The 72089-nt window shown below is 33.3% G+C and overlaps 2 protein-coding genes, 1 non-coding gene and 2 pseudogenes across 5 annotated transcripts; 2 read left to right on the forward strand and 3 right to left on the reverse strand.

Moving 5' to 3' along the window:
* Positions 1–6210: 6210 nt before the first annotated feature.
* Positions 6211–13115, reverse strand: LOC101267259 (receptor-like protein 9DC3; annotated as a pseudogene).
* Positions 13116–21562: 8447 nt separating this feature from the next.
* LOC112940754 (uncharacterized) lies at positions 21563–31544 on the forward strand. The gene is given in 10 exon segments (XM_069293018.1): positions 21563–21848; positions 26545–26612; positions 27384–27542; positions 27791–27940; positions 28403–28546; positions 29697–29853; positions 30096–30268; positions 30391–30446; positions 31010–31103; positions 31455–31544. Coding segments are annotated over 10 exon segments (1377 nt in total).
* Positions 31545–38583: 7039 nt separating this feature from the next.
* LOC101266663 (stearoyl-[acyl-carrier-protein] 9-desaturase 6, chloroplastic-like) lies at positions 38584–40170 on the reverse strand (annotated as a pseudogene).
* Positions 40171–58610: 18440 nt separating this feature from the next.
* LOC101263344 (uncharacterized) lies at positions 58611–63000 on the reverse strand. 3 transcript variants are annotated; one of them, XM_010327107.4, is made up of 11 exons: positions 62701–63000; positions 62309–62380; positions 61557–61636; positions 61092–61191; positions 60955–61008; positions 60550–60627; positions 60248–60345; positions 60099–60156; positions 59582–59703; positions 59303–59494; positions 58611–58907 (listed from the first exon to the last, which is right to left on the reverse strand). In XM_010327107.4, exons 1-10 carry the CDS (start codon positions 62911–62913, stop codon positions 59332–59334), a joined length of 1038 nt encoding a protein of 345 aa, XP_010325409.1. In that variant the 5' UTR covers positions 62914–63000; the 3' UTR covers positions 58611–58907; positions 59303–59331. The 3 variants fall into 3 exon arrangements, with proteins under 3 accessions (XP_010325409.1, XP_004228429.1, XP_019069669.1); XM_004228381.5 differs by lacking the exon at positions 58611–58907 and having other exon boundaries at positions 59022–59494; positions 62701–62969; XM_019214124.3 differs by lacking the exons at positions 58611–58907; positions 62309–62380 and having other exon boundaries at positions 59022–59494; positions 62701–62945.
* Positions 63001–63016: 16 nt separating this feature from the next.
* Positions 63017–63090, forward strand: TRNAV-AAC (transfer RNA valine (anticodon AAC)). Its single transcript has one exon. It is a non-coding gene; the product is annotated as a tRNA-Val (tRNA).
* Positions 63091–72089: the final 8999 nt, after the last annotated feature.

Below are 72089 nucleotides of genomic sequence, written 5' to 3' on the forward strand. Positions count from 1 at the left end.
AATAGGAATTAATATACAATAAATAATAGTATGAACTCAACTATAGCACTTAACAGGTGATAACAACAAACAACATGAACAAGTATCAACAACATTAAAGTAAGCTCGTAATAAGTCAATGATATCAAGATCACACATAAGGACTCGTGCCTCCAAACCAAACCATTTTGGGAGATAGTTTCTTCGAATTTGAGTATACTAACATAATTCAAGATTACTTTTCTTTATTATTATCGTGTCGGAACGTGACACTCCGATCCCCTAATGCTACCGTGTCGGAACGTGACACTCCGATCCCCTAATACTACGTGTCGGAACGTGACACCCGATCCTCTAATACTACGTGTCGGAACGTGACACCCGATCCCCTAATACTACGTGTCGGAACGTGACACCCGATCCCCTATTACTACGTGTCGGAACGTGACACCCGATTCCCTATTACTATGTGTCGGAACGTGACACCCGATCCCCTATTACTACGTGTCGGAACGTGACACCCGATCCCCTATTACTACCTGTCGGAACGTGACACCCGATCCCCTATTACTATGTGTCGGAATGTGACACCCGATCTCCTATTACTACGTGTCGGAATGTGACACCCGATCCCCTATTACTACCTGTCGGAACGTGACACCCAATCCCCTATTACTACGTGTCGGAACGTGACACCCGATCCCCTATTACTACGTGTCGAAACGTGACACTCCGATCCATTTATACTTTTAATTTATCCTTTATTATCACCGCTTTCAATTCATAGTTATATGATTTTCATCAAGCCTTCTTTATTCAAGGCATCACTTCGATAGAGAGGGTTAGAGAATATAAATTCTACGGTCTCAGGATTTCAGACCTATCACAAACCACACAACCAAATCACACAATCACACAACCAAGTACATAGAGAACTTCACAATATAATTCAAGGCATATCAATCACTATTAAGAGTTTACTACCAAATAGCATAAACCATAACCTACCTCCACCGAAGAATCAAAGTCAAGCAACTACTTTTCCAATGTCTTTCCTTTCCTTATTGCCTCCGAACCCTTCCGATCTTAAACCGACGCTTCAATCTTGTTTAACAATCATTTCGTGACTGCTGCAGATATGATTTCTCTTAGCTAAACCCTTATTTTCCTTTTACAGAATAGTTTTTCCTAAATATCATATAACTAATTATAAGAGTGGTGAAAGTGACCCACTATTTATTTCACTATTATCCTCTTTAACCACCAACTAAATAAATTAATAAAATTACCCCACTAATTTCATAATTATAATTATGAATAGTCCAAAATCCAATTAGAATCCATCAAAAATTTTTTTTTATGAAACACAAGGCTTTAACACTCAAAACGACCAAATGGATCGTTACACATATAAAAAAGAACCGAGGGAGTATCATATCCTATTACTATTAAAAATGAAAAGCTCCAACCTCAAAAGTTAGATTATCATTTTGCCCCTCTACAAAATCTAAATATGATTATTCATATATCAAATACTAATATTTTAATTACATTATGGTAGAATATGAAGTCTAACAACTATAATTTAATTTTTTAGTTATGACAATATATATAATTATAATTGATTAGGTTAAATTCAAATAAAGTTGAAGACAAAACAATGTATGGAACTCTTCCAATTCACGAGCTCTTTTAATTTTGAAATTGAAAATAAAATTTATGTATCATGATTCAATGTGCTCATTAATAAATTTTGATAAGTGAAAACATAGTCAAATATCACTATAAATACCAGTAAATTCTAGCCACAAATTATCATATTATTTTCTTTTATATTATCTATTAATGTTACCTTAAAGTAGAACAATATTTCAACTTAGAAGTAAAAGAGATGAGATCTTTTTTTCACAAGAATATGATTTGAGTTTTTTTAGTTATTATTTTGAAGTTAATGTATGGTTTTTCAAATTAAATTTGGTATGCAACTACTATTTTTATGTAATTCTTGTAACATATTTTAATTTTGTGGGATAATTTTTTTGTACTCGTATTATTATTCTTGCAAGTATCACTCATTTGAACAATAAACTTTTATTAATACATTGAGTTTGATAATATTTAAATAATTTATGTTATAATATGTTCATATATCTTTGTTGTCAATTGTTTAAATACAAGTTAATTTAAATAAAGATTTGTAAAAAATTAATACTTTGAAGTTTGAATGTAAAATTTTAATTGTGTTACTTTATCGTTTATCCAACATGGTATTGTGAACACATACATATATTCTTCTTTTTTATTTTTTTTAATTTTTCTACTATTTATACTATATGCAATTTAACTTTCAAATAAATATGAGAGTTACAATTACATTTGTGTAACACTAAAGCCTAATTTTCTTGAACATAAGTATTCTATATTAAAGGTAGTTTTTCGTAGTGTTAAAACTCAAATGGTTGGTGTGATGATAATTTTGGACATTTTGATTGTTTCTTTATGAATTATTTTGACCCTTAATTATTACTGCTAAAAACTACTCTTCAAATTAAAATCACGTCAAAAAATATTACGAGAAAGAGATAATTAGGCTTTATTTTGTATAGATTTTAGTAACATAAATCAACAAGATTGTTCTATATACTACTCAAGGTATGTTGTTATCGAGTAATATTATTACGTCTTTGCAATTGCTTTATATCGTTAAAAGATATATTTTCACATGAAAAAAATTATATTTTCACTTTCAATTTGGGAAAAACTTGTTGGGAAAGACAAGACACTAACAAAGAATGCCTGACAGGATAACAGCGGAAGAATACCCAAGTCTATACTTTCCCTTCTCGATTTGAACCAAGAGAAGACAAACAACCACAAGCAATATGATAGTAAGGCAGCAAGTAATTCAACCAAACAAATATAACAAGGCAATAATAAACCAATCACACAAGACACCAAGATTTACGTGGAAAACCCTTCGATGTGAAGAGTAAAAAACCCCGGGACCAAAAGCTCTACTATAATCACCAAGAGTTACAAAAATTGGCCACAAAACAAGTGCCAAACAACGAGCAACAACAAAATACGATTGCACCAAATCTAGAGAACTAAAGGAGCAAAATCACCAATTTCGCAGCTACTGTTCACGACAGCAAAACTGAAGCTACAGGCTTGGAAAACATTTTCCTTCATACCAAACACACCCTTAATGATTCAGTGGAAATAAGATACAATGCCTAGAGTCCTGAACTTATAGACTTTTATCTCCCTCTTAAGAATTTTAAATGGATTAAATAATTATTTTCTATTGTTGAATAATATTAATGACTCATGCATTGACTTGAAAAATTAGAAATTTTGAATTTTCCAGCACTTACTTGGATTATGGTGCAATGACTTGTGCATTGACTTGAAAATATAAACTTGACATTCTTTTTTAATTAGTTTAACTTTTATATATTGAAGTACCGGAGAATTTAAACTATAATAAAGTAACATAATAGCGTAAAAATCTTCTATATATTGTTAATGCATATATTTTGAATTGTTTTTTTGACTTATCTAACATCGAAATCCGATGGAATTATGTTAAAAATATTATAACACCCTCACGTTGTACCTTGGGCATATCCTAAATAATATCCGACTTTTATTATTTTCACGATTATTTTTTTTGAAATTGCAATAATTAAGTTTCAACCTCAAGCTACTTTTGATAAGTTATATGAATTCTCACTAATCATTTCGCTCCATATTAACTCGTTTCGTTGGAAAAATTAACTCTACACTGTAAGGGGAAAATGTTTTGCAGTTAATATGGAAATAAATAATAATACTATTAATGAAAGATTTAATAGTATTTTACATATTGAGATGGTTAGAGTTAATTTTTCATTAGAATTTAGAACACTGTCGTTGAATAAGTCTTAATGCTCTAAAGTTCATTTTTAAAAAAAATTAAAATTTGAATATGTAATTGATTGAAAATGACTTGGTGAGCTTCCTTGAATTGCTTACTCCAAAAAGACATAGTAGATTTTTCTTAGCTAATTTGTGTTATATATATCTACATTATTTGATAGAGGGGCAGAACAAAATTTTCTTGATTTCTTCTCTATCAACTTAAATTTAACCCGGTTCAATCATCGATTGTCGAACCACTGAACCTGACTCCATCATTGAATCTGGCTCTGATACCACTTGTTAGGACCAGAAATAAGCAGGTGTAAACGCGGAAGCTAGCAAAGCAAACCTCAAAAGACCACGAGTAAGAAGACAACGAGAAATATATCAAAAGACACAAAGATTTAACGTGGTTCGGTCAATCGACCTACGACCACAAAGGAGATGAGCAATCCACTATAGATATGAGAGTACAAAATATAGAGAGAAACAACCTCAACCAATTAACTCAGAATACATGGGAGGTTTACACAAGTGATAACGTATCAAGCTTGTGACCCACAAATTCTCCCTCTAACCAAAACTCTCAAAGCCTTTAAAACTACATTGTGAATGCTGATTAAGTTAGAAGGAACATGTCTCTATTTATAGAGTCCTAAACCTTTACCTACCAGAAAAAGGATTAGTCAATTCAAAACTTTTTCCTAAAAGGAAAACCTATTTATGGTAAGAAATCAGGGCAAATAAAACCCAACAAAACTCACACATGTATATTTTACAAATATTCATGTCATTTTTTCAGAAAATTTAACATATAAATGCACGTGTTATGCATGTGTCCATAACTAATTTGTATTAATAAGCACAAACCTCCAATAGAAAATGTTGATCAATGTTTTTATCCTTTAATATGTACATATTTGTTAGCATATAATTACCAATATCATTATGTGGCCAAAAAGGGAATCTTTATTGAGGAAATTTATTATCTACCATTACACATAAATAAAAACAAAGATCTTGCATGTAAAATGCAATCTTTCTGAAAAAAAGGTTCAAATATTAAGTGAATATCTCAACACTTACTTAATAGGCCACACCATGGGTGCTATAAACTTTCTCAAAAAACTATTTTTTTCAGTGAAGTAGGAAATACCCATCCAACTATTGCTGAATGAATGTTTTTAAATAACAGAAACTCAAAATTACATTTCCCACTATCCATATATATATAGAGGCGAAGTTAGTATATGGAGCTCAAATTGAACTTCTTAAAGTTAAGTTGATATTATTGAAATTTAAAGGATTCAAGAGCAACTCTCGTTTGACAAGAAGTAGTTCCACGGTGTTAATTTAAGGTAGTTTAAAGATTTCATTCATTTCAAATTTCAGATGCACTTCTAGTTGGGTACATAAAGAAATACATCAAGAACCTTATAATAAGAGACGGACTCACGTGCTTCATTGCAGATGCACCCGTTAACTTTGAGAAATTATATATATATATATATATACCCCTTGAGATATGACATATATTTTACTATTGAATAAAATAAGGGGTTGAATAGTATTAAACTTGAGACCTCATGGTAAAAAGTAAAGTTTGAAACCATCCCTCCACCAAGCAATTTTTATCTAGTACAGTATTTAATTCATTATAAAAAAGCAAATATTATCTAGTATAATCATTTAATTCATTATAATTGTTATGGAGCAATTATCATTATATATATATATATATATATATATATATATATATATATATATATATATATATATATATATATATATATATATATATATTATGTATGTATGTATATATATATATATAAAGATGATTGGCACCCTAGAAGGTCGAATGAGTTCCTCCGAACCCTTTTACCAGAAAATACATTTTATATGCAAGGTCCTTATTTTTCTTTATATATTTATAGTAGATGATGAATTTCCTGTATTGAAATTCTATTTTAGCCACATAATGATATTGGTCATAGTCTATACTGTTAGTTCCCAAGGTTTGCTCTTGACAAATGATGTGGAATGATGTTTTGCTGATTTTACATCTCTTACTTTTATTTTCTTAATATTTATCGATCGATTTATAAGCATCGTGCTCCTCTGTAAATAACCATACTGATTCAGAAAATATATCATATATTCCTGAAATAAATGATCATATTGTATTATTTCATATTGAAATTACTTTATTAATTAAGAAAAAGATAATAACTTCATAATTTTATGAACTGACTTTACGATTGAGCCTAAATATTTGATTAAACTCAAGATAACAATCTATATTTAAGAACATTCTAAAAATTCTGGTCGTAGCTCAAAGAAAGAAAACTCATTTATTTATTCATAGGACGGTAAATACTTAGGTACATCACTTATTAAATTGTAAAAGATAAAATCTTATATTTGCATCACCAACAACATAATAGGCTCGAATCCTGCAATTTTAAAAAATGAGAGTTTTAAAGAAGAAAGAGGTAGATATATAATACATTGAGATATACAAAATAATCTTACGAAGGATAAAGATCAAGTTGAATACCTGGCTAGGGTTATACACTAATATCTTTTCTTGTGTTTTTTCATTCTCGTAATAATCTTGTGGTCCAATTTTTCAACCATCCTTGAAAACCATGTTGGCTTTTTAGTTGATAGCATTATGTATATTACGGATAATCCAATAATTAAACCACAACCATAACCCATGAGAATCGCCTGCCAACTGATCATTGTTGAGTCTCCTTCTTCTCCTTGATCTAGCCCAAATGGAGTTGTTGCTTGTGGTACCCCTTCATCACCACCACAATCTTTTGACAATGGCAATCCACGTAACTCATCATTCCCTTGGTATGATTTATTTTCAAACGTATCAAATTGTTTTCCTCTAGGGATGCATCCAACAAGATGATTGTGAGAGAGACTTAAGACTTCAAGAAATGTGAGGGATGCAAGTTGTTGTGGAATTTCTCCGCTTATGTTGTTGAATGAGAGATCCAATGATTCAAGTACAGATAAGTATTGCAGTGATGTTGGTATGACACCCTCCAAGCCATTATGAGATAAATTCAAAGTACGAAGTGCAATGAGATCTCCAATGGAACTTGGAATACAACCTTCAAATCTATTCTTTGAGAGATTGATGACTATGTTTGTAGTCAAAACTCCACGAAATTCAAGATCCAACCCCTTTGTTGTAATTGTCTCGAAATAATGATAATAATAATATAAGTCGCCTCCCACATACTGTGGAATTTTCATGCTCTTATCAATTATCTTCATAGCTTCCAAATTCTCAAAAAGACTCATAGGTAAATTCCCACTAAATCCATTGGAAGATAGATCAAATATTTGAAGATGTACAAACAAGTTTCGAGCCCTAGAAGTTTTAATGGGCCCGTGGAACTTATTTGATCTCAAGCTTAAAATCTTCAAATTCGGTAGGGTTCCTAACCATTTTGGAAATGTGTCACTCAACTCATTGTTACCTAAATCTAGAACTTCCAAACTCTTGCAATTGACCAAAGATCGTGGGACTTCCCCCTCTAGCTTATTCCCATGCAATTTAATGACTCTGAGCGTGTTTTCTATACTAAAAGTTGTATTAATTATCCCACTAAGAGAGTTGTTACTTAGATCAAAAACCCAAAGGCCACTCATCTCACCCAAACATTGTGGGATTGTTCCCTTCAAATTATTACTTCCAAGATCTAGCACTGTCAAGGCTTTTAGACTGCAAATAGCTGAATCAATCTGTCCACTGAGATTATTTTGCGAAAGGAGAAGATAAGATAGACTGTGTTGGTTTAGGAGTGACATCGGAATAGGTCCTTGCAACTGATTTTGTTTTAGAGTAACATCCCACAAAGTTTTGGACTTGAACTCCTGAAGTTTTCCACTGAAATAGTTATCATTCATCTAGTGAAGGAAGGGAGAATATCCATGATGGTATAGTCCCATTCAAGTGGTTTGATGACAAGAAGAATGATTGTAGGCTTTGCAGACCACTTACATTGGAAGGAATTGGACCAGCTAAGAAATTGGAAGAAACCTCGAACATTTCAAGTTGAGTCCAACTTTTGTTGGAGGATAAAAAATCAAGTTGGCCATCAAAGTTGTTAATTCCAAGTGATAACTCCTTGAGCTTTCCAAATTTGAAGAATTCCAAAAAGGTTTAATAATAGGACCTGAGAGGTTACAAGATCCCATATCCAAGTAGTGCAATGCAGTTAGATAGCTAAATGATTCGGGTATCTTACCAATAAAATTCACTTCGTGTAGAGATAAGTACATGAGAGATGTATTGCTATTCCATTAACCTAATTGTGAGTTGGGAATTGAATGATAAATCAAGTGTTTTCAGGTTGGAAAGGTGAAAAACACTTTCGGGCAATATCCCCCGTAACTGTGTGTCACTAAGTCGTAGAGTTGTTAAATAAGAAGAGAAATTTAGAGAAAAGGTGGAAGCGATGCTCACACCGTAAAGGTCAAGCTCTCTCAACTGGGTTAAGTTCTTAAGGAGAAGTTCAAAATTGTGAATAAGACAAATCAAGACGCGTCAAGCTAGAAAACTCACCAAATTTAGGTGAAATGATCGATCCTGAAAAATTGTTATAGGACAAATCAAGCCTTTTGAGATTGGAGAGTTGAAAGAGACTAGTGTTGGAATCAAATTTGCCTCGAAGATTGCTACAAGTGAGGTTAAGCTCAATCACTTTTCCTGTTTTCTTTTCACAATAAACTCCATCCCATGAACAACAATTTGTGGTCTTGTTCCATGATAGTGTTTTCGAGTATGACTGCATCCATTCGCCTGTTATGTCGAGACAATCATGAGAAGCACTAGGATCAACGGCAAACATATGCTTGAATCGTAGAAGAGCAAGAGCTTGATCACTCGGGCACAAATGAGGAGAAAACAAGTTGACGTAAAAAGGAACATAGAAGAAACAACACTAGTGTTTGATAACCCATTTTTGTACTAAAATATTAAAATTAAGTTGATAGAGAAGAAATCAAGAAAATTTTGTTCTGCCCCTCTATCAAATTATGTAGATATATATAACACAAATTAGCTAAGAAAAATCTACTATGTCCCTTTGGAGTAAGCAATTCAAGGAAGCTCACCAAGTCATTTTCAATCAATTACATATTCAAATTTTAATTTTTTTTAAAAATGAACTTTAGAGCATTAAGACTTATTCAACGACAGTGTTCTAAATTCTAATGAAAAATTAACTCTAACCATCTCAATATGTAAAATACTATTAAATCTTTCATTAATAGTATTATTATTTATTTCCATATTAACTGCAAAACATTTTCCCCTTACAGTGTAGAGTTAATTTTTCCAACGAAACGAGTTAATATGGAGCGAAATGATTAGTGAGAATTCTTATAACTTATCAAAAGTAGCTTGAGGTTGAAACTTAATTATTGCAATTTCAAAAAAAAAATAATCGTGAAAATAATAAAAGCCGGATATTATTTAGGATATTCCCAAGGTACAACGTGAGGGTGTTATAATATTTTTAACATAAGTCCATCGGACTTCAATGTTAGATAAATCGAAAAGATAATTCAAAATATATGCATTAACAATATATAGAAGATTTTTACGCAATTATGTTACTTTACTATAGTTTAAATTCTCCGATACTTGAATATATAAAAGTTAAACTAATGAAAAAAGAATCTCACGTTTATATTTCCAAGTCAATGCACAAGTCATTGCACCATAATCCAAGTAAATGCTGGAAAATTCAAATTTTTTAATTTTTCAAGTCAATGCATGAGTCATTAATATTATTCAACAATAGAAAATGATAATTTAATCCATTTAAAATTCTTAAGAGGGAGATAAAAGTCTATAAGTTCAAGACTCTAGGCATTGTATCTTATTTCCACTGATTCATTAAGGGTGTGTTTGGTACGAAGGAAAATGTTTTCCATGGAAAATGTTTTCCTAGAAAATGTTTTCCTGGAAAATAAGTAGATTTCGGACTTATTTTCTCATGTTTGGTTGGTGAGTAGAAAATATTTTTCGGAAATGATTTTTAGTGTTTGATTTATGAATGAAAAATATTTTTGAGGAACATCTTTTCTTTTCACTAGAGTAGAAAATAATTTATGAAATTGAAAATATTTTTAAAAAATAATTTTTTTTGGGGTGGGGTGGTGGGGGTGGGGATAGTGAGGGGAGGCAGGAGTGAAAAAATAAAAAATTGAAGTTGATAATATTTTTAAAAAGCAAAATGAATTTTTTCAGGAGTTGGGGGGCTGGTAGAGGTGGGTAGGGGGGCTGGCCAGGGGGAGGTAGGAGTTTAAAAGTAAAAATTTGAAGTTGAAAAACTTATTAAAAAACAAAATTAATTTTTTGGGGAAGGGGTGGGGTTGGGGGATGGTGGTCAGAAATCGGGTGAAAAATAAAATTTTAAAATTGAAAATATTTTTATTATTTTAAAAATTGATGTTTTTCTAAAAAAAATGTAATTTGAAATAGGAGAAGATCTTTGGAAAATGTTTTCCTTAATTTTCGACGGGAAGTCATTTTCCTTAATTTTGAGGAAAATAAGTTAATTTAGAAAACATTTTTCAAAACTTTTGCCCCAAACAAACATGAGAAAATTGAAAAATATTTTCCACAAAATGTTTTCCTTCATACCAAACACACTCTAAGTCTAGCTAGACAAATATTGTGAACCACAAATTAAGCAAAGAAAAATCTACTAATGTTATTTTGGAATAATCAATTCCAAGGTTAATTAGTCACTTTCAATCAAATTTAAAGTTGTTAATTACATAATGATTTTACTAGAGAAATTCTACTAAAAAGAAACATGTTTAGATTATTTAGTATTGAAAGTTCAAATTCTCAAGTCAATCCACTAGCTAGTCCTTGCATAAAAAGATTCAAAGAAAGCTACAATACAAAAATTATATCACTTTTAATAATACATTTTTTTTTGATATTTTATTAGTCGAAATGTCATAAATTCGAGTCTCTACAAATAGTCCTTGATCCAATTTTACGCGTTGTTAATCTTAAAGTATTAGGTATAACTATTATTTAGTCCTACATAATGTAGAAAAATTCACCTTGAGAATATTAATTTTAAAAGTAAAAAATAATTATTTAATCAATTTAAATTCATTGAAGATAAAGAATAGTCTATAAGAAGTAGTAATTGGTGTATAGTTTTTGATTACTATACCGATTCAGTTCGATATTTAGGTTTTCAGTCATTATATGCCCTCATAATTATTCTAGCTTTTAAAGGCCCTTAATGTACTTTTGCTACCAGATACACAAAAATAGGAAGAGAGACGAGTGAGATCCGTATGTATTCCAAATACATATAAATTACACTGGATATATATGTGTATTTGTATGTATATGGTATGATTCACATGTATATGGGATACTGGGTACATGGGAGAGTCGCGAGCGAGATGGGAGAGAGGCGAGCGAGATTTGTTATGTATCTCAAATATATGTGAATCCACTTAAATGCAATATATCTAGAACAAATTACACCTAATTTTGACCACATCTATTCGAGATGCATGTATCAGGACGTATCTAGAGGCACCCAAAATTTGATAAGATACGTAATATTACAAACTAGAGTGTATCTAAGTAATAAGTTCATAAACTAGTGGAGTTTAGGTAAGTTTCCCATTTAAAATTCACATTTGGTTAATATATATATGGGGCCAATCATATACTGCCACAAGGTTATTATAATGCTCAACTAATCAACTGGTCAATGGTTAGTTTAAGGGGAATTTTTAAGTCAAATATAACCACGAGGACATTTTTAAATCAATAGGTGAAAGGAGAGTATTTCAAGCCATACTCAATTAGCTAAGTTAAGGGCATTTTTGCACCTTTTTTGATTTTGAATATAATATAAAATAAGGGATAACTTCAAAAAAAAAGAGTAATATTTCGCTCCATCATGCTGACTATATTTAATTGGTTATTTCAAAGATTTTTAGATACATAAATTACTTACTGCCAATAAGTTACTGTTCTAATGGTCATAATTTAGGGGTGTTAGATGGATGAATTGGATTGCAATTGATCAAGTTCAAAGGGATAAAATGGCTTGACCGAAAATTAGCCCAATGTTACATGGCTGAAATAGTTTGGGCTTAAATGGACTAAAAATGAATTGGATCATGACTTGTATAGTTTAACCCATTTTTGACAAATGGTCCACCTTCCCCCTATGCCACCACTTAATTAGCTCCACCCCTCCCTACCATCAGCGAGACTCGATCCTTCAAGTTTGAATGACAACCAGAACTCTGCTTAATCTAAGTGTAACCCGAGGCCCAAGGCCTAACCTTGACCCAACCTTGACAACGCACCCAAGACGTAAGCCTCAATTGTCAACCTCAACCCGACACTCGAGATTGACCCTAATAAATCGACCCTGACACCTAGTGATCCAAGCCCCAATACTTTATTTTGATTAATGATTCGAGACCTAACCTCAACTTTCACCAAGATCCAAGTCCCTACGCTAAACCCAAGACCCACAACTTGAATTTGACCAAGTACCTAAGATAGGGACCCGAGATTCAACTTTAATCTAGAGATCGAGGCTAAAACTTGGCCCAAAACTTGAGCCCTAACTTTAACTATAAACCCGAGATTCAACCCTAATTTAAGACATGACTTGACCCAAGACCTGGACTTGAATTTGACCTAAATTTAATGTCCTAACCCCAATTTCGAATGAGAATATGAGAACTGACCTTGACCCAAGACCTTACCTCGAACCTTATCTAAGAAGCGACCCCAACTCGAGAATCAAAACTTGATTTTCTCCCTAAATTCAAGCCTCAATTTTGACCCTAAACTCGAGAACCTTGATTGGATCTTAACCCAAGGCTCGATCTTGACCCTGACTTGGGACTTGAGATGTGATCCATATTCGTCAAGACCTGACTTTGACTCGAAACTTAAGATTTAAGACCCAATCCAAAATTGGATCCAAATACCTTGTACTCGACTCTATCTTTAACTCGAGACTCGAGACTCAATTTTTATGCAAAACCAGAAATCTAACAATGACTCCATATCCAAGACATAACCTCGACATGAACTTGAGATTCAAATTTGACCTAGAACCCAAGACATGATCCTCACTTTGACCTGGAATCCGAACTCGACTTGAAACCAAAATCCCGAGACTTGAACCCTTACCCATAGAAATTTCAAAGTAAATCTCAAACAGTTAATCCAAATTAAAGTAAATCCTTAAAATGAACTTGAAATCGGATTAATATTGTGCTAAAAATTAAAGATTACTTTCGAAATGGGTTACGTTAGCTAAAACTAAAATCAACCTATTATGAAATTATCTTGTGTCCAACCCTTTAACATATTACATTAATTAGGCAGGCCATCACTTTTTGGGCCATAGACACCACTAGGTCAAGTGGTGATTCTCTTTCCTAAACTTCTTCTTTTCGCAATCTTTTTACTTAATCAAACTTCCTAGTGATAATTCAGCCAAATCTTTTCTTTTTCTTTCTCAAAAAAAAAAAAGAAAAAAAATGAAAAAGAAGTAAGGGGGTGAAATTGGGGGCAGTGAGTGGAGGAGTAAGTTGACCTTCAAATTTGTTACTAATTTGTTATATTACATATTAATTTATTTAACATAATATATTCTCATTATAATGGCTCAATTATTTGGAGCATTTTATAGAAAAAAAATATTATAAGTAATCATAAACATAAACATCCTTTAAACAGTTGGATGGTAAATGACAAGTGGCATGACCCGTTCCAAATTGGCCTCTTTGTGACATCCTATGATTAATCATCATAATAATAAAATGCAAAACTTTGATAATTAATTCATTCAAGAGTTGACAATCACCACCTAGACCTTTTACTATTGTTTTCATTAAAAAAATAATACTAATATATAATTCAATCTTATATTATACCATAGTATGCCTTCGTGTGTATATATATAGTGTTACATATACATATTGAGAAACTTGCCAATATAGTTTAATCCTTCTTGACATACACATTAATCTCCTTTTCTTTCCTTCTCAACCCCCTTCTATTATCTCCTCTTTTACTTTTTGCACCTTTTTTTAAACAAAGATTTTTCTCATCGACGAATTAGTGATAAATTCGTGTACAATCTTCTTGCATGATCTCTTTTTTCTGTGTGTGTATACTTTATCTACATGAGTAACACCATTAGGCCAAGGATGAAGGTCGATCTTTACTTAGCTTACGATAGAGGTTAGCTCAAAAACCCTAGATATAGACCATACTATATTATCTAATACGTGTTTTGTTTTTTCGAAACATAACTATGGATTTGAATAAATTGGATTCGAAAGGAAAGAAAGGAATCATTCCCAAAACATGGGAGCGTTGCAAGTCTTTTGGTCGAAAAAATTCATTAGAAAATAACCAACATGCCTTAACAACAAAACGATCTAGAAAATCAAAACATCGAGTATCTACACAAGGTTGTTTCTCCGTCTATGTTGGATCATATAAACAAAGATTCGCGATTAAGATCGAGTATGTTAATCATCCCCTCTTCAAGATGTTGCTTGATGAAGCTGAATCAGAGTTTGGTTACAATAGTAAAGGCCCTTTGGTTCTTCCTTGTGATGTTGACTTTTTTCTCAATTTATTGATGGAATTGGACTCTAATGAGGCCAATCATCATGGTTGTGGATTTTCTAGGAGTTATAGCTACCATCACCTCACTCCAACAATATTTATCAATCGAGTTACCAAATATCAAACTTAAAAATGTATGTATCATATGAATCTATATTTTATTTTATGTAATGCAATATATACTTTATAATTGTAATCATCTTCATATATAATGGTTTGCTCTATGAAACATGAGCTTGTATGTGTTGCTATGTGGATGTCTTCAAGACTTCAACATATTTGTTGTCATGACATGTAAATCGCGGATTTATTAATCAGGCTATGATATTATATCGAGAGTTCAAAAGTATATGTATCATATATGAACTTGAGTTATATTTTATATAGAAATATTTGAAAATTTATATAATTGTGTAGTTCTTGAAATAGTAATTACTTAACGGTATAATTCACAATGTCATGTTTGATTGCACAAAGTATGACTACATAATTGAGTATTCTTTTATTTTAAAATAAAAAATAATATAAAAGGTCATCCGTTAATTATACTAAATTACTATCAATATTTTTTTTACCTCCTTGAAAATTGAAGGGTATAATTATTTTCCTCAATTACACTCGGTTCATGCTAACCAAATAATAACTTGGTCAGACAAAATCGTCAATCAATAGTTACACTAATATTCAGTTACAAGATTGACTTTAAATTTTATTGAGTGTGATGCAAACATGTCTAATGACATAAATAAACATTAGGCCAAAATACATACGCAGGTCCCTAAAGTTGTTCGCGTTTTTCCCCCAGGTACCTCAACTAACCAAGATTCCTATTAAATCCTTTACCCCCTATAATTTGATCCTTTTAAATATTCTTGGCTGATGTGGAGCCAAATTTCAATAAATTATTTTTGGTAATTAGGCGCGTGAGATGAACCTTCCCCACGTGGAAATTTTGACCAATACACTCCAACCCAATTACACGTCAGTGCCACATATTAAGTCATCAAACCTAAAAATCAATTTCCCCCAAATCACTTCTAACCCGTTTCTAAACGAGAAAACCCTAAGAATCTCTCCCTTTCAATGAGGTAAAGAAGGTAAATAATGATGAAGAGAAACAAAAGATGAGAAATAATGGAAGAATGGGAGAAATTAGGGTTAAAAGGGGGAAGAAGATCGTTGGTGGGTGGTTCAAGATCCACATCAGCGCTTTTAAAGAGTCTGCACGCGCTTAAAGGACGTGAGATCACGTTTGGCTCCACATCAGCCAAAAATATTTAAAAGGATCAAATTATAGGGGGTTAAAGGATTTAATAGGAATCTTGGTTAGTTGAAGTACCTGGGAAAAAGCGCGAACAACTTTAGGGACCTCCGTATGTATTTGGCCTAAACATTATAATACTCATTCTTTTAGGCATTGATGATAGTTACTATGACATTAGATGCTTAAGTTTTTCTATAATGTTAACAATATTTTTATTTTTTTTAAAAAAGAACATTGAGGTGAAAACAAAAAAATTATATCTCACAATGTATGAGTATTTCTTTTTCGTAATAATTTGTGGGATAAATTAAACAGATATTCCAACCTAACTTCAGCCTTATTATAAACATTTTCTTTCCATTTGTATATGTAGATTTTCCTAGTGTTATCGTTTTTAAATGACAATTATTATCAATAATAAGCCATTATTTTTTGTGCCAATAGTAGTCAAGGATAATATAGTCTTAAACTATATGAGAACTTGAATGATATCTCTATCCATCTTGAACTAATTAAGAAATTATGGCTTCTTGCAATAATAATAATAATAATAATAATAATAATAATAATGACAATAATAATTATAATAATGATAATAATAATAATGATAACAACAATATGATGAAATTTTGGTAGTTGACTTGCTCCAAAAATAATAATAAAAGCTAATGACATTGTGGTAGTTGAATTGCCCCTCCACCGCCCATTTCTTATTTCTTCGTATTTTGATTAATAGCTTTCGTCCAACTTATAAAATCTATTTGTTTAAAAAAATAAATCCTCAAGTATACTTTTGGAAAGTGTGTTTTTGTAATAAGGGACAGTTTTTAATAGGCAAACTTTCACATATATCATACGTAAAATTCATATTTGTATGTTATAGCAAAGTTTGCATAATTATGCTCCATAACAAACATATATATGTATAATTCGCTATACATATACAATTGAAGCGAATTGTATAAAACGAGAAAGAGAAAGAGACTTGGGTAGAGAATTGTATAAAACGAAGTATATAAAATGAATTGTATAATTATAAGTTTATAGGACGATTATATACACTTTGATTTTGTATAAAACGAGAAAAAGAGAAAGACAAAAGAGACTTGGGTAGGGAAGTATTTTTATTGTATAATTATAAGTGTATAAGACGGAGATATGTGCATTTACATGTGTATATACAATTTTCTCTCGCTTTATACAATTAGAAACACAACAATTCTATTGTACAAAGTGAGAGAGGTGAGCGAAGGAAGCGAGCGAGAGCGGGAGAGTGGCGAGCGAGAATATGAGGGAGAGACGGACTGACAAACAATTTGCTATAGAACAAAAATAAATCAAATGGTAGCTACTATATATATTTTATATAATTAGTTTGTCATTCTATACAATTATCAATTTTTAAATATATACCATAAAGTATTAGTTTAAAATAAATATAGTCATATTTTATTTACATAAATATATGCTGACTATATAATAATATAGATTACTTATACATAAATTATGCACTAACTATACATTATGATACACTCAAAAAGTTAAATATAGTATAGCTATACTTGAAATATACACTAAGTATACATGAATATGAGGGACGGCTCTTGCATACAAAATTTGAGGCATATGCCTTAGGCCCCCAATTTCAGAGGGCCTCAAATTCTTACCAAGAATAAAATTTTTGTTAATCTTATACATAAAATTATATTATTTTGTTCTTCTTAACCTCATTCAGATAGAAAAAATTAATTATTTTTTGCTAACACTCATTTTATTTATCTGTTTGAACTCATTTTTTTTTACAAATCTTTGATAAGGTAAAATAATAGTCTGTCAAAAATATGAATTAATAGTCGAAAAATGTTGAACAAAGTAAATTACAAAATCTTTTATTCTTCTTAAATTTTCAAGCAATACAACAAACATATTAAAGTAGGATATACCAAGTTATCATGCATAAATTTCTAGATTTTAACTCTTGTTTTTATTTAAACTTTATCAACTTATTCCTAAGAATTATGTTAACAATTCATATAGTAATCGGCGCCAGACAAAAAGTGTTTTCTAATGTTGAATTGATAAAATCTTGCCTAAAACTAATAATAAAAAAAGAATATTTGAAGAAATCATCTATAAAGAATTTTTAAGCAAAGATTTACATCTAAAACTTTAGAAAAATAATACATATGAATTTTATTTAGATTTTAGGCCTCTAATTAAAATCCAAAAGTTAGAAAAACAATTGTTAAATAAATATATATGAAGTTTACTTAGATTTTAGGCCTCTAGTTGAAATTTCGCTTTAGGCCTCTAATTACTTTGAGTCGTCCCTAAAAAATATAATAGGCATTACTAAATTGTACTTATAATGTATACCAAATACAAATAGGCATACACACTATATAGTATATACTATCTATTATTATACTTATAATGTATACTAAATATACTACTTAAATATAATACTTACACTGTAACTGTATATATATATATATATATATATATATATATATATATACACACACTTCTTACGCATACTAAATATAACACACAATATACTATCTATTATATCAGAATACTACTATACATATACATAAACATATTTATAATATATACAAAATATACACGCTATATACTATTTATTATATTAGAGCAAGTTGTTAGTATAACTTACAATACCCTTTGTACAATAATTTGTCGTAGTGTTCGTATAACAGAAAGTGTCATTACTAAATTGTACAATAATTTGTTGAATAGTGTTGGTTATACCACAAAGTGTCATATGAATAGACACGTTAGTCTTTTTTTTTTTGGTAGTGAACGTGTTTAGCATTTTACAAATTCATATATAATAGTCAATGCAACTTACACGTATATTTAATTTATTTTTTGGTATAGTACAACTTACAATACTCTTTGTACAATGATTGTTGCAATGTCGTACACACAAAGTGTCATTTCTAAATATTAGTAATAGTAAAGTAAAATAAAAAAGAATGAAAAAGAAGCAAGTTGTGTTCGGCTATTCCCCATGTTCCAGTAAAAGATCCATGGCCTAATCCTACTTGGAAAAGGTTGAAATTATTCTCTTTATTTGGTTTCCAATTCTATTAGAAAAAGAACTGGAATTGTAATTCTATTTGTAGTTGATTTTGGCTTTGTAAGGAAAAACACAACTCTATAAATAGAGGATGATCTTGAGAGAATAATTTAATTGTTCATTGATATTGTGTTTGAAAAACATAATAACATAAGAGAGGTTTTTGAGAGCTTTCAACAAGAGAAAAAAAAGAAGGAAAAAAGTTCTTTTGCTATAGTCTTTTTCTCCGACCAGCAACATTCAGATTGCGTTTCCCGATTAAGTAACCGTTGGATCGTCCTGAAAGTTAAACTGAGTATTTCTGACATCTTGATGGTTGATTTGAACGGTGGAGATCGTATTCGGAGGATATAAAGATCCTGATTTAGGTCCCAAATAGAAGCTAAGTTTGGGTGGTGTTTCTTTCTATTTATCTTTTGTTGGTGTAGTTATTGTTTGTTCTCTTTTAGCACTTGTTATGTAGATATTAGAAGAATACTTGTAACCCTCTATTGGTATAGTGAAGCAATTCGGATCTTGTCGATCTCGTGATGGTTACCTTTGGTTTGAAGGATTTTTCCACGTTAAACTTGGTGTTCTTTATTGTTAGATTTTCGATTTCATCTTTTCGTCACAACAACTGGTATCAGAGCTAAGGTTCTCTATATGCAGGGGAATATGAGCAAGATGGTATGTCTAAACAGAAGAAACTACAACATATGGAAATGCAAAATGAAAGATCTATTGTTCGTGAAGAAGATGCATCTTTCTGTTTTTTCGCTCATAAACCCGAGAATGTAACCGATGAAAATTGGAAATTTGAGCAACAACAAGTATGTGGATATATAATACAATGGGTTGAAGATAATGTTCGCAACCATATTGTGAATGAGACACATGCTAGAACATTGTGGGAAAAGTTAGAGACGCTTTACGCTTCAAAAACTGGCAATAACAAGTTGTTCTTGTTAAAGCAATTGATGACCTTTAAATTCAAGAAGGTCAGTCCTATTATTGATCATATAAATGATTTTCAGGATATTCTTAATCAGTTTTCAGGAATGGGTGTTAATTTTGATGATGAAATACAAGGATTTTGGCTTCTTAATACTCCACCAGATTCTTGGGAAACTGTTCGTGTTTCTTTAACAAATTCCGCCGCTGGCGGAAAGGTGACTATTAAATATGCAAAGAGTGGTGTGTTTAATGAAGAGGTTAGAAAAAAATCTCAAGACACATCTTCACATTCAGATGTTCTATATACAGAAGATCAAGGGAGACATAAGACAAGAGATCCGAGGAGTAGAGGTAAAAGTAGAAGCAAGTCAAAATTCGAGAATCCAAATATTATATGTTATCATTATGGAAAGAAATGACATATTAAAAGATTTTGCAAACAATTGAAGCAAGATCTTAAAGAAGAGAAAAAGGAAGAAAACAATGAAAATAATGTTGTTGCTGTTGAACAAGATGACCTTCTCTTCGTTTGTGATAAAGACGTCATCAATTTTGTATCTCAAGATACAAGTTGGAAAGTAGATTCTGGAGCCACATCACATGTCACACCAAGAAAAAACTTCTTTTCATCTTATACTTCTGTTAACTCTGAGGTGTTAAAGATGGGTAATGTTGGTGAGGTTAAGGTGTTTGGTGTTGGCACTGTTTGTTTGAAAACCAATATTGGTTCAACGTTGGTCCTTCAGGATATCAAGCATGCTCCAGACATTCCGATAAATTTGATCTCTGTAGGACAACTAGATGATGATGGATATCATAATGACTTGTGTAATGGACAATGGAAGCTCACCAAAGGCTCATTGATTTTAGCTCGAGGAAGAAATCATTCAAATTTATATGTGACACAAGGATCGATTCTTGGTGACTCTAGAAATTTGGTGAAGAGCGAGACTTCATCAGAATTGTGGCACAAGAGGCTTAGTCATATGAGCGACAGGGGGATCACTTATTTGGCTAAGAAGAATTTGTTTGCTGGTATGAAACAAGCAAAGGTGAAAAGATGTGCTAATTGCTTAGCAGGGAAACTGAAAAGAGTTTCTTTTCACAGTCATCCTCCTTCAAGAAAATATGAGCTATTGGAACTAGTGCACTCAGATTTGTGTGGTCCTTTTAAAGTGAAGTCAAAAGGTGGTGCACTTTACTTTGCTACTTTCATTGATGATCGTTCTCGCAAGATTTAGGTATATCCTTTAAAATCCAAAGATCAAGTGTTTGATGTGTTTAAACAGTTTCAAACTTTATTTGAGAGACAAACGAGAAAGAAATTAAAATGTATTCGCACTGATAATGGTGGTGAGTATATTGGTCCCTTTGATAGCTACTGCAAATCGCAAGAAATTCGTCATCAGAAGACTCCTCCAAAGACTCCTCAATTAAATGGTGTGGCAGAGAGGATGAACAGAACTTTAGTTGAGACTTTCAAATTCTTTTTGGGTTGAAGCACTTAACACTGTTGCTTATATTATCAATTTGTCTCCTGTTGTTGCTTTGGATGGTGATGCTCCAAACAGAATTTGGTTTGATAAGGATGTTTCTTATGATCACTTGAAAGTGTTTAGGTGTAAAGCTTGTGTGCATGTTCCGAAAGATGAGAGGTCAAAATTGGATGTTAAAACTAATCAATGCATCTTCATTGGTTATGGTAGATGAGTTTGGATATCTCTTTTATGATCCAATTGATAAGAAACTCATTAGAAGTCGTGATGTTGTGTTCTTTGAAGATCAAACTATTGAAGATATTGATAAGACTAAGAAACTAGATTCTCAAACTGATGAGAGCTTAGTTGATGTTGATCCAATTCCTATTATTGATACATTTTCTGCACATGAAGGAACCCAAGGTAATGATCCAGATAAAGATCAGAGGGTAGAACATACAAATGTTCCTACTTATGATGTTGTGGTTGATAATCAACCAACTTATGGTGAGATAGCCACTTCGAATGATCCAGAATCCTCTTGTAGAAGATCTACTAGAGAAAAGTGAAGCTCAACACGTTATTCTCCTAATGAATACATCCTCTTGACTGACATGGGAGAACCTGAAGGTTATGATGAAGTCATGTTAGATACTCATAGAGATAAGTGGAAAGAACTCATCGTAGATAATCATGAGTTTTGTAGAAGTGTGGTAGGCAGGAAGCCCGTCAAAAGTTACTTCACTTAAAGTAAATTTGGCCCCTTGGCTGGAGGGGAAGTAACAATAGCCTCATATTAAAATGGTTTGAAAGGGCTCTTAAAAAGGCTAATAAACTTGATACATTTTATGGTACTGAAATGACTATCATTATTTAAAGTTTTTACCACAATGAACATATGATGTAATAAAATCGTGAAGTTGTAATAAATGTTTTTTTACAAAGTTTAAGTATCTTTTGGCATTCATTGAGTCAAAATATATGTTAACAAAAATGAGTTTACCAAACAAATGATTGAAAAGATGAAAAAATAATTGTGTAAGGTGAGGAAGAAAATCAAGAACATAATGCATAAACTGTTAAAAGGGAAAAGACATTCTCTTTGATATTCCCTTCAACACTTCACCCAATTCATTGCTTGGTTAATCCATTTTTTGCTACCATATTTTATAATTAAACAAATGTTAAAGAATTCAAAGCTTTGTAAAAACACTGGTTGTAGCTTCATGATTTGAAAACATCACAAGCTTTTTGTGGAAAGAACAATAGATTATTGTAGGTATTTCAATACCACAAAATGTGTTAGTTCACGAGTCTTTTTCAAGAACTCTTTTGATCTTTTTTTGTACAAGACTTTCTTGTCTGTTTACTTTCGATGAAAGCAAACTTCACTTTCTTTATATTCATGACAAAATGCAAATATTAACTCAATTTTTTCAAAATAAATAACTCAGAATGGTTAAAATATTCAACTAGTCATAAGCAAGCAACTCAAGTCTTAAAACATTACAAGAAAATATAAAAAGACTCGTCAAAATATTACTATCCATAAGGCGTCTAAATTGCGAGGGAAGTCGGCCAAGTCCCACAACCTATTAATAAAACCAAACCATAAAGTGAAGCCCTTCGAAAAGCAAGAAGTCTCACTAAAGCTGGTTGGAATTCGATTGGATCAACGAAGCACCGATTGATGATATTGAATACTTGTATTCCCATCATGAAAAGATGCAGGCTGAATGACGTCAGTATATTGAATATAAGAGCAAGCAAGGGGAATACTTGAACATAGGTATACATAGTTGAACTGACTGAAAGGAAAAACATACACACCTCAACTCAACTCAATATGAAAGCAACAATAAATGATGCAATATGTATAAAGCTTTTAAAACTATTAATAATAACTCCACGGGTATAAAATACAATAATACGCTCATTACTCTTATATAGGAGATTCTCTAACAGACAATCATCACCATGAGTACGTGATAATACAACGTCAGACCCACGCTATCAGAACTATCTTATACCTTGCTGGAGTAAAGAATATCCTCAACTAAGTGGATCCAATAAGATATGCTTAAAAATAGTATGAAGTCATTTAAAAAGTATGATCATTTATATATGTCGGCTTTTATGGTTTATGAGAATTTTGAGTTGTCTGAAATCTTTCTTATATCGGTGCTCAATACTACTTCCAATAATATATAACTCATAATCGTATGTTTAAATACATAACTCTTTCTCAACATGGGATAAATATTTTAAACTAATAAAAAGATATAAAAAAAATTAAATAGCTAATAAAAAAATATAATTAAGAAACACTAACTTATTTATTTAAACTAAAAGAAAACATATATTTTTGCAAAATTTTTTAAGAAGAAGAAGAAATTGAACATAAAACTTAGCCTAAAATGTGATTTAACTTTTTGTTGTTTTTAAATATTTTTAAAATAAACTTCATAAAATAAGATAGAAACAAAAAATATTTAGTTTAGATTTTTAAAAAATGTTGAAGTTCTAAAAAATTAGAGTTGTCAGTACGGACTAGGTCCGTCGGACAGGTCTGACCTAACTCGTGATTTAATATGGTTGGTTTACGATTTTCGGAATTCATTTAAGAAGAGACTTTTTTAGCTCGGCCTAAATAAGACTGCGAATTTGTGGGGCATGAGAAATATGGATAGGATCAGCCCGTGAGCCAAACAAAAATGAATGAAAAAAATAAAAATAAGATAGATTAATAAAAAAACAAGAGTCTAAACTCAAAATCTATTTAAAGTTTGGAATATTACAATTTATATACAATTTATGTTTATAAAATATGTACTTCGTAAAATGAAAATTTCCTAAAAATTCTAGGGAATTAGTATGTAGACCATAGCCTATGGAATATTGTCATAGTTTACCCGGTTGGTTAAGATTTTTCAAATATCAAACAAAATATTTGTGTCGAATTTTTAAATTTATAAACCAAGCCCAAACCAATAAAAATCGAGTTTTTCAACCTCGGCTTTTTTCGATTTTTGGATTTTTTGGATTTTTCCTATAAAGTATTTATAAAAACATATAACTTACTTGTACTTCAAATATTTTGTTAATCCTATCAAAATACTACTATCTAGGATATTTCTTTTAAATACACGCACAAAATATGATATAATTAATGACACTAAAATATTCAACAAAAAATAATAATGAAATCGCATAAAATAAATATCGAATAAATCATAATTTAAAAATATTAAATCGTACTAAAATAAGTTTAATAAATATTAATTACATAACTAAATATCAAAGAAAATTAAAATTACATTATGTACTTAATTGTTTAAACTAATGTTAAACTCAAAAGTAATTATTTTTGTTGGATGATCAATTAATAGAGAATGAACGCGGAGTACTACACATTTCATTGAAATTAACATCCCACACTTCCACGTGCCTTTGTCTTCACACTACACAAAAAACCATAATTAACCATCATCCATATATCATACAAAACACCACCTCTAGATAACATTTTTGACTTTGACTTGCACATTATAATGGAAGCAACAAATACAATTCTCATTCTCAACAATGTTATTATTGTTACCATGAATTTTCATAACAATGTTCTCTTAGATGGAGCAATTGTTATACAACACAACTCAATCATAGCTATTGGCCAATCCATCGATATTCTCACTCAATTTACTTCTATCTCACGTCAAAATCATTTGACTTCCGCGGACAAATTTTCCTCCCAGATCTTTTCTGCAACAAAATTTATGCGATACAGATAAAATTTACTGAGTTAATTAAGTTTTCTTTCATATGTTTTTTTTTTTTAGATATTTAAGTTGTTAATGATTGTCATTGATAATAATATGTAATTTTTAAATATATAAATTTTATAAAACAAAAGGGGAAGTGTTTTTTTTTCTTTCTCTACCTGAGACAACTTCATTAAGTATTTATCAATTTACCAACTTAATTAATCCTCTGTTCCAAATTACTGACAGGTTTTCCTATTTTGTTTAAAAATGTGTTACAATTTAAGTTTAAACTTTTTATTTTACTCTTATTTTAGATTTATAGTCATGTAATTTTCTATGATATTTATTTTTTGGGCTTAATATATAAATATGTTTAATCGCATTTATGTATTTCAATTTTGAGTGTGCATAAATATATATTTAAATTTCTATAAAATTGAATAAATAGACACGTGGCGTTCATAGCAAATTTGGTCCTATGTGGCGTCTTACATATATTTTGCCACATAGGATGTATGGTTTAATTGTTCAATTTCATACAAGTGTCTACTTGTGTGCACCCAAAGTTGAAGGATATAGATATCAGCGAAACTAAGTTAAATGACATATTTATGTATTATGTTTTTTTTAACTACTAGGTCAAAATCTAGTAACTTATTACTGAGATTGGAACTTTTTTTCTTGTTTTTACGTTTTTTTTTTTTGAGAAAATACACAAGTACCCCTAGACTATGACCGAAATCTAAGAGACACGCATTAACTAAACTAAGATCATATTAACCCCAGGAATTAATTATTTTTTTAAAAAAATTTTTACTCCTTTTTGGCTTACCTGTCATCCAAATATCTCCCACAATAACGCGGAGTTATAGAGTGTGCCACGTAAGACAAAAGGTGTATTAAATTTAAAAAAAATAAGTTCAGGCGTAATAGGACCTTAGTTTAGTTAAAGCGTGTCTCTGAAATTTCGGTCATAATCTAGAGCGTAATTGTGCATTTTCCCATTTTTTCCAAACATGTCATCAATATTTTGTATGTAGGAAATTGTTAATTGCAATAGTTTTTAGAGTATATATCATTTTAGAAACTTATAAAATGATGTTGAAATTGATTACGATCTCTATTCCATTAGTCTAATAGCTTCTTTGATCAAAGCTCTTGAGAAACTAAAAATGCTCTTTTAAAATAAAAAAAGAATTAGTTTAGTGACTTTATGTGTTTGATCAAGTTTTTAAAGAAAATAAAGTGTTTTTTGATAGTAGTAGAAATTCTGAAAAAATATTTTTTTTTTCCAAAAAGCAATTTTGTGATCAGTATATTTATTGAACTGTGTCCACCACTGTAATAAATTTGAAATGTTAATTTTTGATATGAATGTTAGATCAGTATATTCATTCACTGAATTACAGAACTTGTTACTTATAGTTTTGTTTGTTTAGGATTGATCAACAAACATGTTCATACTTCTCAACAATTAGCTAGAGGAATCGAACTTATTCACTCTGGTGTAAGTGAAATTGCAGTCAATATAGTTGTCTGAACTACACACATTGTAGATAAATATGTTTGAGTTTAAGTTCTACGTACTCGCGTGTAAACAATCTGAGTCACTTAGAAGGTAACTGCAGGTAATTCTTTATACAATTTGTTCAGATGGTTTTGCCTATTGTATTGTATTGTTAGTTTATATATAATGTTTGTTTTGATTCCTACTTAAACAATATTTGACGTGATCGCTCATTTTGTCTTAACTTATTCTCTAATAATCTTATTTTATCGTAACTTGGCGTCAATTGACAACTATGACGTTTAACTGTGAGTGTGCACAAGTAGACACTTAAACTTGTATAAAATTGAGCAAATGAACACATTCGTCCAACATGGCACCATAAATGACAATTTTGTATCCTACATGGCATCCTACGTGTACTATGCCATGTAAGACACTTGTGTCTACTTGTTCAATTTTATAATACTTCAAGTGTGTACTTGTGCACATTCAAAGTTGGAGGGCATAGTTGTTCGTTGATATCAAGTTAAAGGTCATGTTTATGGATTATGTTTTTTATCTTTTATCCTACTTTCCAATTATGGCTCTACTTCGTAACCTATTTCTTTTTGGTTGGTTTTTCCTTCAAATTGAAAACGATACATTTTATTCATCAAAACAATACAGTATAATACGATAAATATAATTTACATCGTTTGTGCATATAACTCAAGTCCGATGTATTTATGTTTGTTTCAAAATTCTACCGTTGTTTGTTGATGGAATCAGGTTACATGTTTTGCTAAAGCAGGAGGGTAGCATATGTCTGGAATGGCAAGTGCAGTCGAAGTATTAGGCTTGCGTGCGTGTTTGGCCGAGTCAATTATGGACTATGGTGAGGGTTTGCCAGCTTCATGGGCTGCTAGGACTACTGATGAATGTATTAAGGTTGGCTAAGTTTGAAGTTTCACTTTGGAAATGTTTTCGATTAAATTTTAATAGACATTGTTCTGTTGCTTTCAACATTCCTAGAACGGATTCATCGCTTGATTCTTGTGTTGAAGTTATTTAGCTTGAAATTATTTTATTAGCTCTTCAACTGCCTGATGAAGATCCGTAATGTTATTTCAGAGTTGCTAATTTGAAAAATGTTTGTTGCTTAAAGTTACGAATGTAATGTTATTTCAAGAATGCAGTTGCAGAAGGATCTGTTTATAAAACATCATAATACAGCAGATGGACGTATCAAAGTGTGGCTTGGGATAAGGAAAATTATGAATTCAACTGATCGATTACTTACTGAGACGAGAGACACAGCAAAAGAACTAGAAACCGGGATTCACATGGTATATCTCTCTCTCAACTAAAATACAATACAAGATTTATATCAATGAAACAAAGAGAAAATGGTGTTCAGTCATCGTCAAATTTAACAATGTTTACACATTTTACCAACGTCGTTATGACTTAATTGAAAATGAAAAATTTGTATACTCGCCGAACATGTTCTGCTTTACTGATCCTGTATGTCCTCTGCTACTAGTGAGATTTAATAGTTTGCCCCTACTGTGACGTCTAGTAAATGGTTGTTAATGATAGTCTTTTTCTCGTTTCCAACCCGTTGGCATTTGTGAATTTAAATCAATATGTTCTTGTATCAAAGAAGATGCATTTCAACAGATAAACGAGGTTTTGTCGTTCTACTGCCCCTTAAAGGAAAATATGTAAAAGAATGTTGTATGAAAGACGAATAAGTGTTAAAAGGATTTGTTAACTCTACTGGTGTCTTAACGTCTCAACTATTTCAGCATATTGCAGAGATACCGTATGAAAATCAACTGATTATTGAAACTCGAGGAGTTGATAATGGAACTGTTACACATCTCGAGAAGATCAAGTTCCTGCAGAACAATTTGTTGGCAGCACATACTGTTTGGGTCAATGACAAAGAGGTATATATAAGCTTGTTGCCCTATTCTTTGATCTATCTGTCTTTGCTAAATTTGTGTATCTTGTTCGAGTTTGTTTCTTGGTAGCATGGCTAACTAAACCTAATTAAAGCCTCAGCCCAAAAGGAGTTTGGCGACACGGTCCACAATATTCACCATTGTTCTCAATAAGAAATTGCTCATACATATTGACTTTGATAAAATATTTTCTCCTATTGTGTAATTGTCATGTATTCGTATAGTTCTTGGTTTGGCTCCTAGTCTTGATTTAGAAATTGAGCAGATCGATGTGAAGATGACTTTTCTTCATGGATGTACAAATATTGTCCAATCAACCTCTTGCTATATGTGGATGATATGTTAATCGTGGACAAGAATACTTTCAGGATTGGCAAGTTGAAGAAACAATATTGTAAGTTTTTTGCTATGAAAGGTTGGGCCATACTAAGAAAATTTTGGACATGAGGGTTACTCGTCTCAAAGATGAAATAAAACTTTATTTGTCACAAGTACATTAAATGTGTATTAGAGCGATTTAACATGAAGAATGCTCAGCTTGTTAGCACACCTTTGTCTGGTCATATGACGTTGAGCAAGAAGACGTGTCCTAAAACAAGGGAGGAAAAAGAGAGCGTGGACGAAGTTCCATATTCCTCCATTGTTAAGAAGTGTAAGGTATCCAATGATATGTACTAAACCTGATATTGCTCATGTAGCCATTGTTGTTAGCATGTTTCTTGAAAATCCGTGAAAAGAGCACTGGAAAGCTGTGAAGTGGATACTCAGGGTTGAGAGGAATTTTAAATGAATGCTTGTGTTTGCTCATCCTAAAGAAGGGGAGTGTTCTTCTTTGCAAAGATCTAAATAAGAAAACGATAACGAAATGTTTCTTTTTAGCATGACAGTTTCCCGTATGGCTCGGAGAAAGGAAAGAGTAACAGAAGTTCTCATTATACACTCATTACATAGCAAGTATAAACTAAAGATTGTTGGGCAAAACTCAACTAGTTCTCAAGACAACTTCGAAATTCAGTCTGGTTGCATTACTTAAAAGTATCTCGACTTCAATGGGAAGTAACGTTTATTGCCGTTTCTTTTTCATCAAGAATATTTACTGTTTGTTTTCTTTCAAATAATTATATCTAGTTGTCAGGTTGATTGTCTCACAAAAGCTGGAGTTAAAGTATCACATTGTCCTGCTGCTTCAATGAGAATGCTTGGATTTGCCCCCATTAAGGAAATGCTCCGCGCTGGTGTCTGTGTATCCTTGGGTACAGACGGTGCACCATCAAACAATAGAATGAGCATTGGTATATATTGATCTGTCGCTGTTCTTGATATATTGTCTAAACTCCCAATGTTATCGGCATATTTCTCTGTTTGGTTTTCATTTACTTTGCAATGTTTAGAAATGTTACTAATATATCACATTTTTCCAAGAATGACTTTAGCAGCTTCCTCGTATTGTCCATTTATCTCGCTTATCATTATATGCTCAATGTTATCTATCTCTTGAGCTTCTATGTTTTGTTGTGATGCTCCATTGGTGTAGTTGATGAGATGTACCTGGCTTCCTTGATCAACAAAGGTCGTGAAGTATTTTCCACGGGAACCACTGATCCTACAGCTTTGCCTGCTGAAACAATCCTCAGAATGGCCACAATAAACGGTGCCGAGTCTGTACTTTGGGACAAGGAAATAGGTTCGCTCAAGGTTGGGAAGAAGGTCGGACATCTTGATTCCACCTATATGTTATTTCTGTTTCTTCTTCTCCCGATTCTGATGAGATTTTCCTGATGTTTGATCTCATCATACACGTAATTTACTTATTTTGAACTACTTTGCAGGCTGATATCGTCGTGGTCAATCCCTCTTCTTGGTCTATGATGCCAATTCATGACTGGTATGCAATCATTTTAACACACTGTGGAGAGACATTATTATCCCGTGATTCATCTTTTAGTATTTATGTACTATTTCGCGATATGCATCTGGTGCTTAGCATTTTCTAAAAGTTGCATCAATATCAGACTTTCTTTTACATATCCGTGATGTCAGGGCCAAGCTTTTGCGCACTTCAACTAATTTCACAAGATACCTGTCACCTCTCACCAGCAACAATAAGTACGATGTAATTATATCCACCAAGTCTAGTATAGGACAGATAAGAAGAAATCACCTAGTGTTTTTTGTCTCTACGTGGATTTAAATTAAACATGAAACCTCCTGATTCTCAACTTACATCATTGACCACTAGGCCACACCGTTAGCTGCAATATCAGACTATTTAAACTACATACATTGTCTAATCTTAAGTCTATAATACTAAACTAAGCTGTTTAGCAATCTGTGTATAGCAGTATATATCCTTGTAAAATGCTATGGAGTCTGTATGTTTGTTCTCTCTTATTGGTTTCATTCGATATATTGTACTTTTAATTATTCCGGTTAATGATATATGTCGAGCCTCGTTTACTGCATGAGAACTGAGAATATCGTCTCTGTGATGTGCAACGGCTGTTGGATTATGAAAGAAAAGAAAATCTTAGGCGTAGACGAGGTATTGCATACTTGTAAAGGGAAAACGACAAATATACCTCTTATTTATCGTAAATAGTATGGAGATATCCTTCATCAATGTCCCAAAAGAATGACAGATAAGATTGTTCTACGTGTTCCTATTTAGTCTTTCGTTAGAGTGAAGGACATATATGCTTTAGTTTTTGGATGACAGGGACACCTATGTCCCAAAAGTATGAAGGAGGATATTTGCATGCTGATTACGATAGTTCATGGGTATATTTGTCATTTTTCCGTACTTATTAATCATACTGTTTCATATACTTTGTTAGGTTAAATATTTATTCTGTGAGTAAGTGTCACATGTTTTTTTTTTAAATTTTATGCACAGGAAAAGGTTCTATCAATGGCCAAGCATGCCTCTGCTGAACTTTTAAAGAGAGCAGACATACAAATTCCAAACAGAATGAATTTTGTGTGATCACTTCACTGTGTAAATTAAAGGTGTTTGTAATGTTAAAATGAAATAAAATTTGCTTTGTAATTATGTTCTCAACCTTATGGCTAATTTCAAGGTCAAACTATTGATGTCTGGGGATTAGACAGGATATGACAGCGTTTTAGCTGACTTAGGACATGATTCTAGATTGAAAGACATGAATATTGAGAATTAGTACGGAAAGGTAAGTGGTAATCAAGTTTTGTCCTACTTCTAGCAGTATGGTTTAGGTGTTATGTCTTTTTTTTTCTCACTATTGATGTCTGGTGATTAGACAGGATATGACAACGTTTTAGCTGACTGAGGACATGATTTTAAATTAAAAGATATGGAGGTTGAGGATTAGAACAAAAGCGTAACTGGTAATCGAGTTTTGTCCTACTTCTAGTAATATGGTTTAGGTTTTGTGTCTTTTTTTTCTCTCACTATTGATGTCTGGTGATTAGACAGGATATGACAATATGTTGCTACACTTGTTTGTGTATTGCTATTTCGTTGTTTCTTTTCTCTCTTTCACACCTGCTTTTATTAAGTTGAAGGTTTATTGAAAACAACTTCTAAAATAAAGATAAGATTTGTTGCATCCTCTACTCTTTTAAGACTTCAATTATGAAATTATATTAAATAGGTTGTTGTACTATTATTTATTGGTTTTCTTCATATCTTCGATGAATGCAAACAAATTAATAAAATCTAATATAGGGGTAAATTACTAAAACTGTGAGGGGAGTCACAAAACAACACAAGTAGGATACAACACCTACAAGGATCGACTTCAAGACAATCAACCAAATATACTTCACCAATTTACCAAAAGAAATTCACCAGTATATTAACCAAGCTCAAATCAGCAACACATCAATTGAATCACAAGCAAATATGAATTATAAATACGCAAGTGACACACAAGATTTATACGTGGAAAACCCCTTCGGTATGAAGGATAAAAACCACGGGACTTGAAGGAGTCCACCCTTCTTCTTCTCTTATTATGCAAATTGAGGGTAAAAACACCCAAATCAGTCTACAAGGATGTCACAGCCCACCAACAACAACATACATAAGAGCCAACACAAAAGAGAAGAGAAATTGAGAAATATCACCAAAAAAATGCAGGTTACGCCAGCTGCGATAACAGACGATCAAGAACTCCGATTGACGATCTGAACGGTCAAGATGTAGTGCTATGTGTTGTGAACCAGCTGTGAAAATTTCAGAACGATCCAACGGTCAGATCTCTTGAAATCTGAAATTTTGTCTCGCTGTCCAGAAAAACCAGCAACCCTTTTCTCTCTCAAAACCCTCTCTCTATTTCTTTTTTTTCTCTTCCAAAACAAAAAACCCCAGCCCCAACATCAGCTGCCCAAGACTTCTAGAAGAAGTCAACAAAGCCCAAAATATATGGGCCACCCATCAATGGGCTGGACCCTTAACAATCTCCCCCTCCAGCCCAGTTCGGGGAGACCAAACATAAAAGGTCATCAAGAAGACATACCTGCAAGCTTGGAACAAAATTCAAGCTTGCTTCGAGGGACCACCTTTGTCAACATATCAGCACCATTCTTGTTGGTGTGAATCTTCTTCAACTTCATTAGTTGCTCTTCAATGACAACACGCAACCAATGATATCTCACATCAATATGCTTTGTGCGAGCATGGTACATGCTGTTTTTCCTCAAGTCCATAGCACTTTGACTATCACAAAACACAACATACTCGCTTTGCTTCAAACCTAACTCTTGAAGGAAACGCTTTAACCAAAGCATTTCTTTGCTTGCTTCCACTGCTGCTATATATTCTGCCTCGGTTGTAGACAACGCTACACACTTCTGTAGCTTGGATTGCCATGAAATGGCTCCCCCTGCAAATTTGAACAAGTAACCCGAGGTAGACTTCCGGTTATCAAGATCTCCAGCCATGTCAGCATCCGTAAATCCCTCAAGAATAGGCTCACCACCTCCAAAACACAAACTCAGATTTGATGTGCCTCGCAAATATCTTAAGATCCACTTTACAGCTTCCCAATGAACCTTGCTCGGATTTGCCAAGTATCTGCTAACCAATCCAACAGCATGTGCTATATCCGGTCTTGTACACACCATGGCATACATCAATGAACCAACAGCAGAGGAGTAAGGAATATGAGACATACTTTCCTTTTCTTTCTCGGTTGTAGAACAACAACGCTTGCTCAACTTGAAATGGGCTGCAAGTGGTGTATTAACTTGCTTGGCATTCTTCATATTGAACCTTTCAAGCACCCGTTCAATATACTTTTCTTGTGACAACCAAAGCTTACCAGCTTTTCTATCACGAGCAATTTCCATACCAAGAATTTGCTTCGCAGGACCCAAATCTTTCATATCAAAGGACTTTGACAAATCCTCTTTTAACCTGCAAATCATCTCAACATCTTGTCCCACAATCAACATATCATCAACATACAAGCAAAGGATAATGAAGTTACCTTCAGAGAATTTTCTAAAATACACACAAGGATCTGCAGTAGTCCGCTTGTACTCATTACTACTCATGAAGGAATCAAACTTGTGATACCATTGCCTTGGTGCTTGCTTGAGTCCATAGAGACTCTTTTTCAACTTGCAAACAAAATTCTCTTTTCCCTTAACTTCAAATCCTTCCGGCTGCTCCATGTAAATCTCCTCATGCAAATCACCATGTAAGAAAGCAATTTTAACATCAAGTTGTTCAAGTTCAAGATTCAAACAGGCAGCTAGTCCCAAAATCATACGAATGGAAGTCATCTTCACCACCGGTGCAAAAATCTCATCGAAGTCGATGCCTTTTTTCTGATGGCATCCCTTCACCACTAATCTTGCCTTCCGCTTCACTAGCTTGTTGTCAACTTTCTTGTTCTTAAACAACCACCTGTTCTTCAAGACTTTCTTCCCTTTTGGAGGCTTCACCAAGTCATAGGTTTCATTCTTCTTCAAAGAATCCATCTCCTCTTGCATAGCCTTGAGCCAATGGTCTTTGTCTGAGTGTGACAAGACCTCTTGAAGGCTTTCAGGCTCCCGCTCATCAGTGATTAGGATGTATTCTGAACTTGGATAAAGTCTTGAAGGTTGACGAACTCTGGTCGATTTTCTAAGTGTTGGCTCTTCTACCTGTGGGCTGGATTTCTCCCCCTGATTGGAAGACTCTCCATGTTGAACATCTACAGCTTCATCATCAGGTTGTGGTACAACAACATCAGGTTGTACCTCTTCAATATGGTCATGTTCATGAGCAATTTCATGACCATCCTCTGGAGCATCACCTGTTAATTGATCATCTGAAGCAGAAACATGAGGCATGGGCATATCAATAACATTATGAGAGAAATTAGAATAATAAGTCTTATCAGCACCCAAGAGATGAAAACCCATCTCGTGCTCATAAAAGACAACATCTCTACTTCTCACAACTTTTTGCTTTGCTAGATCATAAAGTCTGTAACCAAACTCTTCATCATCATATCCAACAAACACACAAGGAGAAGTCTTGAAATCAAGCTTCAATCTATGTTCCTTCGGCACATGCATAAAAGCCTTGCATCCAAACACCCTCAAGTGAGAATAAGAGGGGTCTTTCCCAAACCAAACTCTCTCGGGAATATCAAACTCCAAAGGAACTGATGGTGCTCTATTTATCAAATACACAGCAGTTCCAACTGTTTCACCCCAAAATGACTTAGGAAGATTGGACATTCTAAGCATGCATCTCACTTTCTCAATAATGGTTCTGTTCATCCTCTCGGCAACGCCATTGTGTTGTGGGGTACTCGGTTTTGTTCTCTCATGTCGAATGCCATATCTTGAGCAATATGCTTTAAACTCATTTGAAGTGTATTCACCTCCATTATCAGTTCGAAGACGCTTCAGTTTGCAATCTGTCTCCCTTTCAACCATTGCATGAAACTTCTTGAAGATACCGAACACCTCACTTTTGTGCTTCATCATATAAACCCAAGTTCTCCGAGTAGCATCATCAATAAAAGTAACAAAGTATTTGTTACCACCAGTGATTCCACTTCTATGGGACCACACACATTAGAGTAAACCAACTCTAACTTCACTTTCTTTCTTGTAGATGTCCTCGGAAAAGAAACTCTGTGTTGCTTTCCTGCTAAACAATGATCACAAGGGTCAAGTGAAATAGTAACATCAGCAGGAATAAGAGACTTACCGGCCAACAGCTTTATACCCTTCTCACTAACATGCCCCAATCTTCGGTGCCATAAGTTAGGAGATGTTTTCTCCTCAATAGCATTCAACTCACCACTACACACTTTCAAATGTGTCTTATACAAGGTACAACAAAGCTTGCCACGAGCAACAGTCAAGGAACCCTTAGACAATTTCCATTTACCCTCACCAAAAGTGTGCTTGTAACCCTCTTCATCAAGTACGTTAGCAGACAATAAATTGAGGCGTAAATCTGGAATGTGGCGAACATCTCTCAACGTCAAATAGCACCCTACATTGGTTTGGACTCGAATATCTCCAATGCCAACAATACTTGCTGAGCTCTGGTTCCCCATCTTCACACTACCAAAATCTCCAGCTCGGTAGTCAATAAAGTACTCCTTATTAGGAACACAATGATAGGAAGCTCCTGTATCAATAAGCCATTCAGTGTCAGAACTATCAACATGACAACATTCTCCAGTAGCACATATCAAAGAAACACGATCATCAGAACTAGAAGTTGTAGCAGCTGTATTCTTGTCATCACCCTCTTTATGATGGTCATTTTTCTTATTTTGCTGGTCTCTTTTCAACTTGTAGCAAAACTTTTGAATGTGGCCAGGCTTGCTACAATAGTGTCATATCGTAGGTTCTCTCCCATCCTTGGACTTTGACCTATACTTTGACTTGCCACGCCCTTTGGGACCTCTACTCTTGCTTCTTCCTCTATTCTCTACCACAAGTGCCTGCGAAATATCAACACCCAACTCCTTTCTTCTAAGCTCTTCATTGAACATGCTCTCTTTGATGACATCCAATGAAAGCGTACCATCTGGAGCTGAGTTGCTGATGGACACAACCAAAGTTTCCCAACTGTCTGGCAAAGAACTCAAGAGGAACAAAGCCTGCAACTCATCATCAAGGACAATTTTCATAACAGTCAACTTGTTAATAATATCTTGAAAGTCGCTAAGATGCTCAGAAACAGACTTCCCTGGCTTCAACTTGAGATTAACAAGCCTCTTAATCAACAAGGCCTTGTTATGAGCGGTCTTCCTCTCATAAAGACCCTCCAATTTTCTCCATAGCTCAAGCGGCTCAGTCTCCTGGGATACATGATTGAATATGCTAATATCAATCCACTGTCTGATTGTCCCCAAGGTCTTTCTCTTCAGCTTTTCCCATTCTTTTTCTGTCATCTTCTCTGGCTTAGTGGGCTGGTCATCTTTCTTTGTTTTATCCACATCAATTGAATCAAACAAATCCTTGCAATATAGCAAATCTTCCATCATTGGACGCCAAATGGAATAATTGGTTGATGTCAGTTTAACCATAGAGTTATTTCCATGCTCCATGTCTATGGTTTAACACTCAGCTCTGATACCAATTGTGAGGGGAGTCACAAAACAACACAAGTAGGATACAACACCTACAAGGATCGACTTCAAGACAATCAACCAAATATACTTCACCAATTTACCAAAAGAAATTCACCAGTATATTAACCAAGCTCAAATCAGCAACACATCAATTGAATCACAAGCAAATATGAATTATAAACACGCAAGTGACACACAAGATTTATACGTGGAAAACTCCTTCGGTATGAAGGATAAAAACCACGGGACTTGAAGGAGTCCACCCTTCTTCTTCTCTTATTATGCAAATTGAGGGTAAAAACACCCAAATCAGTCTACAAGGATGTCACAGCCCACCAACAACAACATACATAAGAGCCAACACAAAAGAGAAGAGAAATTGAGAAATATCACCAAAAAAACGCAGGTTACGCCAGCTGCGATAACAGACGATCAAGAACTCCGATTGACGATCTGAACGGTCAAGATGTAGTGTTATGTGTTGTGAACCAGCTGTGAAAATTTCAGAACGATCCAACGGTCGGATCTTTTGCAATCTGAAATTTTGTCTCGCTGTCCAGAAAAACCAGCAACCCTTTTCTCTCTCAAAACCCTCTCTCTATTTCTTTTTTTTCTCTTCCAAAACAAAAAACCCCAGCCCCAACATCAGCTGCCCAAGACTTCTAGAAGAAGTCAACAAAGCCCAAAATATATGGGCCACCCATCAATGGGCTGGACCCTTAACAAAAACAACTGAAGCAATGAGCTGTCACTCACTTGGAATAAATATCTGGTATATTTCTTGTTAGAAGTTCTAAATTATGACATTTTGACAAATTGTATGATTGCCTGAAAATTGAGTTTTTTTAAAAAAATATATATATAAACTTTTCAAATAAAATGGAAATAATTATTAGAAGTTTGATAAATTTAAATTATTATGTCCTAAGAAAAATTTAATGAATTGACTATAATAAACAGCATAGAAACAATATATTAAATCCTCTATTCAAATTTGATTTTAGACCACTAATATATTTGAGTCGTATCTGAACCAACCTAAGAAAATGAAAAGATCCAAATATGTTCTTAAATTTTGTAAAAAAAAAAAAAAGTTCTAGTTATTTGCCTACATTAATAGGTGAAATTAAATACAAAAATAGACTAGAGTTACTAATACTTGACAAATAACAGAAGTTTTTCAACACGTTCACTATTTTTACTAAGGGAAAACAATTGAATTTGTTCTTAATGATATGAAATGGTAGAATTATGAAATCTTCGAAAAAATTATATGTATTCACTTAATTAAAACTAACTAGTACTATGTGTTTTTGTAATCTAACACTTAACAATTACTTTTGGAAAACATAAACTAATGATTAGTATACATTTAGAAATGATTTAGTCGAATACAAATTACTATTCTCTCAAACCACTTTTATTTTTTTTAAAAGTACATTTCTATATAGTTTCTTACATGCTTCTTTCAAATGATCAATTCATCTAAACACTCACTTCTTTATTGAAAATCCAACTAAATTTCACTCGATGTGACTCTATTTTCTTTGCTCGATTTTCCAACTTCCTAACTAAAAGTGGAAATTTGCACACAAAATCCTGTGCACTTTTAGCCTCCCCTGTCAACCCTTCAAGTTTTTCCAATTTCCATCGTGTTATAAAAAAACTCTATTATTTCACCATAATCGCGAGTTGTGTGAACCCCTAACCTTTGAGAAACGGCTGAGTAGTTTTCAAATAAATTCGAATCTTGTCCATCATACATGAGATGTTGTGGCATCACTATTCTCTTCTTCATCATATTCGAAATGGCTAACATAGTTGTATCTGGATCCACTTCAAGCAATTTCTCAACAATTTTTATGTAGGCATTTTCATGCCGCTTCTCATCTGCTGCAATGGTTCCACATATACGCGCTAAGACGGGGTCTCCAGCCTCCTTAGCTAGCCTAGCCATATTGCCGTGTGACATGAATGTTGCGCGCTCTTGAAATGATGCATACACAAAGCCCATATATGGATTGTTCTCTGTTCCATTATCCTAATAATAAGATATAGAAACATGATGAACAAGTTATCATTAGTTTTCTTTAGACATAACACATAAATTTGCCTTTTAACTTGACCTCATTTCATTTTTATGTTCTTCAACTTTAGGTATGTACAAGTAGACACTCAAACTTTTATAAAATTGAACAAGTAGGTACAAGAGTCCTACGTGGCACAATTGCAAGTAGGACAAAAAATTACATGTAGGACATGTGTGTCTATTTGTTCAGTTTTATACAAATTTAAGTATCTGCTTGTGCACACCCAAAGTTGAAGATCAAAAATATGATTTGAAACCAAGTTAAAGGACATATTTTATATATTATATTTTTTTCGTTTTAAGAGTACGAGATGCATACTGGACAAGTAAAGAACACAAGGAACAATATATATTTTTGTGAAAATTACAATTACCATTCCGGCTCGAATCATATATTGTGTTGTCTTGTCAATCATCATCATATCAACTCTGCCTGAAAGATAAATGTAAGTTCGTAGCAAGTCACCATGACGATTCTCCTCAGCTGCCCATGACCGAGTCCAAATTGCCCATGGACATGAACTAGACCCTGTCTTATCGCGTACTCCGTCCCACGTGTTAATCATGGTTTGATAAGTAGGTAATGAATCCTCACCTAGCATATTACCCACAAGCATAACAAAGTACTCATCGGGAAGCCCTAAAACTCGTTGTCTTAGTTCACAAACCTCTTCGTTAGATCTATCGAACCCTTGAGAAGGGTCAGGGAGAAATTCACTAGGCTGCCAACATTTCTCTATGGGTTTACGAAAATCGAGGAGATTTTCGGAAACCCAGGATTCTAATGACTTGAAGACTTCTAGTTTTTCATGTGGCATTGAGTGAGTTATGTGGTGGCGTGATGGAGGAGCTATAGGTGATGAAGCCATCGCGGAGACCGGAGGAAGCCTTTGCAATGATTTGCAACGGGGTATGGTGGTGGTAGGGGGAGGTGATGAGAACGTCATAGAGTGCATGGCCAATAAATGTCAAATAGTGCTATTGTGTGACTATTACTTCTTACAAGGAATCTTATTTATAGGTATTTATCATTCATAGTAATTGTTTGAGAGATTAGTGTAGGGGGGGGGGGGGGGGACAGGTATCAGCTAATCGTAAAATATACCTATATACATGTACTTTTGTCGCCAGATACACTAAAATAGGGAGAGACGAGTGAGATGTGGAGGGAAGCAAGCGAGATAGTCTTGTATCGTAAGTACATGCGAATCACACGAGATATATGTATATGTATGTATCTAGTGTGATCACATGCATTTGAAATACCATACACATAGGAGAGTGGAGAGTGAGATTTAATATGTATTGTAGATATATGATACAGTGTATTTAAAATATATTATACATAATTTTAATCTCGTGTATCCCGAGAGACATGGAAGGGAAATCAAGCGAGACCCCATTAGTAGCGGCGAGCGAGAGTGGGTTGGGGTTGAAGAAAAACAAAGACGAAGCTTCATCCCTCTCCTTTTAGGCAACGTTCCTCAACAAAGTGTTCGCTTCTTTTTCTTAGACATATCTAGACGCAACAAAATTTGATAAGATTCATAACATTATAAAATGATATAAGTGTCAAAAACACACGTAAAGTATATATTTTTTTTGAGATTCATACCTAAACTATTGAAAGTTTGAGTTTTATACCTAAATTATCACTTTTTAGTTTGAGAAACACACATCTCTCTCTTTTACCACTCTCATCATGGTATGTGTTAAATTAAAAATTAAAAACTATTATAAAAAATAATATTTTCTTTTTAAAAAAAATGTAAAATATTTTTCTTAACTCAGGCCATCACTTCCTCTCACCCCCCAACCCCCACTCCCACCCCCACCATTTTTTTAAGTTTTTTATTTTGTTTAATTTGTTTTATAAAAGTATTTCATTTTCTTTACTTCATCTCCTCCCCCTCCTCACATAATAATTTAGATATTATTTTATTTTCTTAAAAAAATAATTCTACCCATCTCACTTAACCCTCCGCTTTTAATTTTTTTCCAGTGTTTAGATATACATATCGAAAATATTTTTTACTTGCCGCCACAAGACTTTTTAAATTTTTTTAGTTATTTATGTTATATTCGATACACTAATGAAATTTTTTTCTAAAAATATGTATACGTGCATATTTAACACAAAATGAGAAAAAAAAACGTTAGAAGAATTAGGAGCGGAGGATTAAATAGGAGGTAGATTTTTTTTTAAAGTGAAATAATATCAATTTCTATCAGGGAGGGGATGAATGTGTGGGTTTTTTTTTGGAAGGGGAAGGGAGGATGAAGCATGAAATTTTTTAAAGTATTTTATAAATGACTTCTTTTAAAAAAATGATGGGGGTTGTCGGGAAGGGGGTACGTGGAGGAGTTGATGGAGTGGGGTAAGAAAAATAATTTAATTTTTTATATGGATAGTAAAACATTAATTTTTAATTTTTAATTAATATTAATATTTTATTATTTAATTTTTATCTAGGTGAAATATTTCATCTATGTGGGATGCCATGTGTCAAGATTTTTTCAAACAAACGAGAAAGTGCATTACACACACTACTGAGGTGTGTTTCTCAAACTAAAAAGAGATAGTTTAGGTTTGAAACTCACACTCTCAATAGGTTAGGTATGAAACTCAAAAAAGTGAATAATTTATATTTGTTTTTGACATTTATCTCTTATAAAATCAAAGTATTTAACTCTTAAACTAGTAAAATTTATATAAGTTTTCATTTTTTATCTTTAAGACGGAGGGTGTAATAATTAAGAAGCAATCGAAGATGTAAATGTAGCTATGTAGATACTACTTTGAATAATTGACTTTTAAAACTAATACATATAGTGTATCAAAATTTTCATCCCCTAAGGCAGCATATATAGATAGTGTTGTAGATTGTTGGACTTTTATATGGAGCTACTGTGAAATCACGAATTTGGAGACTAAAAGGAAAAGAAATTGATAAAAAATTTAAAAGGGCAAACGATTTTGTTTTAATATCGTTAACAATCAAAAATGCTTCTCTATCAGTGATTTTGTCAAAAAAAAATTTCCAGAAAATCGCTGCACTTGCAGCATTTTTGCGAATTTTTTTTAAAAAAAAAATCGTTGCCTTAGCAACGATTTTCGTTAAAGTTTTTTTTTTTATAAAATCACTGCTGTTACAGCGTTATATAAATTTTGTGGAAACTTTTTTTTTTTTTAGAAATCGTTGCTTTGGCGACGATTTTAGTAAAGTTAATTAGTAAGTACACCAAACTACTCAACCAATTAGTCAACATGTAAATTTCTGCCGACTTTATAAAATAAAAAAAAATTAATTTATTTTTTTAACTAAAATTTTCTATTTGAATTTAATTTTAAAATAATTTTCTTGGACAAAATCGCAGCACAGCCAACGATTTTACTTTTTAAAAAGAAAAAAATGGTCAAAATCGCCGCACGGGCAGCAATATTCTTTAAAAATAAAAAAATCTTGGAGAAAATCACTCGTGAGTCAGCGTTTTTATACTTTAACGGGAGTAACGGAGTGACAAAAAATCGCTACTCCAGTAGCGATTTTACCCCTTTGATTTAAAAAAAATGATGTTTCCTTTTAGAACTTTTGTCCAATTTTTTTGCCCTTTAAGCTCCGAGCTCGTGAAATCACCTCAAATATTGTTCAACAATGTCATAAATTTTTTAAAAATAAATTAATCCACCTAAACTATTACTTTCCCTAGTGATATAGTATTTGACATAAATCACTACCATATTTATCAATAACTCAAAGGTACATAGGAGAGGGACATAAACCTAATCTTCTAGAACAACATACAATGAAATAGCATTGATTATGTCAATTAGATTATACAAACTCTATCCATTTGTAAGGATATACAGCAAAAGGATAGTTGTTGCTCCATATTATATGAATATCACATAAACCTATCGATTGGGTTAGCCTGTTTGATTTTGGCTCATTAAAATCGACTCAAAAAGAGCCCGACCCGGCAGCCAACCCTCTTTATTAGTGGGGTGGGTCGATTTGGATTATTTTCTCCCACAAGTCGATAAGGCTAGCTCGATTGAGAAGGATATGCGGTTCATCGATTCATTGATCTGGACTGGCCTGGAAATTATAAAAAAAAATAATGTGGGGTGATATCCTTTTGGCCACTTTATCAAAAAGTGTCCAAAATGACATTTTTACAAAAACAAAATTTTATACACAAATTTTTTCATAACTAGCTATACGTTTTTTTATTTTTCGTACATAAAATGAATCTTTTAATTCTCTCAAATATTACGGTTCTTTCTTTATTTTCAGAATCCGATAATTTGGTATATTTGTTTCTTCTCCCCATTTTATACTCGTTTAACGGTTTTAGTGTGACAGCTACTGAGTAAATATAATTTTTGGAATTAAATTTAAAATTTTGAGATAAATTTGAACGTCAATATATATTTTATATTATATAGAAAAGTGAAGTGGGAGGACGACCAAGGGTAAAAATGTAATTTTCTAACAAAAATATATTAAGAAAGATAATAAATAATTCTAGAAATCTCTTTTTATATATAAACTGAATAATGATAAAGAGCAAAAATGTAATTTCACACTAACAAAAATCTATCGATAATGATAACAAGAAAATTTAATATTTTAGAAACATATTAAGTTATTGTTATTACCATTAACTTATTTTATCATTACTTTACTTCCTTTTCTTTTGTGATTTGTTGTGATATCTTGTCACGACCCAAAACGAGCCGCGAGTGGCACCCACCCTTATTCTCCTAGGTGAGCGAACCAACAAATCTAAACCCCAACATTTATCGGTAAAACATTTATAAATAGTAAAAATAATGCGGAAGATCCAAAACTCAATTAAATAAACTTCTAAAGTTTAATACTTATTATTCCCAAAATCTGGAAGTCATCACACCAAGAACATCTATCCTCGAATTTCTAAATCTAAGAGTACTTAAGAAGCTAAAATAGTAAAAAGATGGTCCATGTCCGAACTTCAAGACATCAAGACGTGAAGGAGAGAATCTGGCACGAGCTAGGAATAATAGCTCACCCTGAATTCTGATGTGCTGAAGACTGGCTAGATCTGAGGACGAGTCGAAGTCGATGGCACGCTTGCTGCACTCCACAAATAACAAAGAAGAAAATTACAAGTAGGGGTCAGTACAAGGAACACGTACTGAGTAGGTATCATCGGCCAACTCAAAATAGAAAACAATATATACCGAGTAATAATATAAAATCAACCATGATATTTAACAGGTGACAATCAACAAGTATAAGAACCATTGGCAACAACACCAAGCACACCTATGAGGACTCAAGCCTCCACACCATACTCATTTGGGAAAAATAGGTTCTTTGAATTTGAGTACATTAACATAATTCAAGATTCATTCTCTTTATCATTATCGTGTCGGAACGTGACACCCGATCCCCTAAAACTATCGTGTCGGAAAGTGACACTCCGATCCCCTAATGCTACCGTGTCGGAACGTGACACTCCGATCCAATATTACCGTGTCGGAACGTGACACCCGATCCCCTAATACTACCGTGTCGAAACGTGACACTCCGATTCCCTAATGCTACCGTGTCGAAACGTGACACTCCGATCCAATATTACCTCATTATTTTAGTTGATCAAGCCTTCTTTATGTCAAGGCGTTATCTTAATAGAGAGGATTTAAGATTGAAGATTCAACAGTCTCATCATTCTGACCACCACAATTACACAATCACAACATACAAACACACAATCAAGCATATTGAAGACTTTACAATACCACCCAATACATATCAATCGCTATTTAGAGTTTATCTATCACATAGAAATAAATTATAACCTACCTCCACCGAAGAATCGTGATCAAGCAAGCTACTTCCCCAATGCCTTTGCTTTCCTCTTCGTTCTCTCTTTCTCGCTCGTTCTCCCTCTCTGTTCTTTTTATTTTTCTTCCCATATTCTTTTTCTTTTACCCTAATTATCATATAATCAATTATAAAAGATGATAAAAGTAACCCACTATTATTCCCTTATTATCTTCTTTAACCCCCAAGTAAATAAATTATTAAATTTAGCACACTAATTCCATAATTATAATCATGAATAGTCCAAAATACCCATTTAAACTTTTAGCGGAAGTCTGGCCAAGTCGGGGTTACGCAACTTGCGACGGTCCGTCGTGTCTACGACGGTCTGTCCTGCAGGTCCGTAACAACGTTTAGATAGTTAATTTCAATAATGAGGTTACGCAACTTGTGACGGTCCATCGTATCTATGACGGTCCGTCCTGCAGTTCCGTCGCGAAGTTCAGAGAGTCGATCCCAGTACCCTGATTTTCAGAGTTGAAGTGTTTTGGAATGGAGACACTCGACGGACCGTCGTTCCTATGACGGTTCGTCCTACCTGCCGTCGAGGGTAATGAGGAGAGCAACAGAAGAAATTACACAAGTATGGGACGACGGAGTCCATCACGGTCCGTCGTGACCATGGCGGTCCGTCGCGTGATCCGTCGACCCAGTCAGTTTTTATCACAAATGATTCAACTGCTCGAACCGACTAAACAGGTCGTTATAATAGATACCAATTTACCCATCGTTCGTCCTCGAACGATCACAAGAAGAAAAGCAAGGGCGAGAAAGAGTACCTGAATCTGTAAAAAGATGTGGATATATTTCTTGCATATCGGCCTCATTCTCCCAAGTGGACTCTTCAACTGGTCGATTCTTCCACTTAACCTTGATTGATGCAATCTTCTTTGATCTCAACTTGCGGACTTCTCTATCTAAAATAGCAACAGGCTCCTCCTCATAAGACAAATTCTCATCAAGAAGAACTGAATCCCAACGAATAATGTAGTTTCCATCCCCATGGTATTTTTTCAGCATAGACACATGAAATACCGGGTGCACTCCTGAGAGTCCTGGAGGCAATGCCAATTCATAAGCCACCTCCCCCACGTGCTTCAGAACTTCAAATGGACCAATATACCTCGGACTAAGTTTACCTCGCTTACCAAACCGCATCACCCCTTTCATAGGTGAAACCTTCAGCAAGACTTGTTCCCCCTCCATAAAATCCAAGTCCCTAACCTTTCGATCTGCATATTCTTTCTGCATGTTCTGAGCTGCTAGAAGCTTCTCCTGAATGAATTTTACTTTATCTAACGATTCCCTCAAGAGATCGGTACCCCATGGTCTCACCTCAAATGCATCAAACCAACTAATGGGAGACCTACATCTCCTCCCATACAGTGCCTCAAATGGGGTCATATCAATACTTGAGTGATAGCTATTATTGTATGAAAACTCTATTAAGGGTAAGAAGTTATCCCAATGACCACCAAATTCTATCACATATGCACGAAGCATATCCTCCAACACCTGAATCGTTCGCTCAGACTGACCATTGGTCTGAGGGTGAAATAAAGTACTAAGATCCAACCTAGTACCTAATTCAGCATGCAATGTTCTCCAAAATTTAGAAGTAAATTGCGTACCTCTATCTGATATGATGGAAAGTGGAACTCCATGCAATCGAACACTTTCTGAGATATAGAGTTTGGCTAACTTCTCTGCATTGTAAGTCACCTTAACCGGAACGAAGTAAGAAGACTTAGCTAATCTGTCAACGATTACCCAAATAGAATCAAACTTACCCAATGTTTTTGGAAGACCAACCACAAAATCCATTGCAATTCTTTCCCATTTCCATTTAGGAATGGGCATTTTCTAAAGTGTTCCTCCGGGCCTCTGGTGTTCATACTTTACCTGCTGACAATTCGGGCATTGGGCAACAAAATCAACAATGTCACGCTTCATCCTACTCCACCAAAAATGTTGTTTTAGGTCACGATACATCTTGGTTGCACCAGGATGTATGGAATACCTTCAATTATGAGCCTCTGTAAGAATAGTGTGGATCAAATTATCAACATGGGCCACACATACCCTTCCCTTAATTCTCAAAATGCATTTCTCGTCAATTATTGCATCTTTAGCCTCTCCTCGTAATACCATATCTCGAATTCGGCTCAGCTTCTCATCAGTAAACTGTTTTCCCTTAATCTTGTCAAGAAAAGAAGATCTTGCCTCCACACAGGCTAAAAATCCTCCCTTCTCTAGTACTTCCAGTCTCATAAAGTCATTAGCCAGAGTCTGAACCTCTCTAGCCAATGGGCGCCTAGAAACCTGTAAGTGGGCTAGACTTCCCATGCTCCCTGTTTTTCTACTTAAAGCATCTCCCACGACATTAGCTTTTCCTGGGTGATACAAGATAGTAATATCATAGTCCTTCAGTAGTTCCATCCACCTCCTCTGGCTCAAATTCAAATCTTTCTGAGTAAAAACATACTGTAAACTACGATGATCTGTATAGACTTCACACTTAACCCCATATAGATAATGTCTCCATTGCTTTAATGCAAACACGACTGCAGTCAACTCCAAATCATGGGTCGGATAGTTACGTTCATGCACTTTCAATTGCCTCGAAGCATAAGTAATTACATTTCTCTCTTGCATTAGCACTGCACCCAAACCAGAATAAGATGCATCACAGTAAACAATGAAATTCTTACCTTCCACTGGCAAGGTAAGAATTGGTGCAGTAGTCAACAAGGTCTTGAGGCTCTGAAAGCTTTCCTCACATTCGTCCGACCATACAAATGGAACATTCTGCTTAGTCAAATTTTTCAATTGGGAAGCAACAGAAGAAAATCCCTTGACAAATCGATGATAGTAACTAGCTAAACCAACAAAGCTCATTACCTCTGTAACATTAGTAGGTCTTACCCAACTCTTCACTGCTTCAATTTTAGATGGATCCACCATCACTCCATCCTTAGAAACCACGTGCCCCAAGAAGGACACTGAATCTAGCCAAAACTCACACTTGGAGAATTTGGCATAAAGCCTTTTCTCCCTAAACAATTCCAATACAATTTTCAAATGCTCCTCATGTTCTTTCCTGCTCTTTGAGTATATCAGTATGTCATCAATAAATACAATAACAAAGAGATCCAGATATGGCTTAAAAATCTCGTTCATCAGGCTCATGAAAGCAGCAAGGGCATTCGTAAGCCCAAAAGACATTACTAAGAATTCATAATGCCCATACCTGGTTCGAAAAGCAGTCTTTTGCACATCTGCTGCCCGTAGTTTCAATTGATGATAACCAGATCTCAAATCAATTTTTGAAAAGGTACAAGCACCTTGTAACTGATCGAACAAATCATCAATGCGAGGAAGAGGATACTTGTTCTTAATAGTTACCTTATTCAGTTGTCTGTAGTCTATGCACATCCGAAAACTTCCATTCTTCTTCACAAATAAAACAGGAGCACCCCAAGGGGATACACTTGTTCTAATAAAGTCTTTACCTAACAACTCCTGAAGTTGGGCCTTTAACTCCCTTAACTCAGCTGGGGCCATTCTATAAGGGGGTATGGAAATGGGGCGAGTACCCGGCTCCAGATCAATACAAAAATCAATATCCCTATCTGGTGGCATACCAGGAAGGTCTGCAGGAAACACATCCAAAAACTCACGGACTATCGAGACAGACTCAATCAAAGGTACCTGGGAAGTATCATCCCTGAGATGTGCCAAGAAAGCTAAACAACCCTTACTAACCATCATCTTAGCACAAAGAAAAGGGATAATACGAACTGGGGTGGAAATATAGTCACCCTCCCACACTAGCGGATCTGTCCCAGGCTTGGCCAATGTCACAGTTTTAGCATTACAATCTAAGATAGCAAAATTTGGAGAAAGCCAAGTCATACCTAGAATTACATCGAAATCGACCATCTCTAGAATAATCAAATCTACATGAGTATTGCTCCCCACAAAAATCACAAGACAAGACCTATAAACCTTCTCAACTATCACAGACTCACCCACAGGAGTAGAGACACGAATAGGCATGTCAAGCAAATCACAATATAAATCAAGACCAGTAGCAAAGGAGGAAGATACATATGAAAATGTGGATCCAGGATCAAATAATACAGAAGTCATGCAATCACAAACCAAAAGATTACCTGTGATAAAAGCATCAGATGTCTCTGCTTCAGACCTCCCGGGGAAAGCATAACAATGGGCCCTATCACCTGTCTGCCCGTTGCCCCTACCATGTTGCGCTGCAGTAGTTCCAACTTGCCCGCCACCCCGGCTGATTTGGTGACCACCATTACCTTGGCTACCACGTCCTCCAGAATGGCGTCCTCTCCCATGACCACCTCTACCTCTAACTATTGGGGGTCTGTAACTCTGTTTTGGACAATACCTCCTAATATGTCCAGTCTCTCCACATCCATAACAATCTCTGGAGTCAAGCATAGGTCTCTGTGAGAATGACGAAGTCTGGGGATAACCTCCAAACTCAGAGAAATGTTGACTGGTCTGCGATGGACCCCCAGCTACCGCCTGTAGTGAAGACTGAATAGGTCGGGCTGGGTAACCTCCTAAACTCTGCCCTCTGGAGTAAGAACCACTAAACTCACCTCCCGTACAAAACTTCTTAGATGTCGACGCCATGGTGAAGTTGTGTGGCTTCACCCCCTCCACCTTTATCACAAAATCAACCACTTCCTGAAAGGATTTTGCTGCAGCAGCTACCTGTAAGGATGGGATCTGCAAATCTGACCTCAATCCTTTCACAAAGCGGCGAATCCGCTCTTGTGGACTGAAGCAAAGCTGGGTGGCATACCTGGATAGCGCACGAAATTTGGCCTCATAAGCGGCAACAGACATCCTTCCTTGCTCTAGGCTCAGGAACACATCTCTCCTCATATCCCTCAAAGTCTGAGGTATATACTTCTCCATGAATAAGCTAGAGAATGATGCCCAAGTCATAGGTGATGCCTGTGCTGGTTGACACTCAACATACGACCGCCACCACATTTTGGCATTCCCCTGAAACTGATAGGTCACAAACTCAACACCGAATCGTTCTACTATGTCCATCTTATGTAGCAGCTCCTGACAATTAACCAGAAAATCATAGGCATCCTCAGATTCACACCCTTGAAGACTAGGGGTTTCAACTTCAAGAATTTAGTGAAAAGTATGCTGATCACTTGTCATTATAGACCATGTAGTCAATTGAGGAAACGTGCCTACTTCCAATGAGGCATCCATGCGGGGAGCCACAGCAGCTGCATGTTGTACTCCCGGAACCTGAGGTGCTGGTGCAGAAAACACTGGAGGTGTCTGGCCCTGATCAGATAACCCGCTAAGATAAGTAAGAACCTGGTTAATCATCTCTGGGGTAGGCTGGGGTGGTAATTCCTCATATTGAACCTGCTCGTTTTCCCCTTCTTCACCCTCTCTCACTACCTCATCAGTCGGTGGAAGAGTCATCGCCCTATTACTAGCTGGACCAGGTGTTTGTCCTCTACCCCTAGAGGGCGTTCTCCTGCAACCTCTACCACGGCCTCCTGCCACTGCTCCTCCTCGAGCTACAGCCCCAATGGTTGGCTCAGACGCACCCTGTCTTGCCGGTGTTGGTGTTGGCACAGTTGTTGCTCTAGTTCTAACCATCTGTGAAATAGAGTGAGGATGTCAGATACCAATTTGTATCACCTAGATACCAATTGGATCCAAGTAATAGCACGAAAGAAAGAAAGATTGGAGTTTTCCTAAAGTCTTATAGCCTCTCAAAGAAAAGTAAGGGTGTCCCCCTACCGTTCCTCAAGACTCTACTAGACTCGTTCTTGTGTGATGAGACCAACGAACCTAACGCTCTGATACCAAGTTTGTCACGACCCAAAACGAGCCGCAAGTGGCACCCACCCTTACTCTCCTAGGTGAGCGAACCAACAAATCTAAACCCCAACATTTACCGGTAAAACATTTATAAATAGTAAAAATAATGCAGAAGATCCAAAACTCAATTAAATAAACTTCTAAAGTTTAATACTTATTATTCCCAAAATCTGGAAGTCATCACACCAAGAACATCTATCCTCGAATTTTTAAATCTAAGAGTACTTAAGAAGCTAAAATAGTAAAAAGATGGTCCATGTCCGAACTTCAAGACATCAAGACGTGAAGGAGAGAATCCGGCACGAGCTAGGAATAATAGCTCACCCTGAATTCTGATGTGCTGAAGACTGGCTAGATCTGAGGACGAGTCGAAGTCGATGGCACGCTTGCTGCACTCCACAATTAACAAAGAAGAAAATTATAAGTAGGGGTCAGTACAAGGAACATGTACTAAGTAGGTATCATCGGCCAACTCAAAATAGAAAATAATATATACCGAGTAATAATATAAAATCAACCATAATACTTAACAGGTGACAATCAACAAGTATAAGAACCATTGGCAACAACATCAAGCACACCTATGAGGACTCAAGCCTCCACACCATACTCATTTGGGAAAAATAGGTTCTTTGAATTTGAGTATATTAACATAATTCAAGATTCATTCTCTTTATCATTATCGTGTCGGAACGTGACACCCGATCCCCTAATACTACCGTGTCGGAACGTGACACTCCGATCCCCTAATGCTACCGTGTTAGAACGTGACACTCCGATCCAATATTACCATGTCGGAACGTGACACCCGATCCCCTAATACTACCGTGTCAGAACGTGACACTCCGATCCCCTAATGCTACCGTGTCGAAACGTGACACTCCGATCCAATATTACCTCATTATTTTAGTTAATCAAGCCTTCTTTATGTCAAGGCGTTATCTTAATAGAGAGGATTTAAGATTGAAGATTCAACAGTCTCATCATTCTGACCACCACAATTACACAATCACAACATACAAACACACAATCAAGCATATAGAAGACTTTACAATACCACCCAATACATATCGATCGCTATTTAGAGTTTATCTATCACATAGAAATAAACCATAACCTACCTCCACCGAAGAATCGTGATCAAGCAAGCTACTTCCCCAATGCCTTTGCTTTCCTCTTCGTTCTCTCTTTCTCGCTCGTTCTCCCTCTCTGTTCTTTTTATTTTTTTCCCAGATTCTTTTTCTTTTACCCTAATTATCATATAATCAATTATAAAAGATGATAAAAGTAACCCACTATTTATTCCCTTATTATATTCTTTAACCCCAAGTAAACAAATTATTAAACTTACCACACTAATTCCATAATTATAATCATGAATAGTCCAAAATATCCATTTAAACTTTTAGCAGAAATCTGACCAAGTCGGGGTTACGCAGCTTGAGACACGACGGACCGTCCTGCAGGTCCGTCACAACGTTCAGAGAGTTAATTTCAATAATGAGGTTACGCAACTTGTGACGGTCCGTCGTATCTATGACGGTCCGTCCTGCAGTTCCGTCGCGAAGTTCAGAGAGTCGATCCCAGTACCTAGATTTTCAGAGTTGAAGTGTTTTGGAACGGAGACGCTCGACGGACCGTCGTGCCTGTGACGGTTCGTCCTACCTGCCGTCGAGGGTAATGAGGAGAGCAACAGAAGAAATTACACAAGTATGGGACGACGGAGTCCATCACGGTCCGTCGTGACCATGACGGTCCGTCGCGTGATCCGTCGACCTAGTCAGTTTTTATCACAAATGATTCTTCTGCTCGAACCGACTAAACAGGTCGTTTCATATCTATTTTATTAATACTCTATTTTACTATTACTCTATTTTACTTTAGTTTAATTCTTAATATTTTTTCTATTCATTATGCTTATAAAAAAATGTCTACTTTTTATATAAAAATTTATCATGAATTAATTATTTTCATCTTTATTTTGGTTCTAATTAATATACTTGAAAATAAATTTCTATTATATGGAAGAGTGAAGTGGGAGGATGGCCAAGGATAAAAATGTAATTTCATTCTAACAAAAATCTATTAAGAAAGATAATACAATATTCTAAAAATCTCTTTATATATATAAAGTGAATGATGATCAAGGACAAAAATGTAGTTTTATGCTAACAAAAATCTATCTATAATGATAACAAGAAAATTAAATATTTTAGAAATATATTAAGTTATTGTTATTACCATTAACTTATTTTATTATTACTTTACTTTTTTTTCTTGTGTGAGTTATTGTGATATCTATTTTATTATTATGCTATTTTTCTATTATATAGAAGAGTGAAATGGGAGGACGACCAAGGGTAAAAATGTAATTTCATTCTAACAAAAATCTATTAAGAAAGATAATAAATAGTTCTAGAAATCTCTTTTTATGTATAAACTGAATAATGATAAAGGGCAAAAATAATTTCATACTAACAAAAATCTATCAATAATGATAACAAGAAAATTTAATTTTTCAGAAACATATTAAGTTATTGTTATTACCATTAACTTATTTTGCCATTACTTTACTTTCTTTTCTTTTGTGATTTATTGTGATATCTATTTTATTATTACACTATTTTACTATTACTCTAGTTTATTTTAGTTTAATTCTTAATATTTTTTCTATTCATTATGCTTATTTAATATGCATACTTTTTGTATAAAACTTTATCATGAATTAATTATTTCCATCTTTATTTTGGTTCTAATTAATATACTTGAAAATAAATTTTTATTATATAGAAGAGTGAAGTGGGAGGATGACCAAGGGTAAAAATGTAATTCATTCTAACAAAAATCTATTAAGAAAGTTAATAAATAATTCTAGAAATTTCTTTCTATATATAAAGTGAATAATGATCAAGGACAAAAATATAATTTCATACTAACAAAAATCTACCAATAATGAAAATTAAAGATTTTAGAAATATATTAAGTTATTGTTATTATCATTAACTTATTTTGTTATTACTTTACTTTTTTTTTCTTTTATGAGTTATTGTGATATATATTTTATTATTAATCTATTTTACTATTGCTCTATTTTACTTTAGTTTAATTCTTCATATTTTTTCTATTCATTATGCTTATAAAAAATGCCTACTTTTTATATAAGACTTTATCATGAATTAATTATTGTCATCTTTATTTTGGTTCTAATTAATATACTTGTAAATAACTAAGTGTGATAAAATTAATAATAAATATTAGATTGAAATTAAAGAAAAAAAAATGTTAAAAGTAACTTTACAAATAAAAATGAATAGGATTATATATTTATATTAAATACGACCAAGAATAAAAATGTAATTTCATCCTAACAAAAATCTATCAAGAATAAATAATTCTAGAAATATTTTTCTATATATAAAGTGAATGATGATCAAAGGTAAAAAAATGTAATTTCATTCAAATAAAAAATCTACCAAGAATGATAACAAGAAATTTAAATTCTTCTAGAAACATCTTTAGTTATTATTATTAGTATTACCTCATTTTTGTTATTTCTCCAGTTTTTATGAATTTGCGATATCTATTTATTATATGAAAGTAAATAAATTATGATTACAATTAGCTCTTAATAATTATATATCAAGTATAATATTAGGTGGAATCAATCAAAAATAAAATTAAAATTTATAGGTATATTTAAATTTTGTGTATTAAAATATTTTTAGATTATGAGTGATACTTGTGTTAATAATTTAGCACGGTATGGTGGATAGTGTAATGAGCCAATGACACACGCTTGGATTTAATTTTGCAAGTGTATTAAAGGAAGTAATAGGTAAGTGTGATATATATGATCGTATGTAGGGGTATAAAAAGAATATCAAAAATCTCCCGAACCAATCGAATAGAATAGTATCGAATTGTTGTATTATTATTAAATAAATATTTAATAAATTGTGGATTATTGTTTAAGTGTATACCGTGCCAAACAAATAGGATGACTTTTTCATTTTGTAAAAGAAAATCAAAAAAAAATCGAATCAAACAATCTTACATGTGTGCCAATATATTTATATATAAATATAAACAATTATATTATATATATATATATATATATATATATATAACATTTTTAAAATATAAATACAACTTAGTTCTTAGATCTCTGATGACAATTCAAATTAGACATCATAATTTATGTTGTTGGGCCCGTACATAGCACAGACAATACTCGACTAGTATATATATATATATATATATATATATATATATATATATATATATATATATATAGTTGTGGCCACAAATGATCCTATTAACAACACTAATGTTTAGGTACTATATATATGCTACTTGCATACAAGTAAAATATCCTACTTTGACAAATAAAGATTAATAGAGTATCCTATTAATCTTTATTAATAAAAAGAAGTCTATATCCACAGAATTTATGACACTTTGGAAAACCAAAACAAATTAAAAAGGGGAAAAGGGTCTGAATATCCTTTAACTTTATTATTTGGAGCTGATATATTTCTCGTTATCGAAACGGTTCATAAATGCCTTTACCGTTATACAAACGGCTCAAATATACCCTTGTCATTACAAAATGACTCACATATAACCACCATTTAACGGAAGTTAAAAAAATTAATTTTAAGTTTATATTTATATTTTGAATTTTTTTTAAAAATTATTTAGGTGTATATATGATTCTTCTATCAAAGTTCAAGGTATATTTTAATTTTTTTCATGCATAAATTATTTTTGACTTCTTTTATTATAATTGTTTGAGTTTCTTATTCTTATTTTATTTTCTTTCATTCCTTATTTTTAAAGGAAAAAAATTTAAACTATTTTTTTGTCTATATTGTAATTTGATTTTTGTAATTGAAGAAAAAAATTTGGTCATCTACAATAAGTTTTACAAAAATATTAGTAAAATATAAATAAATTTGATTATCAAAATACTAATTCTAAATTAGTCGTTAAAACAAAAAAAAGTCAAAAAAAATATGTTTAATGAAGATTACATTTACTTATATGAAATTATATTTTTTATTAAGAAAATAATTAAAAGTTAGATTAATTTTTTTTTCATTTCCGTTAGAGGAAAAGGGTATATGTGAGCCATTTGTTTATAAGTGGGGATATATATGAGCCACTTTCATAACAACGAGTATATCAGCTCTAATGACAAAGTTGAGAGGTTTATCATGTTTTAATCTAAAATAGTTTGTTATGCAGTTCTACATGTTTTATTAAGGGAAAGGGGTTAAAAATGTTTTTAAATGATGTAAAATTAAATTAAAATATTAATTTTCCTTATAGCTTAGTTTAAAATTTTTATTTAGTATTTTGATTCAAAAATAATATTTTAGCTATTAATTATTTGATCTAGAAGTATTTTTATTATTACTTGAGGTTGTGGATCATAAATACTCATTTTCCTAGTAAGCACATTACTCTTCCTAATCTTTAAACGGATAATATAGGTCATATATATATATATATATGAGAGTAAAAATCTCATTATTCCTTTTCATTTAGATAATGATTTTTAAAAATTCCTAATAAAATATAATTTTCTATATTTATGATATCATGATTATTGTATCTTAAAAAAGGATAGAATATTACTTTTTATATCATATTAAATACATGTATCATTACTCGTCAAATGCACATATATTCATTTGTTATAAATTTCGACATATTAATTTTGAATTAATTGTGTGTGAAGTGTAATTGAGTACTAATTAACAACTCTAATAGATTTATGGATTTCCTAGAATATTCTAACAAATCTTTCTAAAATAACGATATCATAAATCCAAAATAGTTCTATAAACTTCATCTTTTCTTTTTCTTGCGTTTATGTGTTTCTAAAAAAAAAACAATTTAGCCATGTATAACTTTTTCAAGAGTAATGGTATTGTATTTAAGTTTGATGATTTTGTTAGAATGTATCTTGATGTTTTTAAATGTGTATCTCAAAAACATAATGTATTTGTCTAATTGTAATATTCTTAGATTTAAGAGTAATATTTTTTTTAGCATGTATCTAAGTTTTATAGAATGTATGTATGAAACATAGTGTATATCTTTTGAATAGTAATGATTTATAAAGTATGTGTAATGATAGTTATAACATGTATCCTTATTTTTTCAATTTTGTATCTCAGAAATATATTGTATATTTTTCAGGGTAATGATCTTAGATTTAAAAATAATGATTTTTTATCGTATGTATTTTATTTTATTTTTAGTTTGTATTTCTAAAACATAATATAAACAAGAGTCGGATCCTGCAATGACAAATTTATGAGTGAAAAATAAAAAATATAAAAGGTGTTTATTTTGCTAATCTTATTGTTAATGTGTTGTACTTTTATACAAAAATTATTCGATTTTGGGAATGATAAGCCATAAAAGTAGTTCAAGAAAAAACAAAATCAGTTTAGAACCATGTTTGTAAACCTTTTTAAAATTAATAATATGAACAATATAAATTCTTTCTTAGATAAAAGTAATTTGAGAGAGAGAGAATTTGAATTATTAATTGAGGTACTTAAATGTTAAGATAATTAATCAATTTCATTTTCAAGAAGTTAATGTATTTGATTTTATCTTTTAAAATATATCGTATAAAATATTAAAAGTGATAATATATGTTGTTTGAAACTAAAGATAAGGTTAATATATGATAGTGATCTATGTTTAGTTAAATAGTTTTTCCTTCTTTTTTTATGGCGATTCTTAAGGAACGTGAAATAACATTGTCAAAAACAATATTTATACGTTTAAATCCAACATATATTATCATTGAATGTGTATTGATTCGAATTTTTAAAATATCAAATCAAATTTATAGTGTTAATTTATAAATCCAAAAGAGTTGTATTTTCAACCTTTTGGATGTTTCACAATGCTTTCAATTTTTTTGGACAAAATCATTATAAAAATATATAATTTGTACTTAAAATATTTCTTTAGTCCTAATAAAATATAATTAAGAAAATAACACCACATGTGAGATGACTAATGACTAAAATATTTTTTAAAAAAAAAGGTGGTGCAGGCGAAGACATTGATATTTGTTTATGATAAATCACTATAGTTTAAAATATTTACAATTCATATTTATACGCAGACTTTTATAGCAAATTTCTCTTTTCTCTCCCGGTCTCTCTCTATCCATCTCCCAACCAATAACAAATACATTCAAATGTATTATGTATCAATTGTATTCAATCAAATATAGATAAAATTTTTGTATCTTATGTCAATTGTATTCGAAAAACTATTTTTGTATTTTGTATCAACTATATTTGCATTTTGTATCCATTGTATTTGTGATTCACTCGAATACAACATGCAACATGCATTTATCCTCTCCGTCAAATGTATTATATACGAATTGTATCCAATCATACCAATATAGGCGAGAGAAATATATTTTATTTCAATTGTATTCGAAAAACTATATTTATATTTTGTATCAATTGTATTTATATTCTATAACAATTGTATTCACGATAAAATGAATACACCATGTATTCATCCTTTCTCCTCCCTCTCTCGATCTCGCTCGCTTTTCTCCTAATATGTATTCATTATGATACAAATCAATTTATATTTGAATCTATTCTCCGAAACCCGCGAAAAAATATAACAAATACAAATGTTTAGCTAACCAAAAGATAGCTATAAACTGTGATCAGTAAAACTGTAGCTATAGTGAGTCTTATTTAAGGCATAATATTTGTTGTTTTTGAAAGTTACCCAACATATAACTAGAGGTCTCAATTTTGTGCTCCGGATATGAAGAAAATCTTGTTGGAATAGGCATCCCATAATAGGCTCTATAGTGCGTGATCCAGATTTAGTGGGCTCCAATACGGGCACGGACACTAGGTGAGAAACCAAAAAGAAAAACAACAGTAAAATTCCAATAACATATAACAACTCAACAATGTAGAAATTGCCCAGTCCACTAAACTGAGAAATGTGAAGCCATCAAGAAATAGGTAAGCACAGACTCAACAGAGAGTGCTATATTGAATCATCCCGAAGGAGAAATTATTCGTGATGTACAGCTTGAAGGTTCTCGTATAATGTAATCAGCAAATGTTTATCGAGCATTACAATCCAACAGGTTCAAGCACACAAGACGGGGGATGGCTTGCACGAATTTTTCATAGTGTATGAGCAAAAGTTACTAGATTCTCATGAACACGTAGGTAGAGCTTTTGATATGCGCAAGTACAATTAAGGGTTCAATGACATGTTTGAAATATCATCTAACCTGTTATTGCTAGTTGTCAAGTTTCGTGTTCAATTAGCTACAGAACTCCATTTTCCGTCAAACAGCTGCATAATTGTTTTACCCATGATCCACTCCGTGGCAGAAGAAGGTAAATGTCCCTGTTTAGCAAGATAAGAAACTGCTTCTCTTGCTTCTTTATACCCACATTCGGCAACAACGTAGGGGAAATCACTGCAGCAGGTACATAGGTTCGAAATTCAGAGATCATTAGAGAGCAACTTTGAACGAGTAATGAACAATAAGAACGTCAGTTATTACCTTCCCCACATGATACGATGTGCACCATAACTGGAGACTAGTTGGGGAAGAACATGAGGCAAGTCCTCATATGGATAAGGATTTCTCGACACTCTGAACAAAGCACTAAACTTTACATATACCTGCCAAAATTCAATACTAGCTCAGATATCAATCAACTCAACGACGTTAAGCCAACTGTTGGCAATAACAATAGTGTAAGCAGGAAATAGTGTGGCAATTGGACTAAGTCTGTCGTGAGTTCAGTTAACACTACGAAGGGATTTGTCTAGAATACTTCAGAATAATGTTAAAAAATGTAGAATATAATCAAGCTATAGTAATAAAGAAAGTTCAAATGCATTGAGCCCCAATCTTAAAGGTTTAGAATCATACGAACATGTTAATTGGTTAGTTTTTGTTTACGCAGATTTAGTTGTCTTCTACAGAATTTGAATCAGCTAACGTGCAGATGTTAAATATTGAACTAAAAAAGTGTAGATCAAAGGAATCAAGCATGATGCTCCGTAAATGTTACCTGTGGGAATCTTGAAAGCTTTAACAGCTCTGAGTAACCTCGTCTTTCTTCATCATTTCTACAAGACATTTAGATAGATTACCTAACATTATACTTTGTATTCTCAAGCATGAATGATGATTTAGAAGAGAACTTCAGTGATGGCTTACTTTGGGGGCTTACAGAAAGCTACATGATCAAGCAAAACTACAGTCGAGGGAAATTCTGTGCACAGCTCCTCAATTTCTTGCAAATGCAAAAGTAGACCCTGAATGAATCCATCATAGTTAGTCTATCATTAACATCATATTAATAGCAGAACAGGAAGTTCACGGAACAATCATTGAGTTAAACCATTCTCCCTAATTAAAAAGCTGGTAATAGCACCTAAAGTAAACAGCTTATACAACATTATTACTTGAGTTCTAATATAATTCCAAATTAAAGAGTTGAATGCTAGTAACTGAACTACCTTCATACACATGAAACCGACTGGCACTCCAAGCTCTCCAGCCTTTGAGAATAATGCCTTCCCAATTTTATTTGTCATCTGATAAAAGATTAAACATGGTAATTACCAAATACAAGTTCACGCACTTCTCTGTCACACTAGAATTTGAAGGCATTAATAAGTACAACATTTATCAGATGTGTATCTGCTTTTCTTCTACTTTCTGATCGTAACATGTTTCTTCTCATACAGTTAGTTAACCATACAGGAAGGAAAATTAGGTTAAAAGAGAACTTCATAGGTTCTTCCAGCATAACAAATCTATAAAAGAGTTTAATGTGCCTCATATTCTGATAAAATTTTCATGTGCAAAAGCAAAGGCAAAATAAAATCCGAGATCAATATTGATGGAAAGAAGATTGATACCTTTTCACCAGAAGGCCAAAGATACGGGTTAAAGCGAACAGCACGATAACCATCCTAGAATCAGCAGAAGTATCTTATGCCAACTTAATTCTTAAAGAATGAAAACACTACATCGAAAATAATGAGTTGTTACAAACCTTTAAAACCAGATCTTCAAGATGCTTTATCCCGCTCCCATCTTCTGCTGGATTCGCGAGGCAACAACCGACGAATTTGGAAGGGAACTTCTTCAGCACACTGGAATAGAAGTAATTAGGCATAGGACGAAAGACCTCTCAAGTCAATATGACCCCTAACATCAAGAGATAATTAAACAACTAGAAGACCGAAGAATGCACAAACAAATAAGTCTCAAAATGCAGTTTAAGTGAAGGAGAAAATAAGAAGGTACATAGCATGTGTGCAATATCCTTAAAAGGTCAAAGGCCTATGCAGAGATGTTATAATTACTACGGTATTGAAGGTACACACATCTCAGTTAAGACAATTGACAATTTTTTCATTATAAACTATTACTTAAGGAATATGTTGTATTCACTTAAAGCTGGAACTCTATTTCTTACAACAAATACCCCAAAAAAGAGGGAGAGAAATGAAGAGACCTCGTAACATAAGAATGATCAAACTTATGATTAATGGGCTGAACAATGAGTGCTCCATCAACACCTGCTTCTTCCATACACTGCTCAAAACATAAACATTGAAAGCATTGTGACGTTTAGCACTTAACGGTGACAACAGAAGAAGTGTGTTTGGTTCATCGGAAATATTTTTAATAGAGATGTTTTACTTTGGCAAATCATTTTCTAATGCTTAGCTGCATACTACACTAAGAAATATGTAGCTGTGTTTATGATGTTTGAAGTATAAAAGATGACATCAATTTCTAAGTGTTCGGTGAAACAACTAATCGGAAATAAACATTAGATATTTGATAAAGGAAACATTTTGGAAGTCATTTTAACAATTCAATACAACCAAACACTAGAAAATGATATCATCAAGGAAATTATTCCAAAAGAAATCTTTTCGCCACAGCAAAAGTAATTTTGCCTTCTGATCTTGAAAATATGTTTCAAACAAGTTAAAATCATCCAACACATCTTAGTTATACTAAACATACACAAAAGAGGCATGTAGATTATCATCAACTGATCAAATTAAACATACAACAACAAACCTAGTGTAATCCCACAAGATGGCGTCAGGAAGAATAGAGTAAACACAGACCATACCCTTCCTTAAGGAGGTATAGAAGCTGTTTCCGACATACCCTCAGCTCGGCAGTAACAACAAGCAGAATCAACAGCTAGATAACAATCAATCAAACATTAAAAAAGGTGAAGCCCTTTACCTCCAGCAGAAATTCGACATGACCTGTCAAACTAGGTTCTTGACCAGGAAAATAGGGATACTTTTCTGCAGCCTAACAAATTTCAAATAAACACCCATTAATTCCTCATACTTTCACTTCCCCAAAACAACAACAACAACATACCCAATGCACATTTTCAAGCAATTTGAAAAGGGAATACAGAAATGAGAGCTATAACAATTTTGCCAATTCCCCACAACAACAACAACAAAAAAAGTAGTATAAAATTGTTGTGCTATTGCCCATGTTCCAGCCAAAGCCCTCGTGGCCTAATCCTACTTGAAAAATGATTGAAATTATTCTCTTTATTCGATTTTCCAATTCTGTTAGGAAAAAGAATTGGAATTGTGATCCTATTTATTGATATTTACCTCTTGTGGGGATGCCCAGACATGTAAATGTGAGTCAATGACTTGTGGCTCTACTTCACCAGTTGCTGCCATTTGAGCCAATAAGGGTCTTAATCTTGAATGTATTGTTGGAATAGATACAAGAGAACATGGGCAATTGAAGCTATTTAGAGAAGAAAAAAATGGAGCACATGTTAATGGCTTTAGTGAGTTTACTGTCACTGCTGCTACCATTTTTGTTGTTGCTTCTGGTTCTCAATCCAAATGGAAGGGAAAAAGATTGCATCAATTATACAAAAGAGTTATCTAAATAATATTGACAAAGGTTTAACATGAAGGTGTCGTGGTGTAGTTGGTTATCACGTCAGTCTAACACACTGAAGGTCTCCGGTTCGAACCCGGGCGACGCCATTTTCCTTTTTTCTTCTCTGTAATAATCTTTTTGAGTGTCGGTTTATTTTATTAAAAAAATTTCAACTTCGTCGTATAATTGAATAGACGTATATATGTGACACGTGTCAATACAAAATCAATATTGTCATAGTTAAAACTTATAAATTAACATATGAACAACATCGTTTACTAATGCTAGATATTATTTACATGCATTTTGAATCAAAATATTCACTCATTGATGATATTCATAATTCATTAGTTGAAAAAGTGTAAAAATGTCAATACATATTGATAGTCTCATATGACTAATCACTTTTGATAATGAAATATTCATCTCATATATTGATAAATTAGCATGCAAGAAATTTTATAAGAAAGGGTAAGACAAAGGAAGAAATCAATGGGCACTTACTAAAAGCAACACAAGAAAGGAAAGCCACCATTCAAGGAATACAAAATCAAGTTTGCCACAATCCTAGCGTCTGAGTAGATCTGGAAGATAGGAAATCAACAAAGTATCAAGATCACACGGATATCTTGAAGAGAATCAAGATTATAAGAAATCAAAACAGGAAAGTATCAAGATCACACAAATATCTTCAAGAGAAAGAAACGAATTAAGATTACAAGATGATTTATAAAGAAGGAAGAAATTGGCTTGCTCATGCACTAGGATTCTTGATTTGAAAAACTCTTAGTTATCCTTAACAAAAGCAGACCTCAAAACACTTTATAATTCTCTCCTAGCCTTAGTTGTGAAGTGTGCAAATTCATTTGAACTTACATTGTAATCTTCTTTCATCGTTCATAAAGTTTTGTACACACTTGAGTGAACAATGAAAAAAGAAAAGAGAAATAAAGACTTTAAGTGTAGGTTATACAAGTAGAAGTTGTACCAAAATAGTAGATCTGATTTGCATATCAGATAGGAGTTTAAGTTCAAATCTTTGTATCACCTAAGTTCTCCTCAAGCTCTAAAGAAAATCCTTAAAACCCAAAAGGACTGGACTAGGCACCACATCGATGATCTGAATCAGTATAAAAATATGTCTTGTTCTTTTATATTCTATACTTCGCTTATTTTCTTTGTTAACTCTTTTGCATGTTATATTACACTGTTATACGATATCAAAAGTAAATACAAGAGCATGAAAATAGTCCTAAGAAACCACTGTCATTCTAAATATATCCTGAGAGAAAAATCATAACCTCATATGTCAATGCGAATACAATAGAGTGCACCAACATTTTATTTTTACTTTCAGAAGAAAAGCCACAGGTAGATTAAGACAAATATTTCAATTCTAAGAGAAAGGAAACTACTCCTAAACAAATTGTGTTTAGCAAAAAACATATAAAGTTATTTAAAGTAAATGAAATTTATATTTTTCATTGTTCAATTACAAAAATTGACACATACAACAAGACATACGATCTTATTTTATTTTCAAAAGAAGTCCCCCATTTTTTGCAACATTATCCTTCCACAAGAAACACCAAGCTTCAAAAATTGAATAACAGCCTCACAACATATAATTAGTTGGAATAATAATATTAGAATATTTTATATTTCTAACTGGACCTTTGTGATTACTACAACTACTGAATTATCAGCTAAAAAAGAAATTTTTGATCACTCTTGGAAAAGAAAGAACGAAAACACCTTCAAAAAAATAATAAACTTGTTGTTAGGGTTCACGTTTTGAACAATCTAAAGAATATTTGAGTTGGTTGCTTACAAAATCATTAATGTTGAATCTAATCATGCATCTATTATGCAAAATCAATCTACTTTAGCCCACATCATTCACATTTATTTACATTTATGGACATTCTTCTAGGTAATAAAAAAATCTCATCATGATAAGCCTTACGAAATAGCTACACAAAATAATTCAATGTTTTAAAGCTTATCATTAATAATTATTTACATTATTTGCGATATTCAAGTTCACATATGCTTAAGAAGAACTCTTCCTCTTTATATCTTAAGTAATTCTCATTGCTAACTTGATTCGATCGTTCAAATTATACATTTCCAATGCAGTAGATTCAATAACAAAAAATATCTTACCATAAATCTCATATAGATCAAACTCTCTTTGTTAAGAGAACTTGTATACTAATCTTTGTACTATTCTTTCAATATTCTAGTTTGTTAAGTTTGTTAAGAAGTTAGTTAGTTAGTTAACTACAAATTAGTTAATTAAATAAAGTAGTTAGGCTAAGTATCCTTAGTATACACTTAAATGTAAATTGTATATATAGGTATGTAAACATATATGTAAATACACAGAAAATACAGTTCTACTTCTTCATCATTCTCTCTCGTCTCCTTCATCTTCTTCCTCTTCTTCTTGAAGCTCATTAACAGAGCTTCTTCACATGGTATCAGAGCCATTGAAGAGTTGAATCTCTGAGTTAGTTTCTTCATAATCTGAAGACAAGAGTTCTAAGAATCTTGAGTTGAAGATCGAGTGTCTGTCTAAATTGAAGACTGTTAGCTGTTGAAATTGATCAAATCATGCCTTCAACTGGAGATGGAGCTTCAAGTGAAGTTCAACAACAAATTCCAGTCACAACTACTGCCAAAATAGATCACAATCATCCCCTCTTTATACATCCTTCAGATACTCAAGGTTCTGTTCTGATTTCAATTCAATTGTTGGGTTCTGAAAATTATTCTTTGTGGAGCAAATCTTTAAAACTTGTGTTACTAGGAAAAAAACAAGTTAGGATTTTTACTTGGAACTTGTAAAAAGGAGATGTATTCTGAATGTTTACATGATGTATGGGATAGATGCAATGCAATTGTTCTTGGATGGATTATGAATACTGTGTCTAAAAGTTTGATTAGTGCAGTGATCTACGGATCTGATGCTCATTCAGTGTGGGAAGATCTGTGTGAAAGATTTGATAAAGTAAATGCATCTAGAGCCTTTTATCTTCACAAAAAACTAGTTACTATGTCACAAGGGACTTCTTCTGTGTCAATCTATTTTTCAAGATTGAGAGAGTTATGGGATGAGGCTGAAACTTTGATTCCTTGTCCTTCATGTGCCTGTCCTGAGTCTAAACAATACATTGAGCACTTACAATTTCAAAAGTTGTGGCAATTTCTGATGGGGCTTAATGAGTCTTATGCTCATGCAAGAAGCCAAATGCTGATGCAGATTCCAGTGCCAAGTGTAAATCAAGCTTATGCTATGATTGTTAGTGTTGAGAGTCAAAGAATACATGGTGCAGGAAATACATTTTCATCTACAGAAGTTGTATCTGAAACAGCATTGATGAGTAATAGAATGCCTCTTAGTTCTTCTCAGTCTGGACATGGTGGATACTACAACAATAATACAACTTCCTCAGGAACTGGAAGGGGAATTTCTAATTTTCAGAATAATGGATATAGAAATAAGGGGTATGGAGATGGAAGAACTGGTTACTCTGCAGGAAAGTCTTAACTCTATTGTGAATTCTGTCATTATAAAGGACATACAAAAGAAACTTGTTATAAACTTCATGGTTATCCAAAGAAGAAAGGAGGAGTATCTTCTTATGCAAATAATGCTGCTTCTGCTGGAAATGAGTCTGGAATGATAAACTCAACTTCAAGTTCAAATACTAGAACAAATGAATCATCTAATGACACTACTTTAGGACAGGGTGTGTCAATGTTTACTCAAGAACAATACTATGAGATATTACAAATGCTGAGAAAAAGGAAGAGTAAGGAAGTGGATACAATGGCCATTGTAGCTACTGCAGGTGTATCTGGAACATCAGGTAATATTACATCCCTAATGTCTGATATGTCACATATTAATTAATTATAGATACTGGTGCTTCCAATCATATGGTTCACAACTTTGGTTTAATGAGTCAGTCTGCAAATCTTGATGTTCAGGGAGGTATGAGAGTTAATTTACCTACTGGTGATCAGGTGTCTATTAGTCATATTGGTGAATCTTTGGTTCTTAAAGACAAAGTAGTAAAGGATGTGTTGTTTGTTCCAGAATTCAAGTATAATCTTCTATCAGTGTCACAACTAACAAAACAGTTGAGGTGTGCAGTAGTGTTTTTTCCTGATTTCTGTATTTTTCAGGATCTCTTCAATGGGAGGTTCCTGGGGATTGGTAAAGAGAATCAAGGATTGTATATCCTCAATACTACTGCCACAACAAAGATTTCAAATGATCAAGGTTCTTCTGGAGAATATGCAAAGGAAGCTGCATGTAAAAGGATTCCTATTAGCTTTAACTCTTCTGTTGATTATGCAAGTAGTCTATGGCATAAAAGACTTGGACATGCTCCTCTCAAAGTGTTAAGTAGAATAAAAGAATTAAACATAGTGTCTATACATGATCAGCATTAAACTATATGTCCAATTGCCAAGCAATCAAGACTTCCTTTTCCTACCAGTCTTTCTCATTCAAGTTCAATTTTTAATATTATACATGGTGATGTATGGGGACCCTACAGAGTACCTAATCATGATGGTAAAAGATATTTTTTAACTCTTGTGGATGATATGTCCAGATATACTTGGATTTTCTTATTGCACACTAAGTCAGATATTGTGGTCTTCCTGAAGAAGTTTATATGCAGATACCTGAAGGTTTTGCAAACCAGGGGGAGAAAAATATGGTTTGCAAACTTCATAAGTCCTTGTATGGACTGAAGCAAGCACCAAGGCAATGGAACTTAAAACTAACAGAGGCTTTAGTTGATATGGGATTTTCACAATCTCATTATGATTACTCACTCTTTACTAAGAACATAGGTAAAGATCTTCTAGTCATCTTGGTTTATGTTGATGATCTCCTGGTTACTGGGAGCAGCTTATATCATATACAACAAATAAGGGAGGATCTACAACAAAAGTTCAGAATGAAAGATCTTGGTGAGCTTAAATATTTTCTTGGAATTGAATTCTCCAGATCTAAGGAAGGTATACTGATGAATCAAAGGAAGTATGCTTTAGGACTTGTGTCTGAGTTGGGATTAGCAGGTTGTAAGCCTTCTTCTACACCCTTGGAGTTTAATCACAAGTTAACTTCTACTGTGTTTGATGAAGTTATTGGGAAAAATACTAATGCAGAAGACTTAATCCTTGATGAGTTTGGAAAATATCAGAGGCTAATAGGGAAGTTACTATACTTAACCATGACTAGACCTGATATAGCTTTTGTAGTACAGGTTCTTAGCCAATATATGCACTCACCTAAATCATCTCATATAGAAGCTGCACTTAGAGTAGTGAGATATATAAAAGAAACTGCAGGTCTTGGATTGTTTATGCCAAGTAACAAAAACAATGAGATGGTAGCTTATTGTGACTCTGACTGGGGAGCTTGTGTAGAAACGAGAAGGTCAGTTACTGGTTATATGATTAAACTAGGAGGAGCACTGGTGTCTTGGAAATCAATGAAACAAAGCACAGTATCAAGGAGCTCTGCAGAAGTTGAATTCAAAAGTATGGCCACTACAGTTGCTGAGATAGTCTGGTTTAAAGGCTTGTTCAGAGAGTTAGGAATGAACATAAAGTTGCCAGTAAAAGTATTTTGTAATAACAAAGTTGCTATCCAAATAGCAGCACATCCAATCTTTCATGAAAGAACCAAACATTTTGACATAGATTGTCATTTTGTAAGAGAGAAGATACTTGAAGGACTGATTCAGACACAACACTTGGGAACAAGAGAACAACAAGCTGATATACTTACTAAAGGGCTGTGCAAGCCTCAACATGAAGAACTAATTGTTCAAGCTAGGAATGAAAAATGTATTTTCCAATTCTTAGCTTGAGGGGGAGTGTTAAGAGAACTTGTATACTAATCTTTGTACTATTCTTTCAATATTCTAGTTTGTTAAGTTTGTTGAGAAGTTAGTTAGTTAGTTAACTAGAAATTAGTTAATTAAATAAAGTAGTTAGGCTAAGTATCCTTAGTATACACTTAAATGTAAATTGTATATATAGGTATGTAAACATATATGTAAATACAGAGAAAATACAGTTCTACTTCTTCATCATTCTCTCTCGTCTCCTTCATCTTCTTCCTCTTCTTCTTGAAGCTCATTAACAGAGCTTCTTCACACTCTTTAACTTGTCAAATTAAAGAAGTCATTCTCTTATCATGACTTTCAGTAAATTGTTTTATCACCTCCATTAAATCTTTAAGGATAATCTCATTTTCATTCTCAGATATATTTTTTTTCAGTCTATCTTTTTCTTTGACTTTAAAAGATGATGCTTTAAAATTATTACTTTGTTTAAGGTTGATGAGTTTCACCTTTTTGAGTTGTGAATAAATTGTGTGTTGCTCCAGTTGATTTATATTATGTTCTGCTTGAGCAGTAAGTGAACTTCATGTTGCTCCAGTTGATACATTAGGTTCCTTTTGAATAACTTGATCTTCTTTTGTGCCTGCAGCATCATCTACGTCGACAACAACAATAGTATCCACTAATTTATTATTAGCAATTTTTTAAGCTTTTGTTCTTTCTATTTCTTCTATATCTTTAGACCTTTTGACAAACTCTCGAGTAGCTTTATCCTTGCCAAGTATTTCTTTGTAATCAGCAAACAATGACCATTTTCTCAAGTTCTTAATAACATGTTGTAGCATGTAAATAGCCATATAAAAGTAAATAATGAAAATATATGAATGCACCACAATCTTCTAAGTATGATGAAACATTCAACATTACACAATTTATGAGGATCCATAGACACCTATTTTCTATTTAAAAAATTCAATATCATTATAAAATTGAATTCTAGAAGGAAAAGGTATCAATCATGTTACTTAAATAATTTATTGCAGACACGTATAGGAAGGTAATCTTAATACATATAGAATAGATTGAATCCTTTTAGTCTAACACTTAGTACGCTAAGAGTCCTTATTTACATAAGCTTCTACTCTTACCACATTCCTAGTCTACTTGATGCATTGTACTCTATATAACATTATATATAATATAGAAGGCTCAACGTAGAGCTCATCTTGGGAGAATATTATTATACACATGGTATCAGATAGCCATCAATAGCAATGCACTTATTTTTTTTCTTCTCACAGAATTAAGTGGTTTATTTCTCTCACGTAAAGATGGTGACAAACACTGGAACAATTTCTGACCCAATTATCCCATCTTTTCAAACAGATCTACCATCCCTAATGTACCTGCAACATCATCATCAGGTATTTCTGCCAGTCTCCCCCCTCTATCTTATTCCTTCTCCACACTGCCAACCTCTTTTCCTTATTAGACCTCTTCTCGCACTACTTTAATTGGTCCATATGTTAGTAGTTTTGGTTCCTCCTTTCAATTTCATTTATCAAAAATAAAAATTCAGTGCCTCTCTCAAGATATAATCATGTTGCTGCTCTTGCTGCACCAAACGTCACAAATCTGGTGACTATAAAGCTTGCATCCGTTGAAGACTACCTCACATGGTGTACTCAATTTCAATCTCTCTTGCTCTCCCATAAACTTTTTGGATTTGTCGATGGTTCAATCTTTCCACCAAATCCCTTTATTTATGATGCATCTAGAACTCAACAGTCGAATCCTCTTTATCGGTCATGGATCAAAGTTGATCAAAGTGTTCGTTCGTGGTTATTTGCGACACTTTCTCGAGAAGTTCTTATGGATGTTCTTACTGCCTACTTCATGTTATATTTGGAATTCTCTACAACGTCGGTACATGGAGGCAAGTCAGGCGAAATCTATAGAATTAAAGAGACAACTGATAACTATGCATAAAACAAACTCTAGGTCGATGGATCAATATCATCGAGAGGCCAAGCAGATTGCTGACTCGCTTGCAGCAATAAGTTATTCTATTTCTTCTCAAGATTTTATTGATCATGTGATTCTTGGATTAGGCAAGGAATATGACATTTTGGTTAGGATTATTACATACTTTCCTGGTTCACTGTCACTTGAAGAACCTACAACAAAACTTCTACTCCATGAACAACGATTGCGAACAATTCAAGGATATAAATTCTGTTGTCCTACATCAAGCACTCGCTACTCAAAATGTGAGCTTAAATTCATCAAATATCTCTGGTAATCAGTCTCCTCCTTAAGAAAGTCGTGGCAAAGGTCGCTCTTTCTCCTCCAAAGGTCGAGGCCGTGGTGGTAGAAGTCGAGGCTCTTTTAGTCGGAGTCAACAACATCAAGTTACCTCTAGCAACTCTGTTACTCGCGGTGGTTTCTCTGGACAATCATCGTTAGGTATTGGTAGCATCCCAACAACTTCATATATTTCACCTTCTATTAACGTACCTTCATCGTCCACTGGAATTTTAGGTCTCTTACCTTCTCCACTTGTTTGTCAAATTTGTGGACATCTTGGTCATTCTACTCTTTAGTGCAATAATTTTTTAACCATGTTTTTGTTGTTAATTATATGCCTAAGTCTTTCGCTGCTATGTCGTTTGGTGAAACAAACGATGTTCCTTGGTATTTTGATTCAGCTACTTTCGCTCATATGACTCCATCTGAACGTAATTTTATACATAAATTTTCCTACAATGGATCAGATCATGTATTGGTTGGGAATGGATCTTTGCTTAAAATTGCAAAAATTGGGTACACACAATTACCCACTCCATCTTGTCCCTTACATTTGAAATCCATATTTCATGTTCCCCATCTCCGCCACCATTTACTTTCTGTCAAAGAACAATTGTTCTGTTAGTTTTGACTCATCTTCTGTTATTGTTAAGGACAAAGCCTCGGGTCAAATTCTCCTTCAAGCTTCCAGTAAGGGCGACGTATATCCTTTATCTCTTTGGTCCAAGTCTTCTCCTCCCCAGGCGTGTGTTGCTTTTCGCCATCCTGGTAATATATGGCATCGTCGCTTGGGACACTGTGGAACTCGTGTTTTAGCTAGTCTTAGGAAAAATAATTCCATCAGTTTGTCTAATTTGTTTAGTAATAAGTGTGTCTCTTGTCGTCTAGGAAAATCTCATCCTTTATCATTCAATCTAGTGGACCAT

The sequence above is a fragment of the Solanum lycopersicum genome, chromosome 1 (assembly GCF_036512215.1).
Source record: "Solanum lycopersicum chromosome 1, SLM_r2.1".
Lineage (NCBI taxonomy): Eukaryota > Viridiplantae > Streptophyta > Magnoliopsida > Solanales > Solanaceae > Solanum > Solanum lycopersicum.

Coding starts and splice junctions, on each gene's coding strand:
- LOC101263344 (XM_010327107.4), bottom strand. CDS start 62,913: ATGGTAGCAGCAGTGACAGTAAACTCACTAAAGCCATTAACATGTGCT. Junction 61,637..62,308: donor ATGTCGAATTTCTGCTGGAG/GTAAAGGGCTTC, acceptor TGTTTTGAGCAG/TGTATGGAAGAAGCAGGTGT. Junction 61,192..61,556: donor GATCATTCTTATGTTACGAG/GTCTCTTCATTT, acceptor CTTCTATTCCAG/TGTGCTGAAGAAGTTCCCTT.